This window comes from Ceratotherium simum, chromosome 12 (genome assembly GCF_057802395.1).
Source record: "Ceratotherium simum simum isolate JZ-2026a chromosome 12, ASM5780239v1, whole genome shotgun sequence".
NCBI classification, from domain to species: domain Eukaryota; kingdom Metazoa; phylum Chordata; class Mammalia; order Perissodactyla; family Rhinocerotidae; genus Ceratotherium; species Ceratotherium simum.
In genome coordinates, this window is record NC_141911.1 from 30,426,657 (window position 1) to 30,497,889 (window position 71,233).

Consider the following 71,233-nt stretch of genomic DNA (forward strand, 5'->3'; position numbering starts at 1 on the left):
AAGGAAGGGCTATGATCTTCAAATATGAAATTATTTTTGTCTAAGAATTTAACAATGAAGAGAGTAAAGTCTAAAAATGTTGGTTCTGAATCTTGTCCCAAAAGGAAACTTTATAGCCAAACCCTTATAGCTACTATTATGAATCAACTTCTGTGACCCAAGCACTCTTTATTCACCATCTTTAATCCCCGGAACAGCACTAGAACTAGAAATTATTTCCAATTTATGTATAATAAAATTGAGGCTCAAGAAGGATAAATAATTTCTTAAGGTCACACAGACAATAAGAAAACAAGTATAAGAGCCCATGTTTATCCAAATCCAAGGCTGGGTTTTATCCACTATGTTATGTCACACCCACTTTGGCATTACCTAGGGTCTTAGCCCAAGTATTACCTTAAAGACTTTGTGGTGCACAAATATGGTATTGAAAACGGTGATCATCAGGAACAAGGCAAGGACGTCACTTCTTAGCACTGCTTTTCAATATCATACTTGAAGTCCTAGTTAATGCAATAAGAAAAGGAAATAAAAGCTATACAGATTAAAAGGGAAGAAATAAAGTCTGTCCACAGATGACAGATTCATCTATATAGAAAATCTGAAAGAATCAACCAAAAAACTCCTGGAATTAATAAGCGACCATAGCGAAGTTAATATATAAAAGTCACTCTCTCTTCTATATACCAGCAATAAAGAAGTTGAATTTGAAATTAAAAACACAATAGTATTTACATGAAATACTTAGGAATAAATCTAACAAAATGTGTACAAGCTCTATGTAAGGAAAACCACACAACTCAGATGAAAGATATTAAAGAAGAAGTAAATAAATGGAAAGATATTTCACGTTCATGGAAAGGAAGAGTCAATATTGTCAAGATGTCGGTTCTTCTCAATTTGATCTGTGAATTCAACACGATCTCAATCAAAATCCCAGCAAGTTGCTTTATGGATATTGACAAACTGATTCTAAAGTTATAGGGAGAGGCAATATTGAAGGAGAAGAGCAAAGTCAGAGGACTGACACTATGTGACTTAAAGACTTAGAATAAAGCTACAGTAATCAAGACAGGGTGGTATTGGTGAAAGAACAGACAAATAGCTCAATGGAACAGAACAGAAATCTCAGAAATATATTCACATAAATATAATCAACTGATCTTTAACAAAGAAACAGAGGCAATAAAATGGAGCAAGAAAAGTCTTTTCAACAAATGGTGATGGGACAACTGGACATCCACATGCAAAAAAAATGAATCCAGACACAGACCTTATACCTTTCACAAAAATTAACTCAAAATAGATCATAAACCTAAGTATAAAAAGCAAACTATAAGATTCCAGGAAGATAACAAAGGAGAAAACCTAGATGACCTTGGGTCTGGTGATGACTCTTTAGATACAACTCCAAAGGCACAATCTGTGAAAGAAATAAATCATAGACTAGACTTCATTAAAATTAAAAAGTTCAGCTCTGAATAATAGAATGAGTAGACAAGACACAGACAGGGAGAAAATATTTGCAAAAGACATCTAATAAAGGACTGTTATTCAAAATATACAAACAACTCTTAAAACTCAACAATAAGAAAATGAACCACCAATTTTTTAAATGGGCCAAAAACCTTAACAGATACATCAAAGAAGATACACAGATGGCAAGTAAGCATATGAAAAAATGTTTCATATCATATGTCATTAATGATTTGCAAAATAAAACAATGAGACACTACTATACACTTATTAGAATGGCTGACATCCAAAACACTGACATCACCAAGTGCTGTCAAAGATGGGGAGCGACAGCAACTCTCATTCACTACTGGTAGGAATGCAAAATGGTACAGCCGCTTTAAAAGACAGTTTGACAATTTCTTACAAAATTAAATATACTCTTACCATATGATACAGCAATCGCACTCCTTACTAAACTCAAATGAAATCGAAAACTTACGTTCACACAAAACCTGCACACAGATGTTTATAGAAGCTTTATTTGCCAAAACTTGGAAGCAACCAACACATCCTTTAGTAGGTGAGTGAATAACTAAACTGTGGAACATCCAAACAATGGAATATTATTCAGTGCTAAAAAGAAATGAGCTATCGAACCATGAAAAGACATGGAGAAAACTTGAATGCATATTACTAAGTGAAATTTAAGCCAATTTGAAAGGCTACATACTGTATTATTCCAACTGTATGACATTCTGTAAAAGACAAAACTGTGGTGACAGTAAAAAGATTTGTGGTTACCAGGAGTCCGGGGAGGGAGAGATAAATAGGAGCACACAGGATTTTTAGGGCAGTGAAACTATTCTGTTTGACTCTATAATGATGGCTATATGTCACTATACATTTGTCAAAATCCATAGAATATTCAACATCAGGAGTGAACCCTAATGTAAACTACAGACTTTGGGGAATAATGATGTGTCAATGTAGGTGATCCATCATAACAAACGTACCACTCAGGTGAGGGGAGTTGATAGTGAGGCAGGTCGTACCTATGGGGAGACAAGAAGTATATGGGAACTCTCTGTACTTTTTGCTTAATTTTGCTCTGAACCTAAAACTGCTCTAAATAAAAGTTTATTAATTAAAAAAATGGTAATCAATTAAAAATCATTTAATTCAAGTGATCCTTCAAAGCAATGAAGCTAAACATTCTGCAGCCAACTGCCTCTGTGGTTCACCTGCAAGTGGCTCTCTTTTTCATAGGCTGCCTGACCGACAGAGTTTTCTATAATCATTAAGTGTAAGGCTAGATTTACTGTCAGGATGAGTCACCCTCATTTATACAAATTCCACCTAAAGGCTGGTTTTTCTACATGCTTGTCCCCTCCTGTGAGTCTTCCTTTTTTCTCACATCTCATCTTTGGGAAAATGTGATTTTTGCATGGGCAATAGAAGTCAAAAGATATGTTATTACGGCAGCCTCCATCTAAATTAAGGGAAATGGAGAGCTATTAAAATAGAATGTACATTAGTATTAACGACAGACTCAGAATAAAAGATACCCGAATTATTTTCTTAGATCATGAAAATGACAAATGTCTGCTCTTTAAAATTATTATATGAGAGAGAAGGGGAGTTTTAGGCTCCTGTAAAACATTATTTTCATGTAAAATGTATTGTTTTTACCTATTAATCCCAGATTTTTCCAAAGTACTTAAGACTATGGGATAGTCTGTGTTGATGAGGAGAGCACTGGCACTATTTTGCTAGTCGTTAATAATTGCTCTAAGACAAACCCATTAGCTCTGCCTTCACAGTGCTCTTAATACAGCAGAGCTACAGCATTCCTCTGTTCACATTCATTCAAATGTCAGCAGAATAGAAATGGATTGGGGTTTCCATAGAAACTACTCGTGGTTTCAGGTGTTTCTCAGGGCATTCTGTTCCATTAACTGCTTGGAGAAAGAAGGTATCCATTATGGCTTTTCATTAACGGTATTTTCCCTCCTCATTAGAAGCTGATTGGTGGAGTTACCACATTCTCTGTTGTTTTACCACATTTTTGGCAGCCTCTGTTGCAGCCTGTCCCCTCCAGCTGAGAAACCGGAATGAGCTACTTCTAAAGCCTGACAAATCCTGCCCATTAGCGGTGGCTGTTCAGACAGCATTTCTTCTCTTTGGGCCAGGAAGGAAATTTAAAAGTCTAGAAATTTACGTAACATTTTCTCATTCAGGATTTATGTAGTCCCTACGAAACGTCACCAGTACAAGAGCATGAGGACAACTGCAATGACTCTGTGAACTCAGTCAGCAACAATAACAAATGGAGGTGGAGGAGAAGATCTCACGGCATCAGTAAAATTTTCAGTGTAAAATCCCAGACCGAAGATAATCAAATCTCTCAATCCAGACGCTAGCTAATTAACTGCCTAGAAGAATAAGATCCCTTACCATAGTATAGGGAGAAAAATTAAAAAGGAATAAACAACTCTTCAACTCACAGAGCATACAAAGACTCAAGTGCATTACAGAGTGTCATGTTTTCTTGTAAGTTATATTAGAACATAGGACGCTCATAGTGGACTAGAAAAGGTATGATTACTGAAAAGCTAAGACAAAAATCACGAGAAGAAGCAACTACAAGATATGCCTTGGAATAACTGAGAGCAACCTGGTGTGGGATATCAAGATTTGGCCATCCTAAAATATATCTCTTTACCTTCATTGTTTTCTCTGAGGGACATTTGACCTCCCCCACTAACTGCCTAAAGAATTTGACATGGTGGCTCCTTCCTGGGACAGATTTTCTATCATGATGGCTGTAAAGATAATGTAGGATAAATGTTACAATAGGAAAGGCACCAACAAGCCCATCTTATCGGAAGTTCTGTCTCTCTGACCACATTCTCTGGATGCCCCTGCGAGGAGTTGCCAGACAATCATTTACATTTATAAGGGAAGTCTCCATTTGTAAAGGTATCTCCCTTTCTGTATTGGGAAAAGGGGGGATGACCTCATTTCTAGAAACTTATCAATGTGGAAGATGAGGCCTTAAAACTGCATAATAACCTTACTCTTGTTTACTGTGCTTTAGTGGTAATCTCCTGTAACTGACTTCCCCCACCCCCAACATCTTCCTTTGTCATTGGCTGAACATGGTATTTAAGACGAGAATTTCTGCTATTGTGTTGAGAAACGCAGTGTCCCTGCTTTCTCCCGTGTATACGTTATTAAACTTGGTATTATTTTCTCCTGCTAACCTGTCTTGTTAATTTGGCCAGCCATAAGAACCTTAAGGGAAAGGGCAGAGAGTGATTCCCCCTCTTCCCCAGACACTGGCATAGCTGGAAAAGCATGGTAGGCTCTGAAGTCTGACAGCTCAATTCACATCTCACCATGACCACCTGGTACTTAGGATATTGAAGAAATTTCTTAATCACTATACAAATCAGTTTCCTCATTTGTAAGGTGAGGATGAGAATTCCTACTTTGCCGGGTTGTTATAAGGATTAGAGGTAATGGACAAGTTTCCTTCTTAGCAGTGTATTCATTATCTGAAATCCTGTAGTCATAAGGCTGTGTACGGATGCAAAATTCCTCGCATCACAAAAACATTCACTAAAGAACTAATCTCTTATAAAATTAATATCCATTCAAACACTTTCCCTAGTCTAACACTAACATCTTCCTCAGGTTATGTTTCTAATTATTTGACAATCTTTAGCTGATTATTTGAAGTTACAAGCTCTCATGCGATTACAGTGATCATTGATAATGAATTAATAATGCACACCTTGTGAAGGTGCAGGATTTCATGAAGTAAATAAAAGTGATAATGAAGAATTGGAGAGGCTGCAGAGTATAGACCAGTGCAAATTCCATGGATTCAAATACTTGATTCTCCAGTTACTAGATTTCATAACCTTGAGCAAGTACCTCAACTTTTCTGTTCCTCAGATTCCCCATCCACACAATGGAAATAATACTATCTACTACAAAGATTTGTTATGAGGATTCAATAAGGGTAATATTTGCAAAGTGCTTAGCACAATAATGGGTAAATCATAATAAACACATGAGTGTTTATTAAGTAAAAATAAAAACAAAATAACTGCACAACAAAGCCATTTAAAAATGAAGTAGAATGCTTAGAAACTGAAGAAAACCCAGAAGGGTCTTGACAGGGTAGAAACAACAATAAACAATGACTTGAATATCATGGCGGATGAGAAGCCTTTGTGAAAATGGACGAAGTCCTAGATTTTTATCATACACGAAAAATGACCATGTTTGTTATTGGGCTGCTAAAATCAAAGATGAGCTTCTGGTAGCTGGCCTTCTAGATGGCATCCAGCGAGCCCCACCTCCTGGTATTCACACCCTTGTGTGATTCCCACTTCCCACATTGTATGAGGTTTGGTCTGTGTTACCAAGAGCAGAAGGGATGGTATGTCCCTTTCAAGATTAGGTCATAAAAGATACTACTGCTTCCATCTTAGTCATCTCTTGCCCATTCTCTCAATCTCTCTAATCACTCACTTTGGAGAAACACGGTTGTCATGCTACAAGCAGCCCTCTGGAGAGCTCAGGTGGTAAGAACCTAAGGCTTCTGTCCAAAAGCCTGAGAAGAACTAAGGACTCCCGCCAACAACCATGTGAGCTTGAAATCAAATCCTCCAACCCTGTCAACCCTTCTAACTACAGCCACTTTTGACAGCTTGTCTGCTGCCCCATGAGAGAGCCCGAGCCAGAACCACCCAGCTAAGCCATTGCCAGATACCCACCCCAGGACCTGTGTGAGATAAGAAATGTTAGTATTTTTAAACTGCTAAGTTTGGGGTTACTGATATACAGTAATAGATAATTAATACAGGAGTGAAGGAAGCCTCATCTGCTATTTTGAAAATTTAATGAAAAAAATTACTCCTCCCATATAGATGCTATTTATAGGCTTTATTCAAAAAATTAGCAGATACTTGTAACTTTCACTTTCAAGATAAGAGCCTTTCAAGCCACTTTGTTTTTTACTATTTAATAGATCATTTTGATTCCCCTTTAACTAACCTACAAAGATGTACACAATCTGTGTACTGCTTCTCTCATCTTCTACTCTCCCCCTTTCTCTCCACTCCATCCACACTGACTTCTTTTATGTTTCAAGCACATGCCAGGCATACTTCCACCTCAAGGCCTTTGCATTGACTATTCCTTCTCTCTTAGTTTCTCTTGCCCCAAACATCTGAATAGCTCACTCACACCTCCTTCAATCTTTGCTCAAATGCCTCCTCTTAGGGAAGTCTATCGCAAACACCTTGCTTAAAATTGCAACCCCACCCCCACTCTGCTGACTCTCCTTATCCCATTTTACTCTTCCATAACACTTTTACTAATTTTATTGTAGCTCTCCCCATTGGATGCAGGCTCTATGAGGGCAAGGATTTTTGTCTCTTTTGTCACTTCTGTGCTCATGTATCATCATTACCTAGAACAATGCCTGGCCACATAATAGGTACTCAAAAAATCTTTGTTGATGTGAGTTTAGGAAGTAAATTTGGTTCAAATGGCTCTTTTATAGCACCAATTACCCTGGGGTAAGGATGACTTAAATTTAAATTTCTGACTCAGTAGGTTGTCAATAAACAGAAGCGATGATCTGAAAGCAAACCTCCATTTAGAAATAAAAAGTGTTAGCTTGAGTGACTTACAAGAAAGAGCTAGGTGCAGAAGAACGACCGAGGTTGAGATGAACATTGATTTGTGAACTTATTATCTAAATTAAATCTTTATCATCACACATTCTAAGAGCAAGGTATCTCATCATACATGCATTTAAAAAGACTTCCATGTCTTTCCTCTGAATACTCAGAACAAATGTACATTATTTTTATTAACAATTTTGCATCAGAGAATAGTATTACTCACTGCACCTAGGTAAAAACTAAAGCTATAAGTCAGATGGTGGTTCTAAAAAGTCTAAGAGGGCTATGACATCAATTTTGAAGACTTATGGAAGTCTTGGCAAGAAGAGATTATAACAAAAAGGCCCAGTAAAGATTCTTTCATGGATGCGTGGCCTGTGCAGTCACAAGGGACCCTGTGCTTAGAAAGGGCTCATCACGTGGTTTAACGCTCTGCTGTTGTTATCTTGAAATTCTCAGTAATTTATGAATAAGGGGCCTCCATTTTCATTTTACACTGGGAGCAGCAAATTACATAGCTGGTCCTGAGGCCCAGAGAAGACAACATTACTCAGCTACTACTCACTGTCCAAGGATATAAGCAGAGGTGGAAAGACCAGAAAAGCATACAGAATTTTCTCTGAGGTAGATACTCCAGCCCTCTTCCCATTTCCCCCTGAAGGAGGAGAATTGGAGAAACAGCAGCAGTGGTATACTGCTTACTACTCAAAGTGTGGCCTGTGCCACCAGCAGCAACAGCATCCCTGGGAGCTTGTGAGAAAAGCAGAATCAGGACCCACTCCAGGCCTACTGAACCAGAATTTGCATTTCCTGTGTGCTTTAAATTTGAGAAACGCAGCTGTGCTGTTCCCAGAGCCACCCAGGACACCTGTGATAATAGACATCTGAAGTCTCTTGATCTCCTTCAAGGGGACCTTCTCCACTTCCACCAGAAAATCCTTCCCCTGAGATGCTGCTAGATTGAGAAGTCAACTGATTTGGACATTACTTTTGTTCCTTCTGCAGTCTTCTCTAGGAGTGGGTTAATATGCAGTGAAATGGTTTGAAAAAAATACAAACAAGGATAAGAAAGTATGAAGAAAGGGTTATTATGAACTAACCTGAGCAGGTGGAAAGCAGTGTAACGACAATAAAATGAGGAGAAAAAGCTACCTTAAAAATAGAATTAATAGATAACACTGAGCACTTAAAATGTGCCAAGCATCTTACAAACTGTTTTATGTGGATTATTTTATTTAAATTTCATCAAAACTCAAGAAGTATGTGCTATGTCTAATCTTCTTTTGCAAATGGAAAAACAGACTTCCAGAGAGTGTTGATATGGTCATAATATAATAAATCAAGAAATTGTGTATTATTTTCACAACTGTAAATTTTTGTTAACGTATTTCTAAACATCTGCTGAAAGAATGAATGTTTCTGTGTAACTTCACAACATTATTTCAGAATTATGTCCTGAATGTTAGGGACCCTTGCACAAGGAACAGGATTAAGGTCAAGTTAAATTCAACTACTGTCGGAATCTTTCAATTTGAGATAAAAGGAAGAAAAATAAAGGACTTAATTCTGGAGGGGCAGATCACACAATAGTTTGTATTTTCACGTAACTGTATGAAGAAGGACGCTCAGGCTTTTCTTTAATAGATGGGGGATGAAACCAGAAAGCACGTGCTCTTATGCCTGATGCTTCCACAAAACAACAGCGAGGAACCCAATAGTTTTCAACCAACCAGGTAGATTCCCAGGTACAGAGTGATGGGGGCTCAAGGAGCGTCAGAGTCTCCGGACGCTGCACCCCACTCGGCTGCTCCCGCCCCCTAAACCCCGGGAGGGGGCGGAGCGGAGGAATCGAAAGAGAAAGCGGGCGGAGGCGGGCGGCCGCGGGCTCGGCGCCGGGATGGAGCCGCGGGCGCTGCGGCGGCTCTGGCTGCTCTGCTGCTGCTGCTGCTGCTGCTGCTGGGGCCGCGGCGCGAGCTCCGGCGCCACCTTCCCCCGGATCTGGCCGCGGAGCCGCGAGCGACAGGCAGCCGCCTTCCGGGTACCGAGCGCGCGCGCGCGCCTCCCTGTTTCGTTGTCCTTGTCGCCCCCTCCTGTCCTGGGTGTGGGCTAGGGCATAGGGGCCACCGAGAGCTGCCACTCCTGGAGGTCACCTGGCCCCGCGGCTCTGTGATGCGTCTGGGATTTCTGAACGGGGTTTACACAAGCGATCTTCTCCCCGGTTCCCCACGTGCCAGGGTGTTGCCCTCTTCCGTGACTTTGCTAACCACAAGAGTTGATTTTTCAGGAAGGATTTGTTGCTGTGGATTTAAATGACGCGCCCAAAGTCATCAATAGATCTGTCCAAAGTATTCTTGATAGGGAGAAGCACGGCCTTTTAGCAGTTACCCTGATGGTTCTCACTGCCTTCCAGAGCTGTTCCATTTCACATTTACAGGAACCAGAAATAGGAGGAAGAAATGTGTCATTTTTCTTCCGGAGAGGGGCGCTGGTATCCCCCTCCTGTAATCAGAATTTTCTAAACAAAGAGCCTGTATTTAGCAAGCTCAGAGAATCTTGCCCATTTGTGATCTTCCTGAACTAGTGCTGAAACTAGTGCTGAAACTAGTGCTAGGCTTCCAAAGCTCTTCTTGACTTGGTGGAGACTGATTTAAAGAAAGGGGAAGCATTTCATTTCCGTTTCAGATTCTTTTGAAAAGGCTTCATAGTAATGCTTAGATTTTACCCTAGCATTAAAACTCTGGAATGGACCAGTTAGCTGAGAAGAAATAGTTTTTCCTGAAACCAAGGAAACTGCAAGAGATATCAATTTAGAGTTTGCTGCACTGTGTTCTATATATATGATACTACTAAATTTTTTTTAATCATAGAAGATATCATCATGATTTAATTTATTATAAGAGAAAATTCATGGGGGCTGGCCCCGTGGCCTAGGGGTTAAGTGTGTGTGCTCCGCTACTGGCGGCCTGGGTTCAGATCCCAGGCGGCACCAACACACCACTTCTCCCGCCATGCTGAGGCAGCGTCCCACATACAGCAACTAGAGAGATGTGCAACTATGACATACAACTATCTACTGGGGCTTTGGGGAGAAAAATGGGGGAAAAAAAAGGAGGAGGATTGGTACTAAATGTTAGCTGAGGGCAGGTCTCCCTCAGCAAAAAAAGAAGAGGATTGGCATGGATGTTAGCTCAGGGCTGATCTTCCTCAGCAAAAAAAAAAAAAAAAGAGAGAAAATTCATTCATTCTGACTCAAAAATAAGTATGAATTTAATAATATTGCTTATTGGAATTTATTTATTATTTTTCCTGATTTTTCTTGAGATTTCCCATGGGATTCTATAGCTGTGGTCTTTTCTCCTCCTCCTCTCTCCCCTGGAAAGCTCCACTGTTTAGGAAATCCCTGCCTTGTCTGATTCGGTCCATTCTTATTTTTTGCCCAAACCAAGATGTGTACTTTTATCTCCATTTTATTGCTCTTGAGTTCCGTTCTAGCTTTCAAAACCAGAGGCATTGGTACAGTTGCTTGAGAACAAAGTGTCTGTCTTGTATTCTACTCCTGTCCTGAGCTTGGTTGCATACAGTGGTGAATCAAATCCCTTAGGGAGAAAATAGTCAGTCTCCCCTATACTGATAATGTGCTCATTGGCTGATAAATAAACATGCTGCTATGCTCCTCAAAAATGTCATATTTGAAGATTGGAGGCACAAGGGGCCAGAGTAATAAATATGTTTTTAACATATGTAATTTATATAATTTATATTTATATTATATGGTGATTCATATCGGTCCTGTGAAGAGGCCATACCCAGGAGTTGAATGTCTAGAAAATACAACTCTTCTTGGAGAAATACAAGAATCCAGGCTGGGAGATGGAAAGTTTTAAGTGAAGGAGGATGAGGTTATGAAGATTCTTAGTACATTTTAAAAACCTTGAGTTGAGAAAGCCTGAAAAAGTTTTCAAAGCGAATGCTCTAGTGGGAGTTTACTTCATGAAATGGATGCCCAGAAAGGAGAACGTTTAGGCTTCAAAACACAGTAGCTGGAAACTCTGAACACCTCTTAGTGTCTGAATCTAGATGGCTGTTTGGACCTGGAGTAGAGCTGGACACAGGCAAAGATAGAAGGGGCCTTGCTTCCTTGGTACCCATGAGCATTAGGAAAAATTCTGGTCTGGCAGGATGGATTATAGTGTGTGGTAACTAAAACTCAGCATAACTCTAGAAAGCTCTATCTCTATAAAATTATGTCGAATTATCAATTGGTTGAGACTCTCCTCTATTTACCTATCAGGTAAATTATGTACAGAATCTAGAAAATTTCCTTGCTCCATAATGAAGTTAAAGTTAAGAAAATAAAGTTTAAGAGTTAAGACGGAATTGTAAAGCACACTGTGTTATGCTAGAGAGAATCGATAGACTATGGCATGAAAAGGAGACAAACACTGAGGACCAAGAGCTATAGTCTTTGGATCTTGGTATCTTATTTAGGGATAGCAAATAGGTCTCATCATGGTTGCAAACTGATTGATTAATAGTGGCTGCCTGGAACATGGTGTTGAGAAGTATTCAGAGGATTGCAGCTGGAGACACAGTTGGGGAAAGTGCCTGATTGATTAGTAATGTCTTTCATAGTCATGGGTTCAGAGAATGGAGCATACATTGCCTCAATGGAAATATATCATAAACTTGAAATCTTGGGTTGGAATTAATTCATTCATTTGCCCGTCTGTCCATTTATTCAATACTTTAACATTTACTATGTATGAGGAGCTGGTCTAGGTTTTCTGAGTAATTCAATGAATAATAAGATATGTACTGACCTCTAAGAAACTATAGTCTAATAAATGAATATTGTTATGTTTAAACATTGTACTATAATCCATTTTCCAGTGATCAAACAGAAGAATATAAAGACTAGTACACTAGAAAAATAGATTGCCTCAACCAGTTCAGAAAAGAATCTTTTTAATTCAGTGTTTATGTGCATACACACACACATAAAAAAATATGACTACACATTTCTTATTATTTTACTTTGCATAGTAAATATATATGAGTATTATTTATTTATTTATTTTGTGAAGAAGAGTAGCCCTGAGCTAACATCCATTGCCATTCCTCCTCTTTTTGCTAAGGAAGATTGGCCCTGGGCTAACATTCGTGCTCATCTTCCTCTACTTTATATGTGGGACGCCTGCCACAGCATGGCTTAATAAGCGGTGCATAGGTCTGCACCCGGGATCTGAACCTGCGAACCCCGGGCTGCCGAAGCGGAGCGCAAACTTAAACGCTATGCCACCTGGCCGGCCCCTATGAGTATTATTTTTACACAGACTTCAGCACAACATGTATAATGTGCTCTGTCTAAGAAACTTTCCTAAGGCAGTAATTTATAAAAGTATATCCTATGACAATTTTTTCTTGTCCTAATACAGGGCTTTTTAACAGTGGCACTATTGACATTTTGGAATGGGTAATTATTTGTTGTGGGGGCCTGTCCTGTGCAGTGTAGAATGACTAGCAGCATCCTTGGCCTTTGCCCACTAGATGCCAGTCGCATCCCCCCCCCAGCATGATAATCAAAAATGTCTCCAGACATTGCCAGTGTCTTTGGGAGGGGAGTGGGGGAAAGAACGGAGAGCACCCTCAGGTGAGAAGTACTGAGCTAAGGTTTACAACTCCCAAGTCTTGAGAGAAATTCTCAGCAAGGCTGCAACATTGTATACAAATATTTTACCTTTTTTGCTCATCCCTGGACATACTGCAACTTTCAGAAACTAAAGCAAGGAGAACATTTTAAATCTGCATGTAAAATTTATGATTTATTTTACACCAAATTGCAGAATCTGCAAATGAGGACTGTTAAAAGTTGAAGGAACAGAAGTGAAAGACAATGAGTTCAGAGTGCTGGAAAAAGTGATCTTACAAACTATCTTTGCTTCTCTAGTAATTTCCATATGCAACTTATCCCATCGATGCTTAGGATTCATGATGAAGGAACACACACACCATATTAAGTGCAAAATAAATCAGCATTAATAGATGAAAACCGAGATACCAATGGGAGAAGATATCAAATTCTCACTGCCTTCTCAGCTAATAAAAGAGACCTGAAGTCTCTTCAAGTTTATGTTCCTTTTGAGGGTTTCCTAGGGACTGACTTAGCCCCACCCCCTCCACCAAGTATTAGCAGTGGTGTGCCCTTAGGCAAATTACTTAGCTGCACCTCAGTTTTTTCATCTGCCAAGTGGAGTAATATTAGCAATTACCTTTTACAGAGTTAATTTAATTCATATAATAAAGCACCTAGAAAAAATACTTGCATTCAATTTGATAATCTCTTCAACTGTATATATTTAGTGTGCCCAGTAGCTAAGAAATTTATTTTTAGAGCCCAAGAATTTGGTCTTAAAAGATTTACTCCTGTAGAAACAGTTGAGTACGTGCAAGAAGAAAATGCATTACTCAATTTATTCTTTCTTAGTGTCAATCTATGAAAAAGATTTTACTGGTTTTTCTCCTCCAGGGGGTAGAGTACGTACTAGGAAATAGCTGGGAACCCCCACCACCACCCAGAAACCATGGGTTTTTGCTTTTACATCTTTTTCAAAATGACCATTTCCCTCTCTATTTACCCCAAACAGAGCAACTTCTGAGACAATTGTTATCCATAATTAGTGAGTTAGGGGAGTTAAGATGCTTGGGATGGAAGGAAGGGTTTTCTAATCCTATAAGAAAAATGTTGATCTCTGAAGAATTTTAAAACTCCAGACTAATCTCCCCATGAGACTGGTTCAGGTCTCTTATCAATAGTTATCTTTTATTATTATCAGACTGAAACAATCCTGTTTCTTGTTTTCAGCAAACATTGCCCTTCCTTTCTGTTTATGGGTTGGTAAGAACTACAGAGAATTAATGAAATATCCTAGCTAGGCCAGCAAAGCGGCAAATTAGAATACAAAAGAGACTGCTTAGAAACTTATTACATTTAAATCCTTGGTTGGAATGTTCGCACACACATGCGCACACACACATGCGCACACTCACAGAGGCAACTTTACAAGAGATTCCAGTCTTTAGAAGGATGGCTGGCTATTAGAAGTCATAATAAAGGAAGCTTCAGGGACAGTGCCCTAAGGTATGATGTTGATTAGAGAGATTTAGGACACACAATATCTATTAATGTCAAAAGGACATGTTTTCCCTATATTTATCATCATAGGATAATTTCCTCAAGTTCTTTGGCCCTGGATCCCCTTCCTTGTTAACTCATTCAAGTAAGCGCATTCGATTACAATAAAACAAAACAAAAAAAATATGTAAAGATAATCATTTTTCACCAGATCTGTTTAAAGGCTATTTTGATTTATTGGCTCTAATTTTTCTCATATATGATCCATCTGTTTTCAAACATCTGCACTTTTGAAAGCTACTAATGATGTTTCCTGTATATTCTTCAAAACTTTACATCTTTTCTTACATAAATGAAATTAAAGTTCAGATCTTTCATTTTAGTATTTCATATGGCTCTAGGGATATTTACTATACAATGGATCACTATTATATCTTGTATTGCCTTACATTCAGAACATATGCTATGGATCCTTTATCTACGGTTGATTCTGTGACAGAGGCCGTTAACATGATGAGGAGCAGGCGCTCAATATAGGCTCACAGTTTGTGATGCTTCCATGAAATCTGCTCTAACAGCAAGAATTGAAGTAGACCAGAAGAGTCACTTGACAGAATGGATAATTCCAGAAATGAAATACAGGGCTTTTTACAATTTAAATGACTTGAAACCACTGTTAGGTGGACTTGATATGCATCCTACTGTTATAGCAAATGGCAGAATAAATATTCTTGGATTACTGATATTTTTCTATGAAAGCAATCTGTTGCTTTCAATAGATAATTGGTCATCTCTAATTCCATGACAAAGATTTGCTCCCCAGTAACCCAAGGAACCCTGAAAGCCTGATCTTTGAATGACGTTTTCTGTAATCCACATGTTCTATGTTTAAAGGAAAAAAAGGATATAGCATGAGAGTATTTAATAGAGCATGTTTCTGTCAGAGACTGGAATATTTGTTTTCCAAACATGATCTTATTTAATCCTCACATTCTGCTAGGTCAGTATTACCTTATTTGTCAATGAAGAAAATAAAGCCCAGAGAGGTTGAGTATAAAGCCAAAGATTGCACAGGAATGGGGTATCTGTTTATGTAGTAAGACATTTCCGTTTTTCAGATTGTTGCAAAGTTGAGAAGAGATTAGAGAAATCCACTGTGTGTGTGTACATGTAGAAGAGAATTATGCTTTATTCACAAGGCTCCAGGGAAGTACTTTTAACATTATTAGTAGTCTTGCAGAGTCAAAAGAAGGGGATAGAGATTAGTGGTTGGGAGAGGGCACAGAAGAGCACTTTGGGGTTCAGTGTATTTTGCTCTTGGCAAGAAGTCACCTTATGAATACCAAGTAGCCTTGGCATGGCTGTGGACAGCTGTGAAATGACAGGAGTAACTATACTGGAGTGACATGAAATTCACAGATGGGATTCTTTTAGAAGTTGGCCTCTCGTTGATACGGCATTTCATAGATTCTCTCAATCAGGTTGAAGAGGTTTCCTTTCATTCACTGTTTGCTGAGAATTTTTATCATGAAAGGGTGTTGAGTTATGTCAAGTGCTTTTTCTGCATCTGTTGAAAATATCATATGGTTTTCCTTGCTCTTTTGTTCCATTAACATGGTGTATTATGTTGATTGATTTTCAAATGTTAAACCAATGTAGCATTTTTTAATAAACCTCACTTGGTCATGATGAATTGTCCTTTTTATCTGTTGTTGGATTTCATTTGCTAATATTTGGTTAAGGATTTTGCATCTACATTCATGAAGGCTATTGATATGTGGTTCTGTTTTTTTGAGATGTCTTAGTCTGGTTTGGAATCAAATTACTGGCCTTATAAAATGAGTTGCAGAGTGTTCCCTTCTCCTTTATTTTCTCAAAGAATGTGTAAGGTTGGTGTTCTTTTTTAATTATACAGAATTCACCAATGGAGCCATCTGGGCCTGGAGTTTTCGTTATGGGATGATTTTCAGTTACGAATTTAATGCCTTTAGTTGATAAAGGGCTGTTCAAGTTTACTATTTCTCTTACATTCAACTTTGGTAATTTGTTTCTTCCAAGGAGTTTGTCCATTTCATACAGGTTGTCAAACTTATTGGCATGAAGTTGTCAAAATGTTATTCTTCTAATGCCTGAAGCATCTTTAGTGATGGCCCTTCTTTGGTTCTTTTTTTTTTTAGATTTTATTTATTTTTTTTTTTCCCCTTAAAGCCCCAGTAGATAGTTATATGTCATCGCTGCACATCCTTCTAGTTGCTGTATGTGGGACGCGGCCTCAGCATGGCCGGAGAAGCGGTGCGTCAGTGCGCACCTGGGATCTGAACCCGGGCCACCAGCAGCCGAGCGTGCGCAATTAACCGCTAAGCCACGGGGCCGGCCCATCTTCTTTGGGTCTTGATATTGGTAATTTGTGCCTTCTCTTTCTTTTTAAATTTATCACAAGAGCAATAACTGTGAGAGAAAATGGGAAGAAGGTCAGGGAGAGCTCTCTGGTTGTAATGCACCTCTGACCCTGAGTGAAGGAGAGAGGGAAGGGAGGTTGGGGGAAGTCTTAGCCTGCCGTGTAGTCCAAGGAAAGGTTGGAGAGGCCATCAAAATCATGAACCAGCTTCAGATATGGGAGTCCCATATTTCCCCAATATAGGACAGCCTTAGCGCTTAGTCATTGGCTGGGTGCAGCCTGTGAGAACCTGGCCTCCCTTATAATCACAGAAATTCAGTGTGCAACAATTAAGCTCCCTATAGATAGAGGTCTATGAGGCCTGTTGTCGTGGCTGCCACACGCTTTGTGCATTCTTAATGTCCTACATTCTCAATGCCTTCCCTGATTACTCCAGCTCACAAAGATGGTCAATAAATACTTATAGAATGAATGAATCCCCTGAATTCCTCTGCAGTTAGCAGTCTCTGGCTTATATATTTGTCACTTGACATGTTCACACTTCCTTTGTATTTCAGTTCTATTTTTATGTTGATACATCTCTCCAAATTATATTCAAGGCTCTCCATCATGATTATTTTTAAATGCCTAAAATGCAACAACTGTTTATTAGTTCATTGATTAACAATCTTTCCAGGCATGCTCAATAAGGAAAAAATAAGATTATGATAAGTCCCATTAATAATTTGCTTAAAAATAAACATCTTAAAGCCATTAAGCTTTATATGACATATATAAAATGTCATTTATGTATTTATTCAACAATAAGTATTAATAAAGCATCTCTTGTGTGCCAGGCATGTGCTCAGTGCAGGGAATACAGTGCTGAATAAGTCAGACAGGCCTTGCCCTAATAGGTTTATGAGACAGACACACAATAAACACATAAATATGTAAACAAATACAGAAGAGCTAGAGTTGGAAACTTACCATATGATTGTCCCCTGAAGTTTTATTTATCCTACACAATTGGTTAATATTAGAAACTTGAGACGTGTTCACATAAAAGACAAGCCAAAGGTAAATTGTTGCAAAATTCAGAGCTGAAGGATCTGTAAGTAATGGTCATATTTTCCTTCTAGATAGACAAGCCAATTTATCTTCCTGGGACATTTCCAGGATTGCATCTCTTTCACAAAGTCTTTTTACCCTAAATGAGATAGAGATATCTATAAAGCTTAAATAGAATCAAATTTATGTATTCATTATTTACTCATTTATTTTTTCATGCTTCATTACTTAGTGTTGGAAAATACAAAGATAAAGAAGACACACTTCCCACATTCAAAATTGTTTAATCACATGAGTGTCCACTGGTGGCAATTTCCACTAGTATCTAGTGTTTATTTAAAATTTATTTTACTGGGCCGGCCCCGTGGCTTAGCGGTTAAGTGCGTGCGCTCCGCTGCCGGCGGCCCGGGTTCGGATCCCGGGTGTGCACCGAGGCACCACTCCTCCAGCCATGCTGAGGCCGCGTCCCACATACAGCAACTAGAAGGATGTGCAGCTATGACAGACAACTACGTACTGGGGCTTTGGGGGAAAAATAAATAAATAAAATCTTTAAAAAAAAAAAAAAATTTATTTTACTTTTTCCACTATGCTAAACAAACATGTATTTAGTCTTCTCAACATGGTTAGTGAAGAGAAATTATAAATAGATTAGACATACCTTTCTCAGACTCAAAAATAAACCTGGGGGGCCCCATGTCGTAGCGGCCCCATGTCGTAGCGGTTAAGTGCGTGCCCTCTACTGCTGGCGGCCTAGGTTCGGATCCCTGGCGCGCACCGACGTACCACTTGTCAGGCCATGCTGTGGCAGCAGCCCACATAAAGTGGAGGAAGATGGGCATGGATGTTAGCTCAGGGCCAGTCTTCCTCAGCAAAGAGAGGAGGATTGGCATGGATGTTAGCTCAGGGCTGATCTTCCTCACACAAAAAAATAAATAAATAAACCTGAAATCAGATAGCAGTTCTTATACAAAACATTTATAAATCTGATCTGGATGTCCTATACACCCTTCCATTGTGATCTACAGGAAATAAATCAAGCTTTGACTTTTACACCTGAAAAATACCTCCAAGTTAGTTATGCACAAAGTGCTCTGGAAAGTTAACATAGGTAATATAAATTGGCTTTTTTTTTTCTTTTAGGAAAGTCTTAATAGACATCGATACTTGAATTCTTTATTTCCTAGTGAAAATTCCACTGCCATCTATGGAATAAATCAGTTTTCTTATTTGTTTCCTGATGAGTTTAAAGGTATGGTGTGATGGTGCTATTAGTTGATTAGTTTCCTGGTTTTAATTTGTTTCCTTAATTTTTGAGGAATTGTTTAATTGTGAATCCAGTAAGTTGAGTAATAGTTAGCCTTTATTAAATACTAAGTGTCAGGCATGTACCAGGTGCTGACAGAGAAATAAATTCATGGCCACTCTCTTCTAATTATTACTTAAGAACGAAATATAATTGTAGGCATTTCCATATGGCTGTAAGGGACAATGCCTCTTCCCATCTGTAGTGTTCTAGTGCTGTTTCTATTCAAGACACCCCTGGTTCCATGGGTTATGATAAAACAAATGATGTCAATTATACTCATTTTTATTATTGACCTAGTTCTTATCAAGCAACTTATTTTATGTGGCAGTTCCAGTCCTATGGTAGGAGTTCTTATCTTTGTAGCTTTCAGCTGAATGCATTTCATGTTATGGAAAAGCACGAAGTAAAATTACAAACGGCAGGCTCTACTATAAAGCTACTGTTTCTGTTTGAAAAATTCCTCCAAAAAGAATCCCAAGGGCCCCTCCCTATAATATAACATTGACTGTCTTTTCATTTCATGTTTCTACTCAGCTGTTTATTTAAGAAGCAAACCTTCCAGGTTTCCCAGATACCCAGCAGAAGCACAAACGTCCATCTCCAATGTGTCTTTGCCGTTAAGATTTGACTGGAGGGACAAGCACGTTGTGACGCAAGTGAGAAACCAGCAGGCGGTAAGTTTTAGATTTTTTTCTTTTTTAATCATCTCAGCATGGGAAGTCACCTTTGAGGTCAGGGTCAATCAATCTTATCATGGAACTCATCATTTCTCTGGGTAAAATCACACCCTAATCATCCAAAAATGACAAGGAAGGGAGAATCTCTGGTGTCAAAGCCCAGCTTTTATTCTGAGGATAAACCTTCCTTGGTGTGTTCTCGTACTAACTGCCATTGCCACCAGCACATTAACTCGGGGATGCTTCCCAGTGGCTGTGTCACAGTTACTAAGCCTTCTATAAAATAGTAGATGGAAGACTGGAGAAGCTAAACTTGACTCCTAAATGCCTAAATAGTTTTAAAGGAAAACAACACTGAAAAAGTAACATGAAACCAGATCTATTTACCAACAGTGTGACCTGATCTCTTGGGTGGTCAAGCATCATCCTTTGAGCTCCATCAGAAAACCCTACCCCCATGCCCACTCCTACAGGATCATACACTTTTTATCTGTGATCCTTACAAATACAATCAATTCTGCTATAATGTGACATATATGTTCCTAAAGTCACCACCTGTGCAAAATTGTGCAATAAAAACGAAAGGGTTATGGAGAAATGAGGTTAGGGCACAGCACTCAAAAACTAAGTGACACAGTAAAGAAAATAAAGTAGTAAAAATGACAGCACAGGTTTACACAGGTTAAATGATTAAGAAATGTGTAAGTACTGGTAAAAGTATAGCAATTTACCTTGAAAATGACCTGAAGTGTGCCTGTGGAAGTGATGGTTGGAAGGGCTGCAGCTTGTGAATTGTTATGAAGTGATGGGAGGATTATCTGAAATCAGGAGGGAAGTGGTAACATCAGATGTGAATGGATGTGCTCATAATACATAGTGAACCAGTCTAGCTGGCAGATGTTTGAGGAGCATGTGTACATGCTTTGCTGACATTCGCTACCCCTCTGCACCTCCACGGTTGACGTAGGGAATGTCAGCTGACCAGGGAAAGTCAATCCCCTAACTACAGGGATATAGTCTCAATTTGTCTGCAGTGGAAACCTCAACAGGTCATTCAGCCTCTCCTTGCACGGCAAGTGTTTGGGACCGGTAGTTACTCAGTCACCATCTAGTTAACAATGATCCATTTTATTTCTCAGATTCTGTATCTGTTGTTGTGAATTAAATTTTACCACCAAATCATTTGCTTTAGTATTGAATTCACAATGAAGTGTGAATTAGTCAGAAACCCAATCCTTTCTACATTGTATTAAAGGGAAACTTTTAATTAGGAATCTTTGATTAAAGGAATACCCTGGAGAGCTATTTTTGAGCAGGAACTGTCCTCCTGGGGCTACAGGTAGATAAACTAAAGCTAGCTATAGGTATGGCGTCAGCAACCTGTATTCACATTTCTCAAGGGATGGAGACCCTGCAGTAGAGTCCATTAGTGAATATTTTACTATGCCATAGGCACTGGAGATATAGACATAAATAAGACCACTTTAAGCCATAAAGTTGCTCAAAACTTTACTCCACAAAGCCAACCAATTGTTTTTCTTCATTTCTTTGCCCAACTCTGCAGCACATGTCCTATGATTAAGTCAGTTCTGCCCAATTCCAAATCTTACTCTCACCTCTGCCTTTTCCATGGATCCTTCTTCCTTGTGCCTGATCCTTGATATCCTTCCCTCCGTCTCCTCCCTTTTTTTTCCAGACCAGCCATTTTATTCTTTTGTTCTAGTTTGTCCAATAAAAGCAAGTTAATAGATTTAGAATCAAGAAGATTGTCAGCCAGTATTTGAATGTGGAATGACTGATATGGGTTTCTATCATTAGGACATTTCATAGGCATCCATGATATGCCCGTGCTGGCATCTTGATAGCCTAAAAAGTAATTCATTCATCTCCTGTGTCCATCAGATACTGGGTACAACATATACGACACACATCCTCACCCCGCTTCACCTCATCACTGCCTCCCACCCTTGGGATGGAGATGGTGGATAGAATAGAAGCGGAGTGTCAGGGGAGAAGCAAGAGCGATTGAAGAATGGAGCGGGAGTCGGTACACTTCATAGAAACGGAAATCACATGCTCAGTGAACTGACTAGTCTTTTAAAAGACAATCAGTTAGTCCGAGTGTTTTCTCAAGCTCTAAAATTCCCTTTTATCTTGCATTTTCTAATTTACAATAGTCATACTACCAATTTACCTTAACTAATAATTATGTTTTGATGCTTAAAAGAGAATTTTGCTTTTCTTTTCTCTTTTCAGTTTGAAAATCTACAAGATGGGAATTTATCTTTTGTAGGCGTCCAGATTCTGCTCATTTTACTTGATTTGATAACTTAACGATATTTAGAGATGTTGATAAACTTGACTTGAACATTATTTGATAATAAGCACTACTCTATTTCTACTTTTGGACAGTGTGGAGGATGCTGGGCCTTCAGCGTGGTGGGCGCAGTGGAATCTGTATATGCAATAAAAGGGAAGCCTTTGGAAGATCTAAGTGTGCAGCAGGTCATTGATTGTTCATATAATAATTACGGCTGCAATGGAGGGTCTGTTCTCGATGCTTTGAACTGGTTAAATAAGGTGACTAATTTCTCGGCCTTTTAAACTCTTGGTTTCCGCTTTTGCTTATTTAGTGTGTGTTCAGAATTCAAACAATTTACTCTCATATTCTAAATAATGTTTTTAAGTTCTGGAATTTAGATGACCAAAGCTTGAATTAATCAGAAAATTAAGGAAAGTCAACCATCAAAAAATCAAAGTGTGAAAACATTATACTACCTGAGACTTGTTTTCAGAAAAATATTTATGATTTCTGAACATTTCTTAATAGGTTAATGCTCTTTTTTCACAGGTGCAGTCACACAATAACCCAGAAAGATGAGAGCATGTGATTATTTATTTCCATAGAATTTCTGAATGTTAAGGTTAAAAGGGACATTAGAGATCAGCTAATTTAGTAACTCTTTTTGTAGATGAAGAAATGAGACCTGGGAGGTGAGATCATGTTGCCAAATCATTAGCTGAGCCAGGACTGCACTTAAGTCGTCTGCCACCCGCTGGAGGGCTTTACCCAGTTTATCACAGTGTCTCTCAGTGTTCATAGGACACTTTCTGGCATTGTCCTATATCCAGCATCAATTGCATGAAATCAGCCAACGAGGTGCTATTATGTTCTGTAAAATATCAAGCTAGAGTTTCCCAAACCCGAATATCCTTCCCTTGTTCATTTGCTATATTTTGAGTCACTGTATGCCAGAAGCTGCTCTGTACACATCATGGGCAACAGTGAATTGTGTGTCCCCTGGCTTCCATAAGCCCAGAATTCAGAAAGGGAGGATTCTGTATAGAAAACTATAAAATATGTGATATAGGCTAGATGAATGGCACAGAGAGAAGTGGATAGAAGAATGCTGGACCTAACCATTGCCTGTGCATAAACCACTGTGCTGAGTGACTCTCAAAGACTTACTAACGTAGAACCAGAGCTCTGGAAGGAAAGTGAGTTGCCCTATTGTACCCTCAAGAGAAAGAAGAGGAGACTTTATTGTCAAATCGATGGAGTTTCTAGGGAAGGAAGATATAGAAAAAACAAGAATAAAAGAGAAAGAAAGATATTGAGTATAATTACCTAGGATGTCCATAACAAACACCTAAATATTTAATTTAAGATCTTAATAACCCAAAGAATATCCACATGATGAAGGTGTAGCCAAGTTGAATCTTATTTTGACACATTACAGTGTTTGACTTGGTTTTTAAAACAACTGCTTGACAGAGAACATTTGGGTGATTGTTTTCTTTTAGACGCAAGTAAAACTGGTGCAAGACTCAGAATACCCATTTAAAGCACAAAACGGCCTGTGCCATTACTTTTCTGATTCACATTCTGGATTTTCAATCAAAGGTTATTCTGCACATGACTTCAGGTAAATGTTTTATTCTACTGTATTTTTCTCTGTGTTTCTTAACTTATGATCTATTGACTATTTGGAATTAATAACTTGATTGAAGACATCACTGCACACTCTTAATTGTTTTAAAACCTGCTTTATACTAGAGAGGCTAATTGGCAATCCCCATGGGGTCTTTTGGATGTTGTTTCTTAAATATGATCTACTTATTTTTCCATGTGTCATTACAATAGAAATAACAAACTTAAATTAACACAATTAAATTCAGTTTAAGGCATAATTTATATTTACCACCTTCCTCTTACCAAATTTAGGTGTTATAATTTCCATTCGTGTATTTCAGTCTTACTGCTGAATCAATCAAAATTGCTTTGTGTAGACTCTCCAACTAATATCAAGCAGTCTACTTACCAAGAAGCATTTTTGGAACACCCTCTCTGTTCCTTGCATTTTTCAAGGGATCAAAGATAAGAAAAACATAAATTGAAACTTTCGCATTAGAAACAAGTAGGGAAGAGTACATTCCTGGAGATGGATGATGTAGCACACACTGTAAGCATGATGGGAGCTCAGGGACAGATAAGGATGGGCTGAGGAAGAGGACTTGTGTTGGAACTTGAAGGGCAAGATGACTTTGGACAAGTCAGGGGAAAACAATCATTAAAAAATGCTTTAAAATCACATGAAAAACTCAAAGCTGGCTAGAGAACCATTGTGACCACTTGACGTAGTGCAAAATAGGTGTTCAGAGATGATAAGGACAGAGGAAGACTCAATAAACTCTTCGTTTCATTTTTCTGAAGATATGAAAGGAACTTTGCACAGTGTTTTGAAAAACAGAACACAGAGAAATTAAATTCAAATAAGGTGACTGACTGCCCTATAAATTGCTCGTACTGAATATAAAAAAAATCTCTTGATCCAGATGGTGTCTACCCATGGGATCTGAAGGAAATCGAGGGTGAAATGGGATCCTTGGACAAAATGGAACCCCTCTAAATAAGCATAAGTGTGTCAGAGGACTCGTAGATTGTCAACAAGGCTCCCGTCTGCAATAGGGACTCTCAGGGTGCCCCTAGGAACCATGAACCAGAGAGCCTCAAGTACAGATGGCAGGATACACAGACGCTATAATAAAATGTGCAGGGTCACTGAGTACATGCGTCAGCATCTCCTCTGAGGGTAAAGGTAACATTAAAAGGTAATTTCTAAAATGAGAAAGTGTGCCTCTATAAGCTATCAGTGCTTTTAGAGTGTAAGTGAAGCCTGTGCACACGAAGGAATTAGATTTTCAAAATATCATTAAAAAGGATCAGGGAATCCCATGTCATGTGTAGCAAATTGAAAAAGTTAGGAAGAAACAAAAGAATAATAGGCATTAGTCTGAATTAGAGAGAGACTGAGTGAGGGGGAGAGAAAATGCAAAGGTCACTGGCATTGGATCTCAAACAGGATTTATCTAACTCTTTGATTAAGAAAGAATAAGTCCCTATAAAAACCTCCACGTTTATACTGAACATTAAACTCTCTGAGAATACAATACTAAACTAACTGCGTTAGACTCTGCAAGAAGGCCTTTCTTTGATTTATTCGTGCATTCAAATATTTATTGAATACTGTTTTAGATTCTCGGGATTTGGCAGTAAACAAAACAGACAAAAACCCTGCCCTCAGGACTGTATTTTAGTGATAGAGACAAGCAATGAACAAAACAAATAGAAATATGCGTGATATGTTAGATGTAAGAACTTTTAAAGTGAACAAAATTAACACAGTGAGAGGAAGAGGAAACATCGGAGGGAGGGTAGGGGAGTATACATCTTAGAAAGGGCACCCAGAAAGGGGGACCCCAAAAAGATGACATTTGAGTAAAGATGTGAAGAAATGTGGGAACTTAACCAGGAAGAGATTTGGGGAACTACTGTTCTAAGCACAAGGACCTGTCAGTGCAAAGGCCCTGAGACAGAAACATGGCTGGCACGTTTAAAGAACAGTAAGGAAACCAATATGACTGTAGTGGAGAGAAGGACAAGACTAGTAGGAGATAAGATAATAATAACCTTAGAGCAGAGTATTGGAAGAATGGTCTTAGACATGAGAGAGAGCAGGTTAATACCACTCACAGAATAAAGCCCCACAGGAATTTTATATAAGGCATAAGAGAGAAGAGAGTCAAGGATGACTCCAGGCTTTTTGGCCTGACAACTGAAAGAATGGAATTACCATTAATCAAGATGTGCAAGTCTAAGACAGCAAAGATTTAGGAGGGAATATGAGGTTTACCTGGGACACATAGGCAGTGAATCCAGGGAACGCTGGGAGGGTGTTGGGGGAGTGAGACAGAAAAGGGAAAGCAGAGATCCTTATTAAGCAAGTGAGTACCAAGGGTAATGTGGCACTTAGTCCTACTGGGGAACTCTGGGGCCAAGGTAAACTATGCATTTCAGAGGGATCCCACCAGAGCTGAGGCTTCTCACCTCCCGTGATTCCTTAGTGGAGGGTGCAGCTCGGGTAGCCGTGGCTCAGGCTTGATTTCTGGCTCCTTAGGAGAGAGGGGCCTCAGGCAAAGAACTGCAGGGTCCCCTCGTTGGAAGCTCCTTGTTGGCTGATTGCACTGCAGTGGGATGTGGGAAGGTCTTCCACAGCATCTGCTGTAACCAGGCACTGGACCAGGACCCTGGTACTTAAATATCACCACTTCCATCTGAGGCCCTTGAGACGCAGGGAGAGTCCCTCAGCTAGTAAACCATGAGGCCAGATTAGAACTCCTCTATCTGTCCAACTCCAAAGCGCATACTTTTTCCCTACCTCTATTTTTAAGGTCGTGAACTCTTAGTTTTTTAATATTCTCAGACAATGTCAGCCCAGGGCCAGCTATAAGCCCAAAACTCCATAAATCTTGTGCAGAACTTGAAAAGATCTTAAAAAAAAAAAAAAAAAAAAAAAACCACTGAATCATAAACACATAATCTATCCTTAAAGTAAAATGACCATTCACACCCAGGCTTCTTCATGCATGTTTGCTCATCAGACCCCAGAAAAGACATTTCAGAACTCAGAATAGCATATGAGAATGACTATTTAAATAAACAAAAAGGGAAGGAACCTACTACCTATAACAGTAGATGGAAAAACTAAGACAGTATAACACTGAATTCAAGGGAGGATGAGATGGAAATCTACATACTCGTCAAGGGTCTGTGACAGATAAGACTTGCCTTAATCACCAAGTCTTGATGACAGTAAAATTTAGGAGAATTCTTTAAACACTATAGGATTTGTATCTTACTGATCTGTGAAATGAATAGTAAGCTCATGGGACAAGGTTTGATCATATAGCCATTATCAACAATGTGCATTTTGATAGTAGCTCTATATTGGGCTAACAATGGAAATAAAGATGCTGTTTGGAGAATATTTTAACTTGCTAAAAACCAACACTTTTCTGAAAGACAGGTGATAACAATGCTTGTCACCGCTGGGGCTAAATGGAACATTTGTCTACTGGTCCTGACTATGGCATGTCCTCCTATTTCATATTTTCCAGTATCTTTGATATGTTTTCTTTAGCCCTGCCTCAAAGCAGGGATTATTACTAAGTTGTTTCTTTGATCCTACAATGTGAATTACCCTTTGCACTCTAAAAAATACTTCTTCTTGATCTTTCTCTTTCCCTCATGCTGTTCCTGTAACTGAATCTTTGATGTCATGTATTTACAGTCTATCTTTTGTTATCTTAAAAAGGTGGAGACAGCTGTGTTCTGGTTAATACAGAGATTATAATATTTGTCATATTTGGATTACAAAATATTCAAACAATTTGAATATAATAAAATATACATTGTACACTAAAACCTATGCTGAAAAAATTAGTTTATTAGATAACTTAGAAATGAGGGAAGGAAACAATGTTTATTATAAACCTGGAGTATAATGTATGTGTGAGGCATGCTACAAAATTTATACCTATAATTTTATCCTTACATTGATACTGCAAGGTAGGTGCTATGACTAGACAGCTGGAATTTGAACCCAGGTATGTGGAACTTCAAACCCTACCCCCTTACCATGATGCCTTTTAAGAATTTTGTAATTTTACCTGTACCGGGGTAATCTTAATGAATACCAATTATTATTACAGTTGCAAAAATTAAAAATGACTGCTTATAGATTTCCACAAAACAGATCTTCATATTAACAGGTAACATGAATAAATATTTAGAATAAATGTGTAGTATCTATTTCAATAAATTGATCTGTTATGCACTCAATTTTTTTCCTCATCTGTGGACAAAATATCCCTTTGATGGAAACTGATCTCCAGCTGGGCATGATGAGGGATTATTTACTCTTTCAAGTTCCTAATCCACCCACGCCTTGCTGCAGCAGTAAACTACCAAATGCTATTTTAATGGCCTGAAATATCAGTAACTTCGTTTTGGAGTCCTTCACCCACAAAGCTGACCTTTTAAAATGTAAATAGTGGCTTAATCACATACTTCTAAGATTGATGAAGGCCAAATGTGTAGCATAAGACTTCGTCAATAGATGGCCATGTGTGAAAGCAATAACTGTGTCTTTTGCAGTCTTCACAATTTAGTGCTAGTTCTCCTGGCATCTTAACATTTCTTCCATCATAACATTATATTTGCCAATTTTGGGTAACCCTTCCCAAACATAAATTCTGTATTTGACATTCACTAACATAAGTTGGTCGGTCTCTTGATTCTCATGTGGTGTGGCAGAGGTATCTCCAAGTATCCAGTCTTCCCACTTTTCTTATTAAAAGAATCCTTATTTTGTAGCTGGATACAAAACTCCATTTCCCATCTTCCTTGAAGTTAGATTGAGCCATATGATTGAATGCTAATCAATGAGATCCATGCAGAATATGTGGGTTACTTCTGGGAAGTCTTCTCAACAGGACTACGGCACTTCTCTTTTCTACTTCCTGCTGTCTGAAATATGTGTTAAATGGCTGGAGCTCCAGGAGCCATCTTGGACCATTAATTGACCTGGGGAATGGAAACCTCACATAGCAGAACAATAATATAGAAAGATCCTGGGTTTCTGATATCCTGGACCCCATAGCAGTCCTGGACTGCCATTCTCCCAGACTTCTTTTAGCCTCCAGCATTTAGGTTTTTAATAATTGCAACCAAACCTACTCCTAACCATACACAGATTAAATAGATCATTTTGATAAAATATTTTTACCTTAAAAACTAAAATCCTTAACCAAATATTTCCTCTTTTGTTAGTGACCACGAAGACGAAATGGCAAAAGCACTAATTACCTTTGGCCCTTTGGTAGTGATAGTAGATGCAGTGAGCTGGCAAGATTATCTGGGAGGCATAATACAACATCATTGCTCTAGCGGAGAAGCAAATCATGCAGTTCTCATAACTGGCTTTGATAAAACAGGTAAGTGCTGATAAGCCTGGATTGATTGCTCTCCAGTTTGAACTCTGACAAATGATTGCCATCTTTTAAAAAATGTTGAAATTTGGTCCTGCTACTTCTAAATCCTCCTAAGACATTTAGAACTTTTCAGTAGACTTCCAAGTATAAATACCCTGCCATGTTCTCCCTATCAATTTTGGTCGATATCTTGTTAAAATGATAATAATTCTTAATTTAAATATTGTGCATTCTCCATCTGGAATGTTTAGGATAATTGTTGGGAAAAGAGAAAGAGAAGTGCTTATTACTTTATCATACGTATCTAACAATTCTTTTTTTTCCTTTTCCTAATTCCCTGGAAATGTGTGTGTTTTCATTTTATAAAGTCCTTGTATTAAGTGAAATGAGTTCAAACATATTTTTCCATTAGTTGGAGTGTGACACCAAGTACAGCTCAAGTTTACTTCGCTAGTTTAAGTTAGCATTATATTACATTTTTAATGTTTTTCTCATAGCTACTATACTTATCAAGAACCAAACTTTAAATAAACATGCATTCCCAACAAATATGAATTTTTCAGGGTTGGTTGGTTGGTTGGTTTTCAGGTTGGTTACCATTTTTTGTTTTGTAGGAAGTACCCCATATTGGATTGTGCGGAACTCATGGGGAATTTCGTGGGGAGTAGATGGCTATGCCCATGTTAAAATGGGAGGTAATATTTGCGGTGAGTCATGAATTATGTTTCGAACTCCAGGCTAAATGTCAAGGAAGATACTCTGAATATATTAAAATTATAATTTTAATTTTATTTAATTTTATTTAATTTAATTTAATCCATCCAGTCCATACTATGCTTCCAATGCACTCAAGTCACTTTTACAGTAATAATTTTCTTCCTTTATCCAATTGATAAAAATAAAAGTGTTTTAAAGAGAGACAATATTGCATATATTCACATTTTAAAAAGGAAGAGGGACTATAGTAAAAACAAATATAATGAGCAGAACATTATAAGATAAAGTAATAATTTACCAAAGTTAATTACTTCAGAAACCAGATAAATACTCAACTTAGGAGGCTGAAATTCTCCAGAAACATCTCCTAGTTCCAAATTTACTTTTTATGACTATATGAATTTCCCTTAATTTGTGTATTATAATACCTGCTCAAGGATTATCAAGAATCAGTTTTTCCTTATATCAAAATGTATGCAAATCTGAACATTAGGATTGTTTCTGATTTAATATACTCCTTGTCAACTAAAAAATTCTAGCAACACATCCACTGGAATTGAGAAGCTTGAGAAAATACCACATTCTCTTTTATCCAATAGCAAATTTTTTTGTTAATTAACCACAAACCAAATTAAAATAACTAATTAAATATTTTAAACTATATTTTAAAACCTATATTCACAAACTTTGGATCTAGAAAATCAATATATTTTCTGAATCGTTAGACCTAAACTGTATTGCATATGACAGCAATCATTTAATTTCTCATTACAATTATTTCTAATATATATACAACTTTTTAAAAATTGTAGAACCCTCTAGATTGTGAGACTGATAAAAGAGAGTTATAGAAAAGTTTGCAAGTTTACATTTTGATTCAGCCTAGTGACTACTGTCCAACTGTTCCAGAAAGTAGAATCTTTGAGAGTTAATAATTAGCCTGTTCTATCATTAAAAAATATTTGTAAAATATTTTTAATAAATTATTTATTGAAGAGAGTGAACATCGCAGAAATATTTCAGCCAGAGCACTAGCAACACAATCAGGCCTCTACTTTTAGCATCTTTGGGGGCATTTACATTGTTGAAAGTTGCAGATAAATTATTGCTGCCGTTCGCTGAACCTCTGCTACTCAACATAAATTCTCTCTAATGTTGAAGTGGTGTTGCCTGGATCTGGGCCAAGGGGTGGCTGTTTTCAAAGCTCTGGCAGGAGAGTTGCAAGAACCTACTTCAGACATTGGTTCAAAATTGCCTCAGTAATGACTCGGTATCCCCCACCACCACCTTCCACCAACCCCCAGCTACTAAGGGTGAGTTGGAATAATTTCTCCTCTCTACCTGTTTCCCAAGTTGATTCTCCAAGGCCATGCTTGGTTAGTAATCCAAATCCTTCCTAAAGTGAGTATTTCCTGAAAGTTACATACCTGATGATGATAATATTACTCTTACGAACTATGGTATAAGGCAGATAGCATTCCATGGTCCCAAGAGATTTCAAGACATAGATAACTACAATGAAATCTAGTCTTCAAATGGGCTATTTATTGCTTTCGTCTTGATATTGAGATCTGTGTTCTTGTGTGCTAAGAAAGCATAGCACACCATGATTTATTGAAATTTGCTAAAGTTCAAATCTTGGAGTCTGAATTTTCAAAGTGTATTTAAAATGATCTTATAAGTTATTTTATTGCCTCTAAGCAATATATGGTGGTCTAATGTTAAAATTCGGCGCCCTCACTGCCGTGGCCCCAGTTCATTTCCCTATCAGGGAACCACTCCACCTGTCTGTCAGTTGTCATACTGTGGTGGCTGTGGGTTGCTGTGATGCTGAAAGCTATGCCACTGATTATTTCAAATACCCATGGTGGACAGGTTTCAGTGGAGCTTCCAGACTAAGACAGACTAGGAAGAAGGACCGGGTCACACACTTCCAAAAAAACTGGCCATGAAAACCTATGAATAGCAGTGGAGCATTATCTGATATATCACTGGAAGGTGAGAGGATGGCGCAAAAAGACCAGGTGGGGTTCACTTCTGCTGTAGGAGTTGGAACTGACTCGAAGGCACTAACAGCAGCAAAGCAATATACATGAGTGCAATGAAGATTTTGGATACATTCATCTATTCAGTTAATAAGTAGTTTGGGGGTTTTTTGTAGTTTCTCGAAACAAAAATATTAGTCATCTCTTCTAACATCTGCTTTTGAGGTTGCCATATTTATACTGATAGATAGCTATAACCATTAAGTTCTTTTCTTAGTAGATATTGACTCTTTCTGAACCCAAATGAAAATTGTTTTAATTTGCTATTTAAAATGCATATAAAGAGGAAATAGACTAGTACTAATAATTTCTTTTTTTCTTAGGTATTGCGGATTCCGTTTCTGCTGTATTTGTGTGATACGTTGAGCAGATCAAGAGACAACTACAAAAAGGCAGATTCATCATGAAATGTAGCGTGGTACTTCATTCTTACCATCATTTACCTTTAGGCTTTAGCAGCCACCCACAAAAGGTTCTAGGATCTAGTAGTATTTAAACTACACTGTAGAATGTTCCCTTCTTCTGGAGAGATGGACAACCAAAGTCAGTAGGAAGAACACCAGCACCTGGCCTGGGAAGAAAACTGTGGAAGTTTCCCACTCTGGGATGAAGGTCGGATTAGGACATATTTTAGGTCTCTTCAACTTGAAGAGGCTATTATCTGGTTTTGTTTGATTATTGTTTTTGTTTGTTTATTTTTAATGATATACTTCTGGTAGGATTAACGAGGTGATAATGAATTTCTTTTCCTTTGTGGGATATAATCACCAGCCTTAGCTTACTCCTATATACAAGAATAGCCAACCTAAAATTATGTGTGCCTCTCACAATTATATAGCAGCCCTCGGAGATGGAATATCATAAGGATTTTGAAATACCAATTGCTTTACCTCAATAAATGGTGTTTACCTCTTGAACTGTAGAGTGGTCATGTAGAAAGAAACAAAAGGACAAAATCACTTTTTAAGAGAAACAGTTAACCTGATTGAAATTAGATGACCAATATGGCAGCTATAGGACAAGAAAAATTAAGTAGCATTGCCTGAGAGACAAATTATTGTTTGGATATTGCCATTGTCAGTAGGACTCCAATAGATTTTATTTCTTGTTTTGTCTTCCCTATATTGGAGAACAATGTGTTTTCCCACTCTTTCTCTTACTCTTGACTGTGAAACTCCTAAGTTTTCCTGGTGATTGGCTTCCCTGGCTAAAGAATTGTCTCATTGTTTACTTTCCATTTCTATTTTATAACCATTTATTTGGCTCCAATGGTCTCTAAGCCTTTATCAACATCAGCATATCACCTTTCTCTTCCTCGCATCATTTGTAGGCACCACCCCTGTCAAAGTCCAATCTCATTAATTTGGAGTATCAGCCAAAATGCGAGTTTCCCAGGCTCTCTGATGTCCCATTTTTCTGCTTATTTTTCCCAGACTCCCATGCTAGTTACTTTTTTGTGCATCCGTTTGGCTTTCACTTCGTTCCTGGTTCTTAATGCCTGTGTTCTCTCTTGATAAATCATGATGTGTGGCAGTGTAAGAACCTCAGAACATAAGTGCTGATCTTCTGATTGAAGATAAGTACAACAGTGTTTAATGAGTTAATATAAGAAAACCATGTCAAATCCTACATATATTAATATTCTCTAAAATTCATGATTGCTTTCTAATGTAGAATATCTTAACAAAAATGAAATTTTAAATGTAGCAGCAATCACTGAAAAAAATTGAGGGCATCCCATTTTTCCTCTCACTGTTGGCCTTTATTTATCTATCCCCTTTATTAGAAAAAGAAAATCAAAACCAAAACATTGTATTTCTTTTTCTTACACCAACCAGAAGCAATCTCAAAAGAATATGTGTTGACTCAAGTTTAGAAATGTTCCAGGAAGACAATATTGATGTTTTAATCGATAAATATTCTAATTATCCAAGTATGTCAAAAAGGAACTATGTCCTGGGTGTTTTAGTTTGTGTTCATTTACTGATTTCTACATGATATAAATGCTTTTCTGATACTCTTTTTCAAATGCTAAAGAATTTTTAAAAATCAAAATGATTGATACCTCTCAGATCTTCTGGGTTTTGATGACATTTGTAATAAGACAACCTATATTTAACTTTGGATTAAGAAGAATCTGTCCATAAATGTATGGCTTACATTTTATCAACAGTGTTAGTGTGCTTTACATTCACACAGAGTTTCCTCATCTCCAAATCCACATATCAATTTTTGGTTTTCTCCATGGACACCTTAACCTCAATGTCTCCAAAACTCCATTCATCATCTTCCTTTCCCCTCCTTCTAAAAAAAAAAAAAAAGGCTCCTGCACCTCCTAGAGTCTCTATTTTGGTTAACAGCATCAACATTATATAATCACCCAATCAATAAAATTGAGGGATATCTTAGATATTTAATCAGGTCAACTATACACCTTAGTAACCCATCACTTAATCACCTACCTCCTCTCCGTTTTTACTGTTCCTTCGTAGATGCATGGTTTTTAGTATCTCTCATCTTCACTATTCAGTAGTCTCCCCACTAAACCCCATGTCCCTTAATCCAGGAGTTCTTGAAGTATAGTCCCCAGACCAGAAGCCATCTGAGGACTTATGAAACACTTTAATTTGATAAGCCCTCCAGGTGATTCGAATGATGTTAATATAATCTATGTACTATATGTCCCCTGGATTTGCATTTCTAGAAGACAACATTATCTTGTTATTCCCCTGTTTTAAACCATTCAAGAGCTCCCCAATGCCTAAATGATAACATGCCAACTCTTATGTGAGCTTTCACAAAGAAGCCCCTTTCTCCCGTCTCAGCCTCAATGGCTGCTCTTCTACATAGGCATATGCTGTCCTCCAGCCATAACAAACTACTTGAAGTTCACCCGGTGAGGCTGAGAGGAAAGCAATGAAGTCTTCATATTAATTAGGAGTCATAATGAAAATCATCAAGATGTTCCTGGGTATGATTTCACAAGGATCTCAAAGTGAATACTAAATGGGACAAGCTTACAGGGACTTCGTGACCCATTTAAGAATTGTAATTTAAAGTGGATCATGAGTGCTAGGAGCGAGTTTGAACAGGGGGCAAGGTAGAAATCGGCATTATAAATTGTTTTGACATTTACATTAAGAATGACTGATATATCCTTTGAAAAAAAGTCTTAACAATTGTATAGCTTGGTTATACCAAGAAATATAGATAAAAAGACCTAAATCCAATCATTTTGTCTATTAAAAGAATAAGACTTGACAAATGGCATTTACTCCAAGATTCCAAGGCATGTTGGTGACAAAACATCTATTAACATATTTTTTTATTACTTCATGAGAAAAAGCAAAGATTAGAAGTATTTTTATCCCCATTATGTAGATGGAAAACTGGGGCTTAAACTTTTGTTTGTACCAGAGTAGATAGTTAATAAATGGCAAAGCCAGAATTTTCTCCCAAGCTTGCTGATTTCAAAGCTAATGCCTTTAGTCACCATGCTGCCTTATAAGAAAAAACTTGGAATTGAGACCAAAGAATAGTTCAGTTCCATCAAGAACTTGCTGCTTGCTATAATCATTCTAGGTCAGGGTTGTTATACATTTTAGATTCCTTTGATGATAACTTGTACTCTCCTCATAACAGAAATTTAACTAAGTATTGCCAATATCCAGGCTGAGCTAGAAAAAGAAGAGTAAAACTCACGTCTGATCTAAACTCTTAGCCTAAAATTTTTTGTTAGAAATGAACTGGGTCATTGTTTAGTCTGTTTATCTCTCCTTTCTTCTGGAAAGAACATTCTTCTTCACTTGAAGGAACTATTAACTCATTCCTACCTCAGTCCTGCTGTGCATTAGAGTTGAATCTACCCCACAAACCACAAGCAGTGAAGCTGGGAAGAGCACCTTTGCCCTTCTGGGAGTCCAGAGGTGCTAGAAGCTGGGACCCACCCTGAGGAAGGCGCTGATCTACAACAAAGAAGAAGAAAACCAACACCTACAGAAAAGAAGAGATGAGACAGAGATTCCTCAAAGTGTTCAGGAATAAAGTACTCCAGGAACTAGATCTATCCCTGTGACCTCAGACTCCTCTCAATTCTTCGAGCTAGCGGAGTAATTGCCCAATAAAACTTCAGATAGATTTCTGTCATTGGTCATCAAGAGTCCTAACAAATACAAGCCATGTTTCCAAAACAATATATGCAAAAAGACTAATTTTTATTATTTTTAAAAATTTTTGATTGACCAAGTTTTTGTGTAGAATGACACATTTTATTGCATAAAATATTTGAAATAGCTAAAGTTTACAGCTTATAATGGATTAAACAATGAAATGATTACATTAAATGATTACATTAAGGTAAGTATCAGGGAACATTAAGTTTTTAATAGGAAAACACCCTATGTTATGTACAATGTTATAATTTAACTGAATTAATTTCTTATCTTAGTGCTGAATTTTATATCATTACAAAACTGAGGTAATATAATTATTTCCAAGATGGGATCAGAGCACCACAGTGCTTAACTATGTATGTACATATATTACAATAAGACTCTGTGTATTCACGAAAAGTCATAGAAAATTTTAAAAAACAAACTGATAAATCAGTGTTCTTCATAGATTTTTGCAGATAATTTTAATCCGATTCATCACTGCTGAGGTAACAGCTGTTAAAATAATCAGCCGTGTAAAGGAATTTATGAATAATTGGGTTCATCTTCGGTATCCAGTGTCGAGGAACCAGATATGTTGAAAGATTAAATAAATCTACAAATACCTTGTACCTGTCACTGGAAAAACACATATATACAGATGTTTTAGATTTATTGACGTGAAATATTTAAAATTTTCCATCAAAAAATTTCATTTCTGAGGTAATATTTTGCCATAATTATTATTCAATATTATATTTCATTATATATTACATGTGTATATCATATATATTATATTAAATAGTATTAGTATTAAGATTGCCTCATTTTTATTCCATATCCAAATTCATGCCCATAAAACAGTATTATGTGTTGACCAGGCTCGTCCAGATTAAAACGTGGAGTCTTGTTATTGTCATGCTACCTTCTTAAAGATAAGGGTGTGTTCTTATTTCTGACTTTTAAAGGACAGTATGCAAAATAAAAAATTTAAAGCATACCAAGTTCTTAGTTGTTCATTTGAAAATATTTCCCAGCTGCAAAGTAGCCGCCAAGTAACTACCATGAATGGATTAATGAATTGAAATACCATCTTAGATTCATAATGAATGTCTACAGGAGTGAGTTTAACATTTAAAATTGCTTTAGTGTTTGTCAGTCAACTATTTTAATTGTTGCAGTTTTATAACGGAAGAGCATTTGCCTTTGAAGTCAAATTTGGGTTAGAAAATTCTGTTCTGTCACTTGCAGATCATGTGACCTTGAACAAGCTGTCTAAACCTCAATCTCTTGGTTTCTAACTCTGTAAAATAAAAACTACAATCCCTTCCTCTGGCCAGGCCTTTGTGAAGATTTAATAAGATGATGACACACTAGCAATGCTGTTTGTGTTAATTATTCCCACCACTCTCTGGTGTGTGTGCTCATTTTGTACAGACAATCATTTCCTGTTTCATGCTTATAGGATTTATTCCCAGGGAAAGAGAAAATATGTAATAATTGTGAAAATTCAAACCAGTGAATTTTATAAATCATTCAATTTAGAGTTTATTCCCAGGGAAAGTGAAAATGTATAAAAATGATGAAAAATTGAACTTGGTGCATTTTATAACTTAGTCAGTCTGGTAGTAAGAGTAGTGATGAATGAAAACAATGTGCTATAAAGAATTCTGGAGACTAAATGTGAACATCTAATTTATTCTTTAGCTGATTCTCCTTTCTAAGGGGCCTTGTAAATTTCCCAGTTTTCAGATGTATCTATTTATATATCCATCTATCTATAATGTTGTGAATATTAAATAAAATAAGAACACAAATGTCCTAGAAATCTCTGTATCAGGTTTTCAATGCTCAATAAATGTTGACCTTTTTCTTTGTAAACAATATGAAAATGACACTTTCTGGAGTAGATGGAAGCAGTTTCTATACTATAAAATAGAGTCATTTCAGGAAACAAGAAACTATTTTTTAGCTGTGTCAGTCATCTGGCCCAAAGGACATTAGTGGAAATAGTGATAACTGTTTTAGTCTAGTCCAAACTTGAGCCAGAATGAGTTGAAAACATTTCTACCTGGATTAACTCCTTCATGTCCTCACAGGTCATGCAGCCATTGGTACCATGCCCCTTTTCATCACAGGATCAAAATGGTAACTTCCAGAACTAGGATTTTTTATAATGGCCTCCAAAGATTCTAATAGGAATACCTTAACCTAACTACAAATGTGTTGTCAGCGGTTCAGACAGGAGCAAGTATAAATGACTTTTCCTAGATAATGCATATATATATATGTGGAGAAACAAAGAATGGTGACTTCCACCAAGACAAAAAGGTGCATTTCTCCCATCTTACCTCACTGTTGAGCGCAGGTACTGATAGCCGGAGGACCCACCAGTGCCACCTTTGCTGCCCAGCATTCTGTGCACCATGCACACATGGTTATCTAGGCAAACACACAAATTAACTCCATGGATATTTTTCTGCCATTAGTTCCACAATATTCTGAATACAAGAGATTGGTAATGATTGTTGCTTCTGAGAAAAGGCTCACACTTTATCACTTAGCCATATGGAAGGTTCATGTGTGAGAGCCAGATGAGACTGGTAGGTTGCCTGGCACCCCACTTGGTTCAGGCTACATGCATTTGACTCCACCTATCATTACATTTATCCTGGGAACACAACAGGGTGGAGCAGGGACACATTATGACTTATGAGCCCTCACCACTTTTGTCTTTATGGGTTCCTTCCTCTATGAAAAAAAACTATCAAAATAATATTTTAAGATTGTATTGGCATAAAGATGAATAATTATTATCTATTAAAACATTTTCTTTTACCTAAAGTTCATTTTTTCCTTCTGATTATCAAATAGAACATTTTCATGAGCCCTGCAGGCCCTAGGCATTGTGCCTGCTATGGATAAATTGGACCTGGAAGAGATTAATTGTCAAGGTGATTTTTTACAAAAACAACTCGTTCACACACAAAGGAGGAAAGAAAAGAGAAAGAGGGAAGGAGGGCAGACAGAAGAAGAAACGGTTGGTAAAGCAACAGAATGGGGGAGAAGGAGCTTTAGGGTTGAGGGGAGGACTTACATCTCCATTTGGTCATGAGAGTGTCTATGTCCATAAGAGAAGTCAGCAACTGAAAAGGGACCTGGAATCGAGGCTCTTCCCTAAAGGAAAAATGAGAAGGAAAAGAGATCTAGTCAAGCAAATCCAGTGTGTTAGGAAGAGCTTGAATTATACGATCTGTTGGCCCTGGAAACAAATGTCAACTTTGCTTCTTAAGAGCTATGGCAGCTCTGGATTACTCTCTCAGTCTTAGTCTCTTCATCTCAAAAATGGGGATACTACCACTCAGCTTGGAGCATTGGTTTGAAGAGTCTAGAATATCGCATGTAATATACATGAAGTAACAAGTCAGAGTCACACCTAACGTCGATTCTCATTAAAAGGCAGACACATACATAGTCTCAGGTTTTCCAACTGATGATAGTCAAAATCTTCTAGGCAAAGATATTAAAACAAAAAAGCAAAGACTGCTTTTTATTTCCTCTAATATATTTTTTTCCCTTTTTATAATCTAATCCTTCAACACTCTCAGTACATTTTCTGCTTGGGATACATAAGCTTGAGTGGCATACGTTTAGTAAGAGTTTAGGAAAAGAGTCAAAAGACTTTATTTATGTTGCCAGTCTGAAGAAACAGATTTAAGAGGATTAAAAAATTAAATAAATACAAGTAAGTAAGACATCCAGTAAACATAGGGGTTTTTTTGTTTGTTTGTTTTTTGCTTTCCGCTAGTGTGCTATCCATTGTTCTGACACATTTAATTCATGAAACGTGAAGATGAGAACTTCATATGCGTGAAGTAAGAGTACGTGGATATTTAAGGGACACTTGGAATGCTTTAGACATGAAGACAGTTTTACTTGAAATTGCTGAATCAGTAGAACAGCAGTTTATAAAGTGTTTTCACCTTATCCATTCTTTTTTCATTTTATAAAACAGGAATAACTCCACGACATTGTGTAATGACAGAAGACAGTTCATGACTGAGTTCCTGAGATAGATTAAAGTTTGGCCCTTTAGGACATCACTTGATATTAAGTATGTTAATACTTCGTAGAATTTAATAAAAAGGACATTTGATTAATTTGTGTGTGTATGTGCGTGTTGTAATCTACTCGAGATAAAGTTATACTCTTACTATTTAAAATTTTTTAAAAACTCATGGAACTTCACAATTAATTATTTTCTAAGTTTTCCCCCAAAACTAAATGACTTTTTAAAACTATGCTTGCAATTTATAACCTTTATACTTGATATATTATCTATATCCACTCCTCAATTTTAACTTATACTTCTCTTCGGATTTGCTTTTACCTGTAAAAATATATCATCAAGGCTCCCTGAAGCGCTCTGTATGACAGTCGTCTTTCACCTGCAAGATGCGTAGCAAGTTTTAATTTAATAGGTAATTTAGGGCAGTCTTATATTACTTTGGCATCATCACCTTAAATAAAGTGTTATATGTTTTTTGAAAACAATGTAAGCATTAGTTTAAATTTTTTACCCCATAGCTTGAATTTGGAAAACTCTCATTTAAAACCTTATTTTAATATTAGATTTTAAAAGACAAATTAAATATATGTATATATACACACACACACACATACATATATATATATATATACACATTTTAAATTCTCAAAACCTTTAAATGTCATGTTAGGAAAACCTAATATGGAAACTACTTAGCTTTGATGATAGAACGTATTTTTCAAGTAAAATAGTATGATGACTGACTTGTTAAAAAATTAAGATTTATTCCAAGTTTAATTTGAAAGTAGTTTTTTCTAATTCACTTTAAATTACTTCAAAACACTTGGCTTCAAGGAGCACAACCATATATAAAATCTCATATGTGTGCTCTAAGGAAAGGCTTTGCTCTATCTGCAGAAAAACAAGATTTTGCCAATCTTTACTAAGGGTTTATAGAAAACTGAGGCCAATAACCTTGAAGCTTATAGAATTTAATACTAATTTCATAGACTGCTATGCCTTGTACTTGCATTACAAAAATTAATATTTACTTCTATTCTGCCTATTTCCAAAAGGTTCCAAATAAAAATGAACAGAAAATTTTCAAATAGATAAAAGAGTTAAGTAATGAAAATCTTAACCATACTGGTCAAGTAGTTTCAGAAAATAATACCTCAATATTAATTATGCTAGAAGTCTAAACGTGTGCTTTTCCAGGCCTGTTTGGGAAATTTATTTCCTCTGCCAAGCCACCCTAGCCGTCACAATAGAGTTATTCCTCTCTCTCCTACTGCTACTGTAGTATGTACAACTACACTGCTTGTTTTTGTGTCTGTTCCTACTATTCTGTGAACTACTTGAAAAACCATATTCAATTTATCTTGATATCTCTCATGTCTGACACATATTATGAAAGTTTCTACTAATGTCTTTGAGATAAACTGGACATTTAAACCTGTTAACATAGGGTTATCATTGATAACATTAACCCAATTCTTGTATCTGAATGAAATATCAATTTTCATTTTATTTCCTCCAAGTGAGGTTTGATATTTTGATCTGCACAGGTTGCAGGCAAACAATCCTTAGAATAAAAATACTTAGCTTTACTAAGGAGATGTTCATGACGTTTCTCATCAAATAAAGAGAGTAACACCTCTTTTTGTTTTTGAAATTCAGCCATTTGTTCCTTTTTTTCCTCTGACTCTTCTTTAGCCTTTGGGGAAAAATACTGTATTAATATTCCCAAAAGAGAGAATAGATTTTTACTTTTAGAAAACGTTGCTAGTGAGATATAGACTTGCCCGTTGCAGAAAGGATGTACTTGAAATATTTACCATATCATCTAATGCTACAACTTGGAAATTACAGCTTATGAGAGAAATCTTCCTCACACTTACTGGTTCTATTCTTTTATTTAAGTTTAAATGATTTGTTAATCTCAAATATTTTCTTCACAAATATCATAAGGAAAGAACTCAGATGGGCAAACTGGAGGTAACCACAAGAGGTCAATAATAGTGATCGAATTTTAAACAGCAATTATTTAACACAGGAAGTAAAGTAATTCCACTTAGGAAAAGTTAAGAATTCCTAGTCAGAAAAACTATTAACTTTAGTGAAATTCTCTATTTAGTATTGTATTCTGTAAATACAATTTCTTAGATTTTTCACTCTATATTTTTACTTATTTGATATCTACTGATTTGTTTAAAGAAATCCTTATTTTTTTGCCTACAACACATGCTCTACTTACAACTCAATTACTTGGCTTGAGTCAGAGCAAAAATATGTTAAGCCAATTATCTTCAATTCTTCAGAACAACCACACTGTGTGGTAAGAACTTGTATGCATATTATTGTCAATTAATTACTCAAATATTCAGTAAATGTCAAACAAAGGTGATAGAAATAAAATTATGAGCAAAAATTGAGTCCCCTGATCTCATGGACTTTATTATCTGGTGGGAATAAGACATTAAGCAAATAGTCACCACTGCGTTAAACTGCAACCAGGGCCAGTGGTATCCAGGAGCAGTATAGTGCCATTAACAACTTACAGTGGTAGGGCGGTCAGGAAAGACCTTCCTGAAGAAGTTTTCCTTGAGCCAAGACCTGAAGCATAGGAAGGAGTTCCCTGGGGAAGAACATTCCAAGTCCAGTGATAACATATAAAAGACTCTATGGTAGGATAGTCAAAGAACTAAATTCAGCTTAAAGGAAATTCAGTATGATTGTGCCACGTGAGATCATGAAAAACCCTGTAAACTATGTTAAGAATTTTTATCTTTATCATAAAAACAATGTGGAGACATAAAAGGGTTTTATGCAAAAGGGAAATGTAATCAGATATGCATTTTGAAAAGATCGCTCAAATTGCTGTTTGGAAAATAAATTGGAATGGAGCCATATGTGAGAGGCACATAGAATAGTTGAGAGAATATTCCTTTAGTCCAGGTGGAGAACTATGGCAGTTTGCACTTGACTGATGGTGGTAGATTAAAAACAAATATTTCAGAGCTATTTACACGGTAAAATTGGTAGGATTTGGTGATAACTTGAAGAAGTGGTTGAGGAAGAGGGAGGTGCCAAGGATCAATTGTACATGTCTGACTTGACAAACTAGATGGCTTATAGGAGAAAAACTTCTTCAACTTGGAAAGAAGAAGTTGAACAATAGTGGAAGGAGGGGAAATTTTTTTACGTTTGGTTTTATCAGCCTGTTTTTGAAAGGACCAGGAGGAAATATAAAGTAGGGTGTGCAATATATGATCAGAAATTTAAGGAGCTATCTAAGCTAGAGATGAACTTACGAGAATTATTGGTGGATGAGTAGATATTGAAGCAGTGGGTATAAATGAGTTCATCTAGTGAAAGACCACAGAGACAATACAAAACATCTAAGCCAATGCATTACAAAACCCCACCATTTATTGTTCTGAGAGAGAAAAATGAGCCAATAAAGGAAATAGAGAAATAAGGGCCAGAGAATTAGATGAAGACAGAATGTTGTATGCCAAATCCAAGAGAGAAAAATGTTCAAGAAAGAGTAAGTAGTCATTAGTATTGAATGCCACTGGGAGGTCAAGCAAAATGAAGATAATAAATGGCCATTGGATTTATATACAGGAAAGCCATTTGTGAATCATGGGGCAAAAGACAGATTGGATTGGGTTGAGGATTAGAAGAGGGACAAAGAAATAATTATGCTAACTACTGTCCAGCCTTGGTGGTCTAGTGGTTAATAATCTGCTGCCCAGATTCCTTTCTGACAGGGAACCACACCTGTCCATCGGTTGTCAAACTGTGGCTGCTGCCATGTTGCTGTGATGCTGAAAGCTATGGCTCTGGTATTTCAAATACCAGCAGGGTCACCCATGGTGGACAGGTTTCAGCAGAACTTCCAGACTAGACAGACTAGGAAGAAGGACCTGGCCACCCACTTCCAAAAAAATTGGCCATCAAAACCTTATGAATAGCAATGGAGCATTGTCTTTTATAGCGCCAGAAGATGAGAGGGTGGCTCAAGAAGACCTAGCAGGGTTCCACTCTGCTGTACACAGGGTCACTAGGAGCCGGAATCAGCTAGATGACACTAACAACAACAAACTGTTCTAAATACTTTACAAATATTAAGCTACCTTAATGCTCATAATAATTCTATGAGATAGATACTCTTATTTTCTATTTTACCAACGACGAAAGTGAGGCAGAAAGAGGATAACTAACAGAAGAAGTTCAATGTCTCACAGTTATTAAGAGGTGGAGGTGAGATTTGAACACATGCAGTGTGACTTCAAAGTCCTTGCTTTAAGCACTACCTGACACAGCCTCTCAAGACAGAGAATTGAAACAACTCTTTCAAGAAATTTAATCATGAAGAGAGGATGAGGGGCTTGTAACTTGAGGGAAATGAGGAATCAACAGTATTTTTTTTTTTTTTTTGGTAAGGAAGATTGTCCCTGAGCTAACCTCTGTGCCAATCTTCCTCTATTTTCTGCGTGGGACACCACCACAGCATGGCTTGATGAACAGTGTGTGGGTCCACGCCTGATATACGAATCCACGAACCCCGGGCCACTGAAGCGGAGTGCATGAACTTAACCACTATGCCACCAGAACGGCTTCAACAGTATTTTTTCAAGTGAGAGAAACTTGATATCATCTGAGAGCCAACAGGAAGGACCTAGCAAATATATATATAAAAGCAAAGGGAAAATTATATGGCTAAATATATTTGGTTAACTGGTCTTTTGTGTGCCTACTTCTGTCTAGAATTAGTCATAATAAATTTTCAACAGAAATAAAAAGTCTATTAATCTCATCTATTTAACACAGACAAAATCTTATCTACAATGAACTCAATTTAATATGATTTATTGCACATAAATAAAATCAATCATGTAATATATTTCAAGAAAATGCATTTGGAAAGAAAAATGTAAGAAAAATGAGGTTAAGAGAAAAGTAGAGAATTGTTAAAATAAAATTCCCAATGCTTTTTCTGTAGTAAACTTATATTTACTTAAGGCATCATAAATACCTGAAGTTTTGTGAATTCTTCTTCCAGCCCTTTGACAATATTTTCTTCAAACTTTCCCCAGAAGTTAAATCCATGTGGCTCTAGACCTGGTGTTCTTTCCAGCCATGCCTTAAGAAAATATTATTTTTAAGTGAATACGTTGCAAAATTTAATATATGTAAAATATGTTGTAACTAACATTTATGAACTTGAAACAGGAAATCTTCAGTTTTGAGAAAGATATGTCATAAGTTTTTCATTTGTAACTATTTTCTCTTTCCCTTCAATTTCTTCATTTACAAAATACCAGTCTCTGACGTTTTACTTTCTTAATCTTTAAGGCTATCATATTAATAATGTTTACTCTTAATTAAGACATATTATTATAGAAATCTCAATTTTGTTCTGTAAATCTATACACATACCTAAACATTGTTTTAATGAAGTCTTCTGCTTTATCTTCAAAATACTTTATGTCTTAGGAACTGAAGGAATTATGGCATGTATAAGACATGATTTCTTCTAACTGCAAGAGCATGGTATACTTAGCAACTTTGAAATCAACTGACTACCCAATTATTTTACAATTTCACAAGACTTTTAAATCCAGAAATAAAATTGAATTCATGCATCTCTATGGGTTCTCATTTAACCTATTCTTGGTTTTGAAATTAGCTTTGTGATTCTTTCGCTCCCTATCTTTATAAGCCTTTATATGGCATTATATATAATATATTAACCTAAATCCACATTTACAATACTCACAGGATTAGTGAGCAGAGTATAATTCACTAAAAGAAAAGTTTAATTTGCAAAAGAAATGCTTTGTGGAGGAAATCAAGGCTACACAATCCTTATTTAATAATTTATTTATGAAGAAACAAATTAATAATTCCTCAAGACTATTTATAAACCCCTGGGGAATTAAGATATGAAGAGAAATAATTCCGAAGAGTACACTCTTGGTAATTTAGTTTAATTGAGAAAAATACACAACTTGTGGAACTTTCCAATTATGGAATATTTTAAAGAAATAAAGCTCAATGAATAACTACACTCAGTTTAAAAATCAGCTAATTAAATGTTGCTGAATAGGAATGTTTAAAAAATTCATTTTAATAAGATCAGGAGGTTATTAAATATTAACGTATCATTGACTATATAAATATTTCTGAAATTCTCAAGAGTTCTTAATATTTTAAATATATTTAAATTAGTTGAATTTGTGAGTTTAAGTATTTTTATAAATTCTTTTCCGTTTTTATTTCCAATAAATGAGACCCAATTTTGATACGAGTTTTAAAATTCTGATCTAGCAAAAGCTAAATTAACAAGATGTATTGAGTAAGATTTTCAAAATAGTATTTGAGCATGTACCTCCAATAGCTGCAGAAGTGTCTTTTCCTGCTCAGACTTGAGTAGCAGTTCATTATCTTCTCCTTTGAAGTTATCGCGGTAATGTCTTCTGTTATAAGAGACTCGCAAACTCGGAAGAACACCGATCTTGTTTTCCAGTAGCCGGAACTGCAGACTCTGGAAGCCTGATGCTGGAGATAAGTACTCTCTTTGAGAATAAATGGGGGAAGGGAAGAGAAGAAACAGGAAGTGATGGGTTGAATTTGCAAATCACTGCAATGATTTCTGTTGTGAGAGGTTGTCAGTAAAACAAGATATCACCAAGAACACAGACACACAACTACCTAGAGTTGGACTACAATTTAGACCGTTCTGGAATAAGGAAAACGAGCTACTTAAACATTATTGTCACTGTGAGTCAATCAATTTAAAGTTGGAATGTTTGTATAGTTTGTGAAATAGCATATGTGTGTGTGTACGTGTGTGTACTAAGTCTTTTCCTAAGATAAAGACAGGTGGACATTGAGCAATATTTTCTATTCAACAGCGCTAAAAGATTCTTTATAAATATTATTCAATCCCTCCTAAAAATTACATTCCTGGATATTAGCATTAATTTCACTACCTCATATTATTATGAGCACCAGTGAAACTCTACAAGTAAAATGAATGTGATGTTGCCTAGCACAAAATAGGCAATCAAAAATGTTACTACTCCCACCCCACACAACCACCCAATCTCTTACATCCTTGTAAATTTCCTTCATCTAATTTGTACTAAGACTTCAACTTTTTAAAGCCACCACAAAGGAATTCTACTACTTTTCCTTTGGTTGTCAAACATGTTGGAGACACTGTCTATTACATCATTGAACACACCTGATGTTCTTAAGAACATTTCTTCTCAAATTTTGGTATGAAAAATGCTTTTTTTGATATATATATGGCTTTGGCTGCCTGGAAATGTAGAGCTAAAATTTATAGTTCAATCCATAACTTATACTGACTCTTTTGGTGACATGCTTCCTTACACATCACTCCTATTTCCCTTTATTTTTAGTTTTTAATTTCTTTAAAATTTAGTTACCTGTATTATATCAGCCATTTTAGCCATTTTGGTAAGTTGTCTAAAATCCTTTTTGGATAAAAACAGGGCAGACAATGATGAACTGAAATTAATTGGTCATATTATGTTTGTATGTAAAAGTGAGTGATGAAATGTTTTTAGTAACTTAAATTCTTTGTGATTAAGACTCTCAAGTGCTTATACTGACAAAATGTCAGTAGAACAGGCTCCTCGTGTCACACAACACATATTCTCCTTTTACCCCAACAGAATAAGAAGGTAAACCCACTGCATTATTACAAAGCCACAGGTGCACACCTGAAGTCGTTGAAGTCCAAGGGTGTCATCGTTTCCAGAATGGAAAACTGCTGGACCAGTAGTTTAAGGATCACCACCACTCGGTGCATCCGAGTAACAACCTTAAGCATATTCCTTTCATTCCTGACCTGATGGTTAGGAAATGAAACACTGAGTAATCAATTCTAATTTTTAGAAGATACAAAATAGACTATAAATAACAATGCATTCTTATTCCTTTCATCTCTTTTTTAATGCAGAACATTGGAACTAAAATTTGCCATAAGTATATGTCGAATTAATAGCAACTCTGAATTGTGTGCAAGGAATGTCTGCAAAATCAGAATCGTTTTTCTTCCTTTAAAAATAGAAAACTATAGGGGCTGGCCCCATGGTTTAGCGGTTAAGTGAGCGCGCTCCGCTACTGGCGGCCTGGGTTTGGATCCCGGGCGCACACCGACGCACCTCTTGTCTAGCCATGCTGAGGCCCGGTCCCACATACAGCAACTAGAAGGATGTGCAGCTATGACATACAACTATCTAGTGGGGCTTTGGGGAAAAAAAGGAGGAGGATTGTCAATAGATGTTATCTCAGAGCCGGGCTTCCTCAGCAAAAAGAGGAGGATTGGCATGGATGTTAGCTCAGGGCTGATCTTCCTCACAAAAATAAAAATAAAAATAGAAAACTATATGGAAACAAGGTAGAAGTAAATTCTGGAACACAGCTCCCGCTGATTTCAAAGCAAATTTCTCTCAGTTTTGCTTCAAAGAATAAAGTTCAAGGAAACGTGGAAGCTTCTGGGTGAAGATTAAGCAACACTTAGACAAATCTGCTCTTCGCTGAGGGTCAAAGTTGCCATTGACATCAGCAGGAATTGTTGTCACATATATAAGAAGAGAATGGTCTGTGTATGGATGCCTTTCTTTTCCAGCCCCTTTTGGAGCAAAGGCTCAGAGGTAGAGGACCTAAGGGAGTGTCCTGTGTCGGGAAGGCGTGTGGGAACAGAAAGCAGGCTGGGAGGCGGGAAAGTGCAGTTCAGATTTCTGCAATCACCCGACGCTCTGTTCTGCTCTTGATCCTCCTGGCCCTTTTCTTCTGTATTTCCCGCCTTCTGGTCTCTTTCCTCTTTTTCTTCCTCCTGCTCCTCTTTTCCTACCTTCTCCTTCTCTTCCTGCTTCATTTTCCTCATTATTGTTCCTATCGTCCCACAGCAAATATTCATTAGAAATACAATTCTGGTACCTATTAATTAAAGAATCTATATTAGCTATCCTGGCAATCTACCATTGTTTATAACAACATTTTTTTAAGGGTAAAGAAAAATTTTTTTTTTTCAGTTCTAAACAAGGGGCCACAAATTGAAATTTTAAAGGCACTGGAAAATAGGACTAAACTCTTGTCCACTTGGAAAGCTTTTTTTTTAAGTAATAATTCCACCATTTGGTGTTAAAATTTTCTCATTAATAATATTTTCTACATTCCCCAAGAAAAATTAGGAAACTAATTTTGTGATATAATAACTCACATGGCCATTCTGAAAGATCTCTCGAACAGAATCTAATTCCCAGAGGATTTGCTTAAACCAGAGTTCATAAGCTGCAATCAGAAAACCATTGTCAATGGGAAAGTTATGGGAGCCTCTTTGACTATAATTATATGAAAAACACAGTAAACACATTGAAATAGAAATAAAAATGTAATTTAAACATCAATACATGCCAATATAGCCCTATTTTTTATACTATAAACAAATATTAGTTATAAAGTTATAGTACCCTCCTTTAATTGAATGTTTTAATACGCCAGGCATGTTATCTCTATGTTTTATATTTTTTATTTTTACATTGCTTTCTCTCAACAAATGTCTTGTTTAGATCTTTTAGGATATAGCACACAATCAAATTCTAACTTCCCGTATGGAAGCTGGAGGTATGGGGAGAAGCAAAGTAATACTCAACTTCATCTCTAAAATTAGAAACTGACATTCACTCACCTAATGAATATGACAAAGTTTTGGTTTCTAGGGGCTTAGAATATTATGAGGAGGAAAAGCTTATGAATAGTTTAAAACTTTGTCACATTCATCTATTTCCCTCAGATTCTAGCATAGTGTTTGGCATATGATAAACACTGGGTGATTATGTTATGAATAAATGAATTAAATAGCCAATGTAGTCATTAGTTCAGCATAGAAAATCAATAATCTCAGAGATGTCTAGTGCACTCTATTTGGTGCTATTGTGTGGGTAAAGGCTATGTTTCTGTACTAATTAGGGGAATAAATTACAACTTTAAGTTACATTTATGGAGATATCCAGGGATCTAATTTTCATTTTTGGACAAAGAGCAAATCAAATATTTCTTGATCAGTTTATGTATCTATTTTTCAGGTTTAACTTTGTGACTAGTCCCATGACCCATTGACTACATGTTGTAACTGAAGGATGGGAGAAGAATCTCCCTATCAAATAATGATGTATGCTTATTATGTGCTATACCTTAGGCTAAGGGCTTAAAGCATATTATCTCATTTTGTCTTCACAAGAACTCAGTGAATGAGAAGATACAGCAATTCTCTCCATTAAACAGATGGGGAAATGGAGAGAATTATTGGTCAAGAAACTTGACCAAGGTCACACAGTTTATAATGGTAGAGATGGGATTCTAAACAATTTTCTAATTCCAAATTGGTGCTACTCTGCTATGATTTCTCCCCTATTGATTTTGTCTTGGTATGAACCACCAACAAAAATGTCAACACAAAAACAGGAGAAGTAACACATTAAACCAATTGTTTTCTGAGATAGGCAGGAAGCTAGATATGAGCTGGGAGCAAGGTCACTCCACCAAGTGCAGTGTCCTAATTACCAGACAGTGGCTCTTTGGACTTGCAACACTCCCCCAACCCTGACTGAGAGTAGCCCCAAGCCTTATTATACCCTCATTTGCATTGCGGTTTTGAGCCCCCTTGTGGGGGATCAAGGCCATGACAGTTCCGGAGATGCCTACGTAAGCAAAAAATCTCCCCTTCCTGACATGGGGGTGGAGACAATGCCCCCATTGGCCCACCTTCCAAGACCCTTACCCGCCCCAGGACCTCATCTTCCATAGCCACTGACCACCAAAACTTCCAAGCAGTTGCTCACCTGGGGCCTGCCCGCCCCTCCCCTTGGGGGGTGTACTTTCGCTTTGCTAATAAATCCTCCTCTGTCAAAACTTCCACTGTGTGTCCCCTCTCAAATTCTTTTGTGTCTGTGGACCAAGAACCTGGGACCTCACCGCACCGATCTGACTGGTGCCGGTGACATTTCCATCTTTAATTCTTTTATCTCAGAGTTGATCATTTTAGCCAGTCAGTGAAGCAAACCACCATTTGAGGAAAAGACACAAAGAATTGGTAGGGAAAAGAAACATGTCTAGAAATTGGGCACTGACTGGCATGAGCCATTGGGCCCTTGTCAGCCAGAAGACAGTATTATGACACCAACAATCTTAGAGTAAATATTAATATTTGGGGGTTATAGAACATTTTAAGCTACATATTCATGAAATTTTGCACACAATTTCAAAGAGTTCAGAGACTGTCTAAACTCCCAAAGTCATGGACTCCTACGCTAAAAACCCCAGCCCAGAGGTTAGAAGTCTAGTGAAGATAAACACATATTTTAGACAAAATTTACATTTCTGTTCAGTACCAGATTTATATAGGATTATGTAAAATCACAATAAATTTGAGTGATCTCTTTCTTGGAAATAGTTTTTTAAAGTTCCAAGTTGAAAAATACTAATATCTTAGCTTGCAAATTCTTTGTGAATTTCAAAGGAGAGAAAGCCTCCTTGGACTTATGACAAAGCTCAAGTCCTACTGGATCACATTAGCAGTGTAGTAACACAAAGAAGACTGTTACAAATCCCAGAAAGAGGTTCTATGAGAATTTACCTGGCAGCAAAATATTTTCAAGCATTTCTGAGAAAGGTGATTCCTTTACCTTTCACCATCTTATCATTAAAAGAATTGTAGCTTTCCTCATTCTTGATGGGAAATGCCTGTGGGATAGTTAGTGTTCAAACTTTTGTGCAACTTACCTTGATGAGTTATGATAAAAAGATGTTCATCATGGATTTTATTTCCTTTTATTTCACTTTGAAGTTCCTGTGCATTCAAAACCTTTTCCAGCTTTAAACAAAAAAATAGAAAGACTGATTTTGTACAAACTTCCAGTTATAAGATGAATAAGTTGTGGGGATCTGATGTATAGCATAGTGATTATAGTTAATAATACTGTATTATACACTTGAAAGTTGCTAAGGGAGTAGTCTTAAGTGTTCTTACCACAAAAAAGAAATGGTAATTGTCTGATATGTTGGAGGTATTAGCTAATGTTATGGTGGTAATCATTTTGCAATATAAAGTGCATCAAATCAACATGTTGTACACCTTAAACTTACACAATCTTATATGTCAATTATATCTCAAAAAAGCTAAAAAAGACAAAAGAAAGACTGATTTTTAAGTTGCGGAATTTTTTTAACAAGTTTCATAAGTAGAATACGACACCGAAAAAAATTCCCCCAAATTCCCAAATTCTTAGAAACCAATCTATTTTCTTTTAAACAATTAAGGAGTCTTGTCATAAAGAGTGAGCTGAATTTATGATTTTTATTCTTTTCAGAAGAAATTATATTCAGTAGGATTCTATCATAACAAATGCTACTACGACTCATTGAGAAGTCATATCCCTTCTATCTCTTGAAATGAGTATGATAAAAGCTTGATAACTTGGCTGACTGTGTATCTTCTTTTCTTTTATTCCCCCAAAGTGTCTATTCTATGAAGATCTTAACATTTTTATCAACTCATCCTTAGAAATCCATCAATGAAGGCATCAGCGGCTCTAAACATTTCGCTTCTTAAAAAATATAGAAGGCAAACAGGCTGAAATTTACCCCAGAATAATCTCCAAATATCTCCTTTGTTAACATCTCTCTTTTATTTATTAATGATTTCAAGAAAACATGTACCTTCAACATTTCTACTTTTTTATAAGAGATTTAAAAGAAAATTTTTTCTGGATACATTTGCAACTATCTAGGCTAGGATTTATTGACCATCTCTTGTGTATACAAGTTGTGCAATGCCTGTGAGCTACACTTTATCTTCTCATTTACAGTCTTTTGCACAGACTCTGCATTCTCTGCTTTTACGGTAACTCTGCCTGAGAGGTGAATTTTCACATATAAGACTCTTGAATTGTTCTATCAAAAGTTGAAAAAGCATACATTTATATGAATAGGGATATCTTTAGGTCCAGAAAACTATTTGGTGATTGAGAAAAAAAACGAAAACATGAAAATGTCACTTAGCAGAATTTAGTGCCTACTAATGGAAGCTAAACAGTGTAAGGACTCTGCCACTTACATGCAGGTAGTTCCCATAGATAAGTCCTCCTTTGCTGGCTCTATTCACACCCGTTTGTGATTTGTCTTCTTCACTGCCTTCTACAGATAGTTTTTTAAAAGTATATCTGCAGATTAAATAAGTGAGGAGAAAAAAATAGATCTTGAGAGAACACAGTAGCTAATAATATGAGTGACTGAAATTCTTATTGCTAATTTTTTTTAAAGTAGATTATTAAAGGAATAAAGTTGGCAGTTTTCAATGCTCTCAAAATTCAGAAATTAAAGTGTTCATTCTTGCCATTTCTAAGAGCCTGACCATACTTAGAATAGAGGTAAATACTCACCCAAAGTTGTTTCCTAGAAATGGGCACCCACTCATGGTGAAAGTGCACTGGCTGAGAAGCACCAAAGTTGGACTCTACAGCTGCCTTTTATGTATCCTGCCCACCCTGCACCAGCCAATCAGCTCTCTCCGCGTGCTGTTAGCAAGGCTCGCAGTTCAACTGGTACAGAAGCTGAACCTCTGTAAACTTTAGGGTGGATTTACATTGGGGATATTTTGTTTACTGGGAGAGTGAGTATTGAGCCAAACTGAATCATTTGACTTGCCAAGTTTCACTTTTATATCCAAAGTAGCAAACATTAAATCTAATCAATAGAAGCCAAGTTAAATAAAAAAGATATTTAACTATTCTATTCCAAAAACACATATGGTATAGTGTTAGGATATATCAGATGATGAGATTGTAAAAAGCAAATTTTTATTCTTTCAGTCTTAAACTTGGATACTCTTACAATGGCTAAGCCAAAAACTGAACTTGAATGTCTCCGGGGAAAGCAATTCATTATATAACAGAGGCAAGGTACATACTCAAATCCCATTTCCATCCCATCCTCACAGTTCTTTTGGCTTAAATCCCATCTAATAATCAGCAGCACATAGGCTGCTGTATTATATTGGAACTTAAATGGACATTATTAATTTACTGCTCACCTGTGGCATACCAATTATAGGACAGTGGGAGTCATCCATATTGGGGTACTTGGTCTGCAGAGAATTTAAAAACAATAATAATGTGCCCACAATTCTAAACAATGTCAGTGATAAAATATTCTTCTTAGAAAACATTATTTATTCACCTAAATTCTAAACAGTTGCTTTGAGGACTAGGGACCCAGGACAGAAGGTCCATCACTCCATCCTTAGGACACCAGTGCTACTCACTAAGAACCACACATAGACAGCACTTCCCTTTTATTTCACCCTCTAAAATGGTCAGTTTATGTGTAATTTAGCAAAGTAATTAGAAATCAGAAACTCCTTTTCTAGTCTTGGCTCTACCACTGACTAATTGTGTGATATGGGGAAAATTGCTTTAACTTCTATACATATCAACTTCCTCACCAAAAGAAATGAAGGTGTTCAACATTGATTGTAATTTCAAGTCCTGATCCACCCTAAAATCCTGACCTTATGACTCTATAATAAATTATAATGTTTAATGCAGTTTTACAGAAGATACATGAAAATGCTACACTATAAGAGAACTGGGAAATCATCCAAGTCACATCCTAAACTCCTCATATTCTCTTTGGGTTTTTTTTTTTTTTAAAGAGGTTAGTATTCTTTTTTTTTTTTTTTTTTTTTTTTTGGCAGGGAAAGATTTGCTCTGAGCATCTGCTGCCAATCTTCCTCTTTTTTTTTTCTTTTTTTTCCCCAAAGCCCCAGTGCATGGTTGTGTATCATAGTCGTAAGTCCTTCTAGTTCTTCTGTGTGAGCCACTGCCACAGCATGGCAACTGACAGACAAGTGATGTGGTTCTGTGACTGGGAACTGAACTCAGGCCACCGAAGTGGTGAGAGTGCTGAACTTGAACCACTAGGCCATCAGGGCTCGTTCCTCTTTGGGTTTTGACAGATGACTCTAGCACTTGCTTACACACTGGATAGGAATATGTCTGCAGAAGAGGCAGAATCACTGTTTCTAGTGCCCTGGCCTAGAGTGTCCAGAAGCAGAGAATGTTTAATAGTCCTTCTTTCTCCACTTGGTTGTTCAACCGGGTATGTGTTTACAAAGATTACAGCCAAATAATTTAGTCTACTCTCTTTAAGCCTTTTGGGCTGAGAAGTGCTCTTCATTTATTGGTCAACATACTAGTGAAAGAAATAAGGAAATGTTTTTTCACTATAAGTTAGAAAAATTACATATTTTAGGAGCAAAATAGTTTTCTTTCTTTTTAAAATAGCATTTTGCTTAGATCTTTTAAGTAGTGTTAATTCAGTGGTTTGCCCTAGCAACACAGGAACTGATTATACAAAGATTTGAATTTAGTGCACTAGAGAAATTGTAAGCTAATCTCAGCAAAGCTTGTTTCTGTCAGCCAGGAAAGTGACTATAATGACAACCCTCAAACACATATATTCCCATTAATTTTTTCAATAGAAGTATGAAATTTATGACTGGTTATATTCTGTTTGGCATCTTGCCAATACTTAACAGATTGGAGAAATTTTTCTTCATGATCAGCTTTAAAACTTCTATAATCAATATAGTATTTACTGCTCCCAATATATTTTATGTACTGGATATTTTACACAAACCTTATAGAAATATACTTTAACTCAAAGAATCAAATCTAATGGTGAGAACTTCAGGCATTATAGCAGGTAAATAGAGGAGAATATATGGATATAGGCAATGATTTACGGTAACCTTCTAAATTCATTATATGCCCATATGCTCATAACTTTGTGCACACATGGATTACAGAAGGAACGTTCTAGAGGCAAGATTGGCTGATGAACATGCTTAGAAGACAAATCATGACCAACTCTGAGCCTAAAAAAACCACCTAATTTGTTTTGGAAATAAAAATACTGAAAACTTGAGAGACAAAATAACCTTTTTTCCTCAGATATGTAATAAAACAATATGGAAAGAATATCAAAATAAATTAAGACTGTTAAAACCAAAGCTTATGTCTCTAGTTCTTTCCTCATGATTTCTAAGGTTAGAATATAGAGAAGAAGTGAGCCTGTGAGATAGAGGAAAGAGAAGAATTAGCAGGAACTGCTATTGTGCTAAATTTAGAAAGTGAATAGGAATTTACTTCATTCTTTCAGCCATCACAGCATTGGTTGCTAACAAATGACCACGTGTCATCTATTGTGGAATGTTACATTCTCTTCTTTTACGTAACCCTCAAAGCTTAGAACTGCTGCAATTCCCCCACCTCTACCCAGCAACCCAGCTGTTCACATTTTTCCTACTCAAGGGTTAAAGGTTGTGGCAGACACAGAAACACTAAACCATGAGAGGAGTTCTCATAGATAAATGTTCCGGCATCCTGTTTTTCAAGAGATAATTCTGAAGGCACTCTGAACCCTTCTCCACATACCCTAGAGGAATCCCCAGTTGTTTACAGTGTTGACCTGAATAATGAATCTTTCTTTTGGCTTTTTCTCCTTCCCTTCCTGTCTCCCACTGCCTATTCCCTCATTACCTCTTCCTGGGAACACCTCTTAAATAAGTTCTCTCCCCACAAGTCCTTGTCTCAGGCTCTGCTCTGTGGAAAGCCAAATTCATATATAAATCTCTTATTCATCATGAGATCTAATACATTTAGTAAATCAAATAGTTACTTTCTGTTTTTCAAAATATTTTTCCTTTCTAAGCAAAGAAGGTTCTAGAAACATAGCAGCCATTCAATAAGTCATTCATTTACTTTGTGAATTACCATTTGTTGTATGAAGTAGTTTATCATTGTTGTTGTTTTGTTGGTGGTGGTGTTTGGTTTCATGCCCACAGATGGGAGTCTGAAGAGAATTAAAACCCCTTAGCTCCGATCTAGACATAGTCATACAAGCAGGAGCTTTTCAAAGCCTCTTTGACAAAACTCAGGAACGGCCATCAGTAAATAATGTTTGCTCAGTTGTAATTATTATGGCCGACCCAAGAAAAAGCATAAAAGAAACTATAAGGATGCCAATTTCAAGGGAAAGGGTACTCATGTTGCTAATCGTGGATCAGTTAAGGGATTATTTCCTTCCTCTGTGTGGATTAAAGATGATTAGTTTCCAAGGCATAAAGGAAAGAATTCTTGGGAGATGTGTTTATGTAAGGTTGCTCTAAGCCACCTTGTAGGTAAAGAAATAGTCGTGCCTCACACCAAAAGCATCACAAAGGAGCCAGGAACCAGGGGACCTTTTTTTACCTTGGGCTATGAAATGTGGTATTTGTGGAGAAATGCTTACAGATAAACTCATATTTTATTTCCTTATTCATTAAAAACCGTGAACATTATAAAAATAATTCCATTGAGATTTTAAGCGCAAGTTGTAGAAATTTTAAACACAAGGTTGTAAAAACTGTTTTTGTCCACTATTGGTGCTATAATTTGTAGTAAAACTCCAATGACATTTTAACATTCATTCTTTCCACATCAAACATTGTATATTGCCATTTAAAATTTTTCAAAAAATCATGCTTTTCATTTGATTATAATTATATAATAATGATAAAATAAAAATTATATATAATTATATAAAAATTATATAATTTCACAGAATTTTTAAAATTAATGTAATAATTGTAAACATGAAATTGTTGAAAATTATCTATATAGAATGAATTGTATAAAAACAAAGTTTGTGATTCAATCTCTATGTATTACATAATTTTAAAAAGTACTAAGAACAGATTTTATAATCAATCACATAAGATCAATAAAATGATCAAAAAGTTTAGGTACTGTGGCCATAATATACAGTTTGAATTATAGGAAATTGTTAGATTTGTAGGTCAGAATGGTTGAAATCAGCAATTTCACATGGTTCGTCTTAGTGCTTAAGACTAAACACAAAAATACTATTAAAGGGGGCTTTCAAGTCAGGAAAATTTGCAAAACTGCTCAAATAGACAAATCTGTTCTTTGAAAAGGAAGAGGTAAGCAAATTCTAATGCTACCAGGATAAACTTATATGTTTAAATGTTCAGCAAAGCCTGCATAACGCCTAAATTTATTAGCAGAGAACCCAAGAGTTCACACCCTTACAACAGACTGTGTAATTTTCAGATTTCATTTCCCATCACCTCCCACCCAAACATCTAATAAATCCAAAGCATAGAGACTAAGTTCTGGAATCTCCTAAATTCTCCATGCTGAAAGTGATCTCTTTGCCCCACTGCCTACTGCACTCTTACTCATTCTTTAAAACACATTTCAAATAGCACTTCGTCTGGCGTGCTTTCTATGATATCCCCAGGTGGGGTAATTTCTTCCTCCTCAGTGGTTCAACAAGACTTTTTTTGTATTTAAATTCTTGGTGCTTACCACATTTAATTGTTATCATTGAGTTTTGTGCCTGACTTGCTCACTAGGCTGTATTTCCTCCAGGAAAGTTTGTGTGTTCTTCCCTTGGAATCTTCTGCACCTAGCATAGAGCTCATAGGAAAATAAGAACACAACAAACGTTTCTCAACAGAGGTAAATCTCATCATTTGATCACTCTTTGTTATGCAGAGTCAAAGAGGAATTTAAAAATCTAGGTATTTAGCAGAGAAGTAGCCTACTGATAGTATTTAGAAACATGAGAAGGAGTAAACATAGATAACCTATGAAGAAAGTCAATGAACTTTGTTTTAAAATTATGAAGCTTCAGGTATTATGGATTATATTTTTATGCCTAATCTCTGCATACAGGCAGATCAGTAAGTCAACAATTTGCTAAGCACCTTCTCAGTAAAAGTTGTTCAGGTGCTGCTATCTTCTGAACATTTTCAATTCTCACGAGTCCGAGATTAAATCGATCACTCCCAAATAATTGAACAATATTTGTGAAATGACTTGCACAAAGGGATGGAGAAAATGCAGTAAAGAGAAGGAGAAAAGAACAATGCTTTTGTAATGGTTACGATATACCAGACTTTATGGTAGAGTTGTTCCATAGGTTCATGCAGTTAGTCCTCTGAGAACTGAGGCTACATATGTTGGTAACTGATAGATCCAGAATGTAAAAGAGGACTGTCTCACTCTGAAGTTCTTGCTCCTACATAGGCTGCCTTGTAATTCCCAACTGTTAGACTTCAATAACATACTGTGAGATAATAGAAAATACACACTGGTCTCCACCCTTGGTTCCTGGTACAGAGCTCCTGAAACCCTTATAATTTCCTAAGTGATAGAACACTAGGAAAGTGATAAGAACACTAGGAACATCTTTTGTTCTAACATTTAGTCTTTGATCCCAGCTCCTGAAACCCTTGTTGTTTCCTGGTTAATAGGAGTGTTTTTTGTCCTAATGAGGCAACTCTGTGTGGGCTCCTAGATGGCTCCTGGATGACAGATGGTCACCAGAAAGAAAAAGACATGATTAGAAGCTTGGAATTTTCAGCCATGCCCCCCCATTCTCTTGAGAAGGGGGAGCAGGGCTGAAAATGGAATTAATGATTGATCATCCTTACATGGTGAAGCCGCCATAAAAATCCCAATAGTGTGAGGTTCAGATAGGTTCCAGGTTGGTGTACAAGTGGAGGTGCGGGAAGAGTGGCACCCTCAGAGAGGGTATGGGAGCTCTGCACCCCTTACCACATACCTCGCCCTATGTACCTCTTCATCTGGCTGTTCACCTATATCCTTTATCATATCCTTTAATAAACTGGTAAACATAAGTCAGTGTTTTCCTGAGTTCTGTGAGCCACTCTAGCAAATTAATTGAATCTGAGGAAGGCGTCATGGGAAACTCCAATTTGTAGCCAAATTGGACAGAAGTTGTGGGTAACCTGGGGACCTACTCCTTGCCATTGGCATCTGATGGTGGAAATGTGAGTGACCACAGGTTTGTTGCCTCCCATCTGCTTAATCTGCAGTTTAATTTCCTGCCCACCCTTTTTCCTGTTCTGATTTGACGTCCAGGTAGGATTTTAAAGTCTGCCTTGGTTATAATAACAGTCAGGATTTCCTCGAAAAAATAAGAGAGAATTGCTTGGTGTGAGGAAAAAACCTCCACACATTTGGTGACCAGAAGTGAAGTGTTCCATGTCAAAGTAAAAGATACCCAACTGGTGGAAAACTGAGTTTTCCTTTTTACCTTTACTGATTCTTCTCTTTATCAAGGATTAAGTCCCATATTTTGCATTGCTATAAGTCTAGGAATACCTTTAATTATCTTATGCAATAAAAAAATCAATTTTTACAATAATGATTTGTTGATTTGACTTTGATTTTAACTTTTATTTTATTATGTAACAAAATTGTGATAATCAGAATCTGACCTCTATGGCAAGTTGACTAGTTTCCCCAGGAAGTAGGGTACTTGTGAGAGAGTAGGTCTCACTAGTTTGAAATTTGCTTCAAGGCTTGGGTCTGTTTAAACAGCCAAATTGGAAGAAAGGTATCCAAAGTTAATAGGTTAAAATATCAATATTACATCTAAAGACATGTCTCTGATGTAACAACAAGCACTTAGTATTTTGTACATAGTATTTTTTATTTCATAATATCCCAAATTTTTAAATACAGTCTAGGTTTTAGAATTTAAAAGTCACTTAGTTCCATCATCTATCCAATAATGGAGAATCTTTTAAAATAGTGTACCAAAAGATAAATAACCTTAAATGTTGATTTAAATTATATTTATTATAAGTTTTTAAAAATTTGTACTGAAAACATTCTCACTCAGAATATTAAGCATGATGACTATGTTACAAGCAGTGTTCTAGGCCCTAGGGTTAAAATGATGAGCAGGATGGAAAATATATATTCTTTTATAAAGCTAATACTCATAATGAGAGGAAAATGACAATAAAAACTAAGACAAATTAAAAAATAAAACAATTTTAGATCACAATAAAGGCTATGAGTAAAATAGGTTAACGAGACAGGGACTAGCAGGGAGTGGGAAGTCTTGATTCATAAGGAAAGATTCTTCTAAGAGGGTGACACTAACTGAGCCCAAATGGTAAGAAGGAGTCAGCCAGGCCCAGATTTAGGTGAATATAATATCAGATATAAGGATGCTTATCTTTTGTGTAGAATTTTAACTCCAAAGCAAATTTATAAAAACATACAAATAAAACTATATATACAAAAAATTTAAATTCACAAATCTAACTTAATGTTCTGTTGAAACTGTGTGATCAGCCACAGTGGGACTGTCTGTACTTGTTTCAATTCAAGTCTTTCTGAGTTTTGCTTGCCTAGAGTGACAGAGCCGTGTGATGCCTCAATTCTGCCAGCACTTTTGTCTACTCAGAGAATTGTGAAACATCTATTCCAACAGAACACAGTGATGACATCCAGGCTGTCCTTGGCGTGAACAGTCATACACCTATATATTCTTGTCTCATTCACCTAGGACAGATACAGAAGTACTGGGTGATGGGTGATGACATGAATATAAACACAAATGCATAGCTCCTTATATCACTGGTGAAGTATAATTGGAGCTTTCTTCTGCCTACGTAGAAAGCACCCTCAAGGCTGGGAAGGTGGGAGGAAGACTCCTCATTAGCCCTGGCCTATTGAACATTCTTGCCATGAGTATGTGCAACACAGGCAGCTAGAATTCTGAAACTAATTAAAGCAAAAATATTGCTGTTTAATGGGAATGAATAACTTATTTTCAATGTATAGTTTCTCAACCCTTTGATATCCTATTTTCAGAAGAATTTAAAAGACAGAAGAATAATGAAGATGCCATTTTTTGAATTTTTTTCAAATTACCCATTCCATTTCAGATATTGGAATAAAATCATTGTATGAATCTGTTTTTAACAAAAATTCTGATTAAATGAAAATTTGTTCTTCCCTTCTCTCACCAAACAAACAGCAATGAAAAACCAAAAACAGAAACAGATATCAAAAAGATATCTATTTAAATGGCCACCAAATTGTTAGCTAACTCTAGTTGCCCATATATCTTAGACCAGCCCTGTTTCTACATCTGGCAGAAGCTAACACTATCTCATTGTACTTTCTTCCCCAGCCGGCAGTACAAGTTCCATTATGCCCCCCAGCCAAAACTACCTGGCCTGCAATCTTTAACTAGGCTGCTTATTTCTAACCACTTGACTTCACAGAAGAGGAAATGAAAGCTCAGAGAATTTCATAATATTGCCTAAATACAACAACTAGTTAGAGATAGAATTGGGACAAAGCCATTAAAAAATATCCTGGCTCCAAGAATTTTAAGTATTATTTTCCTATGTTATACTCCTTCCTAAAAGGAGACTGAGTTGATTAATGAAAACTCCTGCAGATAGTTTGGTAAAATATAGTTATTTACTATTTGTTTATACCCCTCCTATTCCAAAAACAACAACAACAACAAAAACTTTAAGACAATTTACAATATACACTCAATAAGCATGGGAAAAAAATGCAGCTAAAACCAGGCAGATAAAGAGAACAGGGCAAAAGGAAAACAAATGTAGGAAAGTATGATTAAGCCAGGAATGATATTATTATAATGCAAGCTATAAGAATCTAGGCAGTTTTTAGAGATGGGCCAAAATTTGGCTCTAAGTTTTCTAGCAGCCCATATGAAGAAGGAAATTAGATAAGTACAAGATTTATAGTCCCATTCAAATAAAGATAAATCAATTATTCAGGAAATCTACAAAAAGTCCAAGAGAAATTTCCTTTGCTTTAATATAAGGAGATTACCTAGAACATGGATGATGATGATGGATGGATGGATGGATGGGTGGATGGACAGATGGTGATGGATGGATGGATGAGTCAGGCACTAATTTAAATCAGTAAATATTTTATTGAGAATCATGATGTGCCTGAATAGCCTAAGAAGCTATAATACACTACACTTTTAACTCATCACTTTAGGGAGTGGTCTGGAACAGGATTTCCTTCATTGATTTCATAAGAGTAATAGAAATAAAGGTTTCTCTAATTAAATGATAGCTTTACATGAGCAAGCTTAGATCCTGCAAGGCTTCTTAAAACCTTTAAAATTGCTAAAGTGCGTGATAAATCACCAATTTAGTAGATTTGGGTTTAAAAATCCACGGAAATTTAACAAAGAACTGGTATTATATAGAACAAAACTTGGGAAATCCTATACTAAAAGTCCTAAATACTGCCTCCCTCTCATCAGAATCTTGACCTCTCATCTGGTGAATTTACCCTTTCATGTGTCCAACAAGGTAAAATAAACGAAATACAGAGAAAAGCACTGTGATTATACAACAATTATTGATTGATGCTTGGGTACTGTAATTTCTATCCAGGAGGCAGGAGGAAAAAGAGGAGCTGGGGTTTTCACTGGAGAAGTAGGAGTCTTCTATGTTAGCAAAAGAGGGATTTGAGTTCATTGTGTGCAGTCTCCTTTGCTGCATCAAGTAGTAAACACAACTTCATAAGATATCTCCATGTGGTGCAAAATAACACAGATAGTCTCCCAACATTTTCCCTAATTCTTCAAGATTTGGTTAAAATCCTTCCTTTATCATGACATCTTCTCGTAGCACCGTCAGCCCACAGTGAAATCGAATTCCTATGATTTCAGAGGGTTGATTGTCTATAAATCTCTTCTGACAAATGTCAGCTTTGTCTCTTCACCTAGAGTGCAGGCTTTATATCCTCCGGAGAGCACAATAGCTTGTCTTACTCATGGTAGACACTATGAAGTTCTGTGAATTTGATTCAATGATACCACATGATCGATCTGATTATATAAAAGATTTATTTGAATAATGCTAAAAGATAAATAAGGCTATAGACTGCATATGACTTTGAGGATTGAAATGTTATGATATCTTTTTGTCTAAAAATTAGAAACATATGCTTGTAATTACAATTATTATCATTCTTTTAATAGAAAAATATTTTATGTCATTCCTAATTGACAGTATGGGCTAATCTATAACAATAATTGCTAACATGTACTGAACTTACCATGTAGCAGGCACACGCATTTCAATTCTTACAAGAACTTTATGAGATGCCATTGTACTGATTATACAGAAGGAGAAATTGTACCTTGGAGAATATGAATGACCTCACATGGTTACACTGTCAGTAAATGGTAAAGTCAGGATTAAAATCCCAAATTTGATTTCAAATACTGTCTTAGTCAATTCAGGCTGCTATAACAAAAATATCACAAATTGAGTGGGTTATAAACAATAAAACTTATTTCTCACAGTTCTGGAGGCTAGGAAATTCAAGACTATGGTGCTGGCAGATTTGGTGTCTGTTAAGAGCCTGCTTCCTAATTGATCCTCACATGGCAGAAGGGCTGGGGAGCTCTGTTGGGCCTTCAAAACAGGGCACGAATACCATTCATAAGGGCTCTGAGCTCATGACCTGATCACTTCCCAAAGGCCCAACTCCTAATACCATCACCTTGGAGGTTAGGATTTCAACATAAGAATTTGGGGGACACAAACAGTCAGTCCATTGCAAACAGTATGCTCTTTCTATCCTGATATGCTTCCTTCCACTAGTACAGTAACTTTGTCTCCTAAATGAGTTTATTATTTTGATATTTGTTCAAACTGGTTGACAAAGTATAACCAACCTGACAAGCTATAATAATGGCAAGTAGGAGAACCACAAAATATAAGAGGAAGAAATTCTATAAAAACAAACAGAAAAATAATGACAACTCTACACTTCTTTTTTTTTTTTTTTTTTAGTCAAATTATCATTCTGACTTGAGGAAGTTGTGGCTTATTTCAAGCAAAAGCTTTCAGTCACCTCAGGCTAAAAGAGCCGCAGGATCTGCCAACCATAGCTGCTGGCACCAAGCAAGGGGCAGATTTCATCTTACAGAAGGGAAAGAACCATTGGTCTCTCATTGATTGCTAAATCCATTTCACACATCAATAGCAATTGCTCAGTAGCTCTGCAAATACACTTAATACCAAGAGATTCCAGCTTTCTTTTAGCCACCTGCCTTAGTGTCTACTCTGGGAAACACGTTGGCCCTGGTGAAGGTTGGTGTTCACTTTGTATACATTGAACACTCAGAATTGTTATAGTAGGCGAGGAAGAAGGTTTCCTTGACCCTTTTAGGGTCCCTGGCTGGGTCTGAAAATTAAACTGATAAAGACAGATTAACAGAAGAAAATTATACCAATGTTATTGACTTTGTACATGTACGTAAGAGCCTTCACAAGAAAATGAAGACCCAAAGTGACCAGAGCAGGAAACTTTTATACCTTTTAGACAAAGAAACAATAAATTTGTGAAGAATTGACAAGTCACAGAGGTTTGGGTTAAGGGTAGTAAATGGTGAAGAAGAAACTAGGCAGATAACAGTTAACTTAACAAGGTTGTTTGCAGATTCCTCTGGTGCCTTCTCCAAGCTCATGAAAGAATGCGGCCAGGAAAAGGAGAATTTCTTTCCTGCCTTTAGGCAGAAAAGGGAAGGCTTTGTCTGCGTTTACTGCTTCTTAACTGCCTTCAGCTCAAAATAATTTTTATGTCAAAGAAACACATTTTGGGGTAACATTCTGGTTTCCTTCACTATTGACTGCGTGGTCACTTTGGTTGTCCATTGTATTTATTCTCTAATTATTTAACACACATAGAGAACAATATCACTCACTTAGCAATTCTTTTGAAAACCCCATGCTTTCTTCAGGAGGGAGGTTATGTCAAATTAAAAGTCCTCAAGGAAAGAGTAGATCTTTCAATTTTTCTTTATTCAGACAAAAATATACATATTGTAACAAAATATCAATTCAAAAATGTGCCAAGTCAAAAATGAAAGTTACCAGGGTTCCACTTCCCAGAAATAACCAATCATTAACTTGAGTCATATGCTCCTGGAATTTTCCTGTGTCTAGAAGAACAATTGTTTTTAATATTATAATTCAAGGCAAAGCTTTCTTTACTTCTTTTGAAAAATGTCAATATGTATATAATTGACAATTCTTATTATGCAATTCTTCAGTGTCAGCAAAGACACATTCACATCCTAAGGGCTGTAAGCAAACCAATTATCTCTTGATTAACCAGCTATTTAGGTTAACCTGAATAACCTCCTCTAAAGGTACTGAATCCACAAGGAAACTTTTCCAGTGATGGCTGTTTTTCTCCCCCCTAGCCCTTGTATCATGGGGAAGGACAGAAATTCTACACAATTCTTGTTGTTTTCACACTGTCTCCTTCTTTTTCCCTGAAAATTTCATTACTTCTCACAGTCGCTAATATTTACTGACTTTGCAACATCCTCCCACATTTCTCAATGATTTTCCCTACCTGCTTACTGTCATTCTCTTTGAAAGTTCTCCTCTGTTAGTTCTTAGAATTTTCAGATGTGTACATGATCCTACCCACTACCTGGCCATTCAGTTCCCTGAACTCTCCTCGTCCTCCGAGGATCTTGAACTCCACTCTCCCTCACCCAGTCACTCCTGCAGTCATCACCTAGACCTGTACCACCAGGGCAGTAGCCATTAGCCACATGTGACTACTGAGCACTTGAAATGTGGTTAGTCCAAATAGAGATGTGAGTGTAGATCATACATCAGATTTCAAAGACCAAGCACTAAAAGAAGAATGGAAAATATCTCCTTAACAAGTCTTATATTGATTACAAGTCAAAATAATACTTTTATTTATTTGGTTAAATAAAATCTACCATTAAAATTAATTTCACCTATTTCTACCTTTTTACATCTACAAGAAAATTTAAAATTACAAATGTGTCTTGTACTAGTGCCACATTATGGATTCACTTTAAAATCTTAACCATGAACCTCAAGGGGGATCTTCACATTACCAGGAAGCCATATGATACATTCCTAGACCATTTATTCTACCACTTTTCACACCTTCTCCTTTCTCCTCTACTCCTATTTTTACTCTCAATTGATGATTTTGATTTTATTCTTACTGAGAAATCTGAAACAATCAGAGGAGTATTTGCATTTTGACTTCCATCACCTCCCAGCGTGTGTACATGTACTCCCATGTACTCGTGTTTCTGTCTTTTACCATATGAACTATCCATACCAAACTCTCCATTTGTACATTACATCCTGATGCATCTTGACTCCTCAAGAACTTTGTTCCAATAATTATGCCCTCTTTCTCCCACATATTCACATTTTCACTCTTAAATGCATTGCACATATAAACATACAATCTTGCTGTTATTTCTGAAACTTATGAAAATTTTTTTTGCTCACATTTTGTATGTCAGTACTATTTTATTCTTCCCCTTAATAGTAAAAATCCTCAAGAAAGTTGTTTATATGCAATCTCAAGCTTCTTTTCTTGAATTCTTTCTTAAACCACTTGAATATTTGCCCCCACCATTCCTCTAACACTGCCACTTTGATAAATTCAGTGGTCAATTTTCAGGCCTCATCTTGCTTGAACCATTAGCAGCATTTGACACAGTTGATCACTCTTCCTCTAAAATTAACTTTCTTCGTTTGTAATCAAGAATATTTCACTTTCTTGATTTTTCTTCTCTCACTCTCACTGGTCATTCCATATGGTCTTCCTTTTCCCATAGCTTTTAAAATTGAAGATTCAGGAGTCAGTCCTTGGTCATCTTCTCCTTTCGAGCTATACTCCTTGCCTTAGTGACTCATTCTGATGGTCTTAAATCCATTTGCCGCTGATTCTCAAATGTCTATCTCCAGCCTACACCTCCTTTCTCAACTCCAGACTCACATCTCTAAATGCCTACTCAACATCTCTACTTGAATGGCTAATAGACATTGCAAACCCAACAAATCTAGAACTGAGCTAATCTTTTCCCTTCCACAAAATCTACTCTACAGAAAGCCTTCTTTATCTCATTTCATAGCAATTCCATCTTTCTGGTTGCTGAAATCAAAATCCTAGAGTCATCCTTAACCCTTGTGTATTTCTCACAACCCACATGTAATCCACCAGGAAATTCTTTTGGCTTTACCTCTAAAAATGTATGAAGAATCTAACAACTTTTTTCAGTCTTTCCACCACCCACTCACCCCTCCTCCCCACACACTATTCTCAACACCTTGAGCCAGAGTAAATGTAAATTGGACTATGTCACTCCTCTTTAAACAAACCTGCAAAAATTCTCCATTTTATTAAAATAAAAAACAAAATCCTTACAATGGTCTACAAGCCCATTATCCTTCACATTTCCTCAACTCTCTCTCACTTACTACAGTCCAGCTATACTGGCTTCTTTTCCTCTACTCAAAAGCATGTAGCTTCCACCTGGGACTTTGGCTCTAGCTGTGCAGAGTGCCTGGAATGTTCTTCACCTCTTGAGTAATTCCTTCACTGCTTTCAAGACTTTGTTCAATTCTCACCTTCTCAAGTATGCCTACATTGACTACCCCATTTATTAGCATAATCCACACCATCTCCTCAAACCGAAGACTCTTGATCTTTCCTGTCATGTTTTCCTTCTTTTTCTTCCCTAGCACATTTCATCTTCTAACTCATTAGGTAACTTAGTTACTGACTAGCTTTATTGTCATCTCCTGCTAAACAAGAAGCTCCATGAATATAGGGATCTTTGTTTTGCTCGTTGATGCATCCTACACTGCTGGAAGTAGCATTTGGACAGCAATCTATCTTTGTTGAATGAAGATAATTATCCCTGGGAAATTAATGCTAAACCCAAATACAGTGTAAAAATATTTCTCATTGCTCTTGATTTACTGAAAACATTCCAAACATTTTGGCCTTATGTTGTGACGTAGATGTTCGTGAATTATTTCTTGCTATTGTAATAATGTTTATTTAAAATCTTCTACATGTATTCATCTGGATTGTCCCATTTGTTTTGCCATAGAGCTGCAAGAGTTCCATCTCTCATATAACCTCAGTGGTCACCTTTGAAACACATGGCAAAACCAGGTTATATCATCATGTTAAAATTCTTGTGGTTGTGAGAGAACCTCATAACTTTTTATGAATCCTCAGTTAAAATCCATCTGATTTCTTTTTAGTGTGTGTACTGGTTTCCTAGGATTGCTATAACAAATTACCACAAACTTTGTGGCTTAAAACAACAAAAATTTATTCTGTTACAGTTCTCCAGAAGTCCTAAATCAAGGTGCTTACAGGACCATACTCCCACCAAAAGCCCTAGGGGAGAATTCTTCCTCGCCTCTTCCAGCTTCTGGTGGCTCCTGGAATTCCTTGGTTTATAGCAGCATAACTCAATCTCTGCCTCGATCTTCACATGGCTTTCCCCTCTGTATGTCTCTGTGTCCAAATCTCCTCTTTTCTCTATAAACACAGCAGTCATTGGATTTAGAGCCCACCCTAAGTCCGGGATAATTTCATCCTGAGATCCTTAAGTAATCACATCTACAAAGACTCTCTTTCCAAATAAGGTCACATTGGGGTTCTGGGTGGACGCAAATTTTGGGGAACAATCTTTATTCCACTGTAGTGTGTAAAATCCACATTCAAAAATTTTTAAATCATTTATATTAATTAACCTTCATGACTTGTGCCACTTGAATATTCAATTTTTAAATTTTGCCATCTTTGAGTTGTTTATTTGTTTATTTGTTTTGCTTTCTTTTTTGTAAGATTCACTAAGCACATAACTTATAACTCTCCATTAGAATAGTTCCCAAAGGTATGGAAATAATAACAAATCAATATTTTTGTTCTAAGTAGTTGGAAGGCAGGCAAGTTTCTCCCAAATGTCCTGTTGCACAAAGAAATAAAAGATCAGAGTTGAGAAAACAGACAGGAACATATAATCGCAAGTAGAATGTTTGGATAATTTGACCCTGTTCAGGTAACCTTGACCCACAATGTCATGTAGTGTATGGACAGGTAATTTTGCAACCTCCTGGGCTCCAAAGTTAAGCATTAGTGGCCTGAGCAATAACAAGAACATTTTCAGTACTATGAGGAAAACCACAGAGGTGTTTAAACAGAGGCTGTTCCACTAACGACATGGCTGTAGCTGAGTGACAAACAGAAATCTCCCACAGACTGAGCCAATAACACAGAGAACTGTGTATATTACTCCTATGTGTATTACAAAACAGTTACTTCCTGTATTTAAAGAGCTAAGGATGAGCATTTCATTCAATCAATACGTGAAAACACAAATCAAAACAATTCTATTTGGATCACAAGTTCAACAACTTATTAGATACGGTCAGGCAACAAGAAACAGATTAAAGAAAATAGAAAGTATGTGACTCACTTTTGTTTTGTTCTAAGAAGTTTGGTGTCTAGTACACCTGCTGGAAAAGTATAAAATAAATATAGCACAAGCAAATTTTCGAGTTATTTGAGAGGAACATGCAGAAGTTAGCATATCTACATATTGCCTTGCCACTCTTCATAACCCACCCAAATAATTGAGAACTAAAATAATCAAGAACCTTATCTCCTCTTCTACATCTAAGTATTTTGTTGCTTTAAATTGATTGATCTGAGTCTAAAGAATCACAAGTTTGTATTCGCAAATTAGCAATGTTTTTCTTCTAAAACATATTTTGAGTTACTAACTTGTATTAAATAATTGTGGAAAATGAGATAGCTGTAAGCACAGTTAACTTATTTTAAATAGTCCTTCCAGAAAAGGTGCCAATTTAAAGAATTCCTTAAATCAGTAACCACAGGAATGTTTTACTGTATTTACTTAAAGTAATTCATTAATTTTTTTAAAAAAACAGGGAGATCAGAAGTTAAAGCTCTTCTTTACAGAAGAATCCAAGAAAAAATATAGAAATAATGATCAAAAGAGAATATCATCATTTTGTAAACACCACAGCAATAATTAATTCAAACAAGAGTCATTGATTTATGCTAAAATCATTGCGTGAAAGGTTGAGAATAAGATATCCCAATTTCAAAGAATTGCTCCCACAGATTACTTGTTACAGTCATGTGCTGCATAACAACGTTTTGGTCAACAACAGAGTGCATATACAATGGTGGTGCCATAAGATTAGTACCATATAGCCTACGTGAGTAGTAGGCTATACCATCTAAGTTTGTGTAAGTGCACTTTACGATGTTCACTCAACAATGAAATCTCCTAATGATGCATTTCTCAGAACATATCCTCATTGTTAAGCAATGCATGGCTGTAATTACAAAAGGGAAAATGTACATTT

At 36.6% G+C, this 71,233-nt stretch overlaps 2 protein-coding genes across 3 annotated transcripts; one reads left to right on the forward strand and one right to left on the reverse strand.

Moving 5' to 3' along the window:
* The first annotated feature begins 9,022 nt into the window (after positions 1-9,022).
* CTSO (cathepsin O) lies at positions 9,023-32,738 on the forward strand. Of its 2 annotated transcripts, XM_087437496.1 has the most exons (9): positions 9,023-9,198; positions 18,884-18,992; positions 19,584-19,723; positions 22,139-22,306; positions 23,531-23,652; positions 28,899-29,062; positions 29,674-29,766; positions 31,652-31,774; positions 32,145-32,738. In XM_087437496.1, exons 1-8 carry the CDS (start codon positions 9,058-9,060, stop codon positions 31,726-31,728), a joined length of 1,014 nt encoding a protein of 337 aa, XP_087293622.1. In that variant the 5' UTR covers positions 9,023-9,057; the 3' UTR covers positions 31,729-31,774; positions 32,145-32,738. The 2 variants fall into 2 exon arrangements, with proteins under 2 accessions (XP_087293622.1, XP_004421008.1); XM_004420951.3 differs by lacking the exon at positions 31,652-31,774.
* A 3,203-nt stretch (positions 32,739-35,941) lies between these two features.
* Positions 35,942-53,544, reverse strand: TDO2 (tryptophan 2,3-dioxygenase). The gene is made up of 12 exons (XM_004420950.3): positions 53,508-53,544; positions 53,183-53,288; positions 51,850-51,940; positions 49,289-49,359; positions 47,784-47,911; positions 46,421-46,607; positions 45,065-45,172; positions 41,628-41,737; positions 40,363-40,422; positions 39,070-39,149; positions 38,324-38,414; positions 35,942-36,611 (listed from the first exon to the last, which is right to left on the reverse strand). The coding sequence occupies exons 1-12, from the start codon at positions 53,540-53,542 to the stop codon at positions 36,458-36,460; spliced, it is 1,221 nt and encodes a 406-aa protein (XP_004421007.1). The 5' UTR covers positions 53,543-53,544; the 3' UTR covers positions 35,942-36,457.
* Positions 53,545-71,233: the final 17,689 nt, after the last annotated feature.

Excerpts from the sequence above, each read along its gene's own strand:
- TDO2 (XM_004420950.3), bottom strand. The coding sequence starts at position 53,542 with ATGAGTGGGTGCCCATTTCTAGGAAACAACTTTGG. Across the intron at positions 49,360-51,849 it reads TTTTATCATAACTCATCAAG|CTTATGAACTCTGGTTTAAG; the intron begins GTAAGTTGCACA and ends TTCTGATTGCAG. Across the intron at positions 38,415-39,069 it reads TCTCATGACCAAATGGAGAT|ATAACCATGTGTGCATGGTG; the intron begins GTAAGTCCTCCC and ends GTGTTTGCCTAG.
- CTSO (XM_087437496.1), top strand. The coding sequence starts at position 9,058 with ATGGAGCCGCGGGCGCTGCGGCGGCTCTGGCTGCTCTGCTGCTGCTGC. Across the intron at positions 18,993-19,583 it reads GTTTCCTGATGAGTTTAAAG|CTGTTTATTTAAGAAGCAAA; the intron begins GTATGGTGTGAT and ends GTTTCTACTCAG. Across the intron at positions 29,767-31,651 it reads AATGGGAGGTAATATTTGCG|GTTTCAGTGGAGCTTCCAGA; the intron begins GTGAGTCATGAA and ends CATGGTGGACAG.